Genomic DNA, 70,654 nt, shown 5'->3' with positions numbered 1-70,654 from the left:
TGTACCCAGGGCTCAAATGGCAATTACTTCACAAGGAGCGATGCAGCCTTCTCACATCCCCCCCCCCCCCCCCCCGGGGGACTGGGGCATCCTTGACTGCGTGCCTGGCCAGTGCAGAAGGGCAGCGTGATGGGTTCCAGCCCCAGCTCTATTCCCCTTTTGCCTGCCTCACTTCCCCACCGGCTCAGCTTCCCAGCAATTGCCTCCTGCTTTTTGTTCTTCCCTTACTTCCTCCCCTCCTGCGGCTCTTTCCTGCTCGACCGCTTGCTTTCTGTGGTCTTTGATTAACTGACGTGTTCGTTTCGCCTGGGTTGAATTCAGACATAAGGTCACTAGTGAAATGAGTGCAGGGGGTTCTCAGACCAGTCATTCCTGGATGTTTAGCCGCAACACCGATTCCCCAAGACTCACAGGATCCCCCAAGACTGGCCGCCTCCAATGAGGAAAGAACCTGGAACTGGAATAGCAGAGGGGACGCTGGCAGAGTTGGTGAGGGGGCCAAGAGCGAGGGGAACTGCAGGGCAGAGTCGAGGGGCAGTGGCGGAGCTGTGTCAGCAGCTAGCACTGGATGAGCAGGGAGAGCTGCAGGCCAGGGATGAGGTGCCTCTGAAGAGCCGTGTGGGGATCCCAGTACTGGGATAGGAAGGGGTGCTGCAAGCCAGGATACAGAGCTGTGGGAGGTCTGGAAAGCAGGTCTGAATGAGGCTCATTGGCAGAACTCGGCCAGGGCCTCTGGGGCTGAAGCGAGGGAGGGTGCTGAAGGTCAGGAGTGAGCTGCGTTGCCTGCACTGTGTGGGTTTCGTACAGAGGCTCCTCCCCTGGGTTGGGGGACCTAGAAATCTCAGCTTGCATTTAATAAAAGCCCCAAACAATAAGTTTCTAGCCTTTTGCCTTGTGAAAATGGCCTTGGACATGTAAACCTGAGGGGGGAGGAGATTTGTCACTGCTTCTTCCTAAAAATCGTGGGTTATTCATGATCATCCCCCTGCCCATGGCTGCTTGGGTTTAGCCTTTGGGACGCCTGTAATCCACAGCTGTGGAGCGCTGGATTTGTGGGAGGACCCCAGGCCCCACCTGGGCTGCCACAAGCTCCCTTCCCCCTCAGTGAGCCCCAATCCTCCAGTGTATTTGGAAAATTGTCCCTTGAAAACCTGTTTTACACGGTAGCAACTGTGCACAGAGTCCAGCCCAAGTGGCCAGACTGTAGCTCTGCAGCAGGAGGCCGAGGGTGACCTGAGGAGCTTTCCAATCTCCTCATTTTATATAAAATGAGCCAGTTAGCTTTGGGGTTGCCCCATGGAACCATCTTCCAAACCCTCCCCACAACCCGATGGCCAGTCCCGTGCACGGTGCAGTGAGTATAGCAGGCAGGGATTGGGGAAATGGCTTTGCAAGCTGCTCAAGAGAGGTAATGTTAATGCAGTAGCAGGGGGTGCTCTTGGACCGAGGGGCATGGGCACAGTTGGTGGAGGGCAGAATTGGAACAGCACAGCATGCAGCAGTGAGGTGCATAGGCGGAGCTGGGGGTGGGCTCAAGGCTGGAATAGCAGGGGGTGCTGCCGGGCAGGAGCGAGGTGCTCTGGCAGAGCTGTCGGATGTGTGGAGGAGAAGCCTGCCAGACACCTGCTCACGTTGTGCTCGGCTTCAGGACAGCTGGCATTGTCTCACCATCCTCAGCCATAAGCCTGACAGAGAAGTAAGTGAGAGGAATCCTGTGGGCAGGCCACCAGATCACTTCTACAATGAACTGTGTAAGGCCCTGTGAATCCCTTGCCCTGCAAGAGGCTCTCGGAATGTTGATGCCAGCTGTCGAGCTCCCCCTGTGGGCACAATGCCCTCCCCTCCTTCCCTCTCAGAGCATGTCAGGGCCATCATGTACAATAGACAATAGACGTGGCAACCAAGTGCAATTACCTCAAGGGGAAGTGTGCAGCTTTCCGGGGCTGGGGGGAGGGGAAGAGAGAGCTTGACACTGGCAGCCCCGGTGGTTAAAGTCCTATACTCTCCAGAACAGACACAGCACAGGCAGGGCCAGGGCAAGTACCCTCCACTGCCCTGCCAGGGCAAGGCTTCCACAAGGGAGGGAGCGACTCTAGGGATGAGAGGGGAGCTCACTCACCATGGCCCAGTCAATCCTTGCTGAGGGGCCTGCCCAAAAGGGACCAGTGTGGGATGGGGACAAAGGAACCTGGTCTGGATACAAGTCCATCAGCTGTCAGCAGGGGGCAGTTCAGGACCCAGCATACACTGATTTTGGAATTCTCACCCACCTGCCACCTATTGCTGATTTCTTTTGGGAGCTTAGCGCAGGGATGGGGGGGGGTAAATGTTTCCCAGCACAAAACCATCCACTAAACAAGTTGGCTCTCTGAGTTGCCAACTTCCCTCTTCCTCTCTGCCCAGAGCACGCTGGATCAAACCAGATGACAGTGAATCTCGAGACCAACCCCCACAGCAAAGACCTGAATGGCTGCCCATGTTAAACCAGCATGGCTTTTGCTCGTGGCTTGGTCCGTTTTTATTTTTAGGAAGTAACCAAGAAGGGTTTGTACGCTCTGAGAAACATGAGTTCATCACTGCCATCACCAATATGAGCAATATGGGGAGGAGATGGGGGTGGAGCCTCTAAACAACGCAGTCCATGCAGCTGACACACTTTTAGGTTGAAGTAGTGCTAATTGTGGTAGGCACTCACAAGAGCAGTGGGGAAAGAGAAACTGACGGCTGTTGAAAGAATTCTCCTTTCAGCAGGTCTCAGGATGGAGGTTTGTCGCACCGGTAAGTCTTTCTCCTGTCTTGTTGCTGCAAGTGTTGCTAACCCACTAGGCTCTGCCAGGGCAGTGTCACCAGCTGGAGTGGGGTGCTGGGGAGGAAAGGGGAGACGAGGAGTTCCCCAGATGCTTTGGGTGGGATTTATAGCTTGCAGGTGTTGTGCTGTTTTCACCTCCCTCCATCCCTCCCAGTTATTCAGGACCTGATCCAGCTCCCTGCAGATGTCCCACTGACATTAATGGGACCAGCGTCAAGCCGTTACTGAGCTTTGTACAGACAGGACATCTCTGAGGAGGAAGGTTAAATCCCTCATGTCAGTGACCCTCAGACTAGCTAGATAACAAGGAGGCATGGAGTATGCCAGGCCCAGCCTGGGGCATCAGAGGTGCATGGTGCTCTGACTGTAAACAACAGATTCCTTTGATGCAGCCTCGGTGTGACAGGAACAGAGGTGCAAAAGCATGACTTGCAAGTTCAAGAGCGAAATTGTGAAAGCCTTCACTTCCCTGCTCCAGCTGGGGCTAGTGCAAAGTGAGTGTGTGTAAACCCCCAGTGTTCTGATTGGGCAGAGCGTGGCACTGGTGTAAATGACGGCCTGTGGGGCACAGTAAATCAGAGGAGACAGGGAATGGCCCACAGCTATTGCCCTCTCCCCACCAGCTGGAAATGGGGGGTGGGGGAGAGGGAGCCCAAAGACTCAGCTCAGCAATAAAATCATAGGCCTGGACATATCCCTGCGAACCACAGAAACACGACGGACTCCAAAAGAAGCTAGAAAGACAGAAGTAGCCGAGAGGCGATGAGCGAGATAAAAACTTATTTCCTGGTTTGGTAAGTGGTGGGCAGCAAGGAGGGGAGCTGACAGAGAAAGGGATCCTGGCTGGCCTCACCATGGCAAGGTCAATTGTCCAAGGAAAAGGTGGATCTCAAAATTGGTTGTCCAGCACGAAAATATGGTTGCTCTAATGTTGTTAATAGCCACAGTGAGTTACTTGACATTATTAATATTGTTCTGCTTTGTACTGCAGTAGTGCCTGGGGCCCCAATTGTAAACCAGGGGCCACAGTGCTAGGTGCTGTACAAACACACAACAAAAAGTCCTTGCCCTGAGCAGCTTAAGTGGAGTCGTTGTATTTCTGTGATTCACATGGATATATCTAGGCCTATGATTTTATTGCCGAGCTGAGCTATTGGTCTTAGGGCTTGGTTTGACACTGGCAGACATTTGGGGAAGGGTCTTCATTGGCAGGAAATCTGCCTTGAGGCCTTTGGAGCAGTGAAAGGTACCCACCCCCAACCCCATCCCGCCTGGGGACACACAGCTGGCTGGCACCGGTTCAAAAGTCAGCTGTGCTGCCTGGGGAGGAGGCGTGGTCAGAGGGCCAAGAGTTTGCCCGATTGAGTGTGTCCCTCAGGCAGCTTTCAGTGAGGAAGCTTCTGCAGTTTAAGGTTGCCCAGCCCATAGCACGACCCCAGTGAGGGGTGGGGGTGTGAATACTCCCTTGTCCTCTGCCTGGAGTGAATCCCACTGGGGCGCAGTGACACCTGCTGGTGCTGGGGGATGCCATTTGCACCTCTCTGGGCCAGCTCCGGGAAACCAAGCCCATTGTCTGTTTCTGTGGAGAAAATGTTCTACTTCCTCTCCTCCCTCACAGTCCATGGACAGGGCGAGCCTGAAAGGTGGCGACTCCCACCCCTTTCCCTTGGAGGGGGGGGCGAGGTGAGCGACTTCATCTTGTGTGTTCCTATGTGGGAGAGAGCTACACCGGCAGGGTCATGGGCTGGGCTGGGCGATGGAGCCTGCGCTCATAGGCTGGAGTATGGTGAGATGATCATGTCAGAATCAGAACAGTGGTGAGGCTGGGAGAGGGATCCATGCGAGGAGGAGGGTGAGGAGCTCCGGGTCTCCTACTGCCTCTCATTGGCTGTAAACTCAGCCTCATACCGAGGTAGACCAAAGGCCTGTGTATTGTGGAGCCTGCATTTAGCCTGGCTTCTAGTATTGCCAGCACAGTTTTGTACCCATTACGGATGGAGGGAGGAAATTGCAGGTGCAGTTGTTCGTGGCTGCAGCGGTATGCATTTAGATGCCTAGCTACAGTATGTGGTTTTCGGTGGGTCTGGCTAGTTAAATCATTGTGTTCATTATTTGGCATGTGTGCTGTGTGATCACCAAATTTGCACCATCCACGCTGGAGGTGGGTTTTGAAAATACAGGTCTGAGCCTGTCTTGGGGAGATGCTAGGAGTTGATGAAACCTTTGGCGGCACTGACTCACTGGTGCATTGGACTTGACTTAACTAATTCCTGTTCAGTGTGGGTGAAATTTACCCCTGGGCGAGGGCCCATACATGGTCTATGCATCATTTATGTCCCAGTTAAGTCCTCAACATAGGGCTTACGTGGAACTTAGCTGGTGCCTAGACTCTGGGTGGGTCCTCTGTACCAGATGTGACCTTCTTCACCCTGTGATTGCAGTGCTACGCCCAGGCTCATCTTTAAGGTATTGGAGTGGGCCAGTGCGAAGAGCCACTGGGACTCTCCCTTCCCAAGTTCCCAGGCTCCATTTTCTATAAAAGCAGGGAATGAAAGAAAGGGGAACCATTGCGCTGCTGTCAACCTCCCCTGCTGTTGGGAAAATAGAGGCCAGCTGTCTGCACTGGAGTCTATGCACATTATTATTATTTATTACCACAGTGCCTAGGAGCACTAAGCATGGACCAGGACCCCACTGTGCTAGGTGCTGTACAAACACCGAACCAAAAGATGGCCCATGCCCCAATGAGTTTATAATCTAAGTAGAATAATTGCCCTCATTTAACCATTCAATTGATTCAATGGACAGTTCTTCAAATAAACCACTCGATTCTGGCTCATTGCAGGATTTTGTGGGCAAAAGGGTGAATTTTAGGATATTGTCTCTCCTTTCCCCACCGATTTAACTACAGAATCCAAAGCAGGCAACAAAGGACTCAAACTAGCCATCTTGTGTCTCCGCTACCAAAATGCAGAGGTTTGGGATGCTTGCTAGGGAAGCACAATGAAAGAGAGGCGCATACATTAAATTCATGTACTTATTAAGTTACTTTCAATCGGAGTTAGGCACCTCACCTGCTTAGGTGCTTCTGAAAATCCCACTAGACGCTGCTCTGCATCTTTAGGTGCCTAAATCCCTTCGTAAATCTGACCCACCTGCCCCGTTTCTTGCTCACTCTCATCTTTATTCCCCTTGTCTCCCCTTCCATGTCTGACTCAGTCTGCCCATCACTTTCTCCCTGCCCCCATCCTTGTGTAAGCGGGGGAATGGTCTTGCTATTGTGGGGAACTTTCCTGGCTTATACATTACCCCGGTGAAATGGGCTAGCAAAAGGATCTGAGTCCTCACTCCCACTTCCTTTACCCAGAGGCCTGCCTGACCTTGAGGGCTCCCCTTCCACTCTCCCCCGTGGCAGAGTCCTCGTAACCCCAACAAGTCTGGGCCCAGGATTCCTGGGGGGCTCGACCCCCAACCTTGTCATGGTCACATAGGGCAGGGGCTAGGGTGTCCCCACTCCGGGGTGCTCTCTCTGCACTGGATGCTTCCCTGCCCACTGATCATTACATACAGTTCAAAGCAAATACAATGTATTAAACAGCAATCAATTTTAAAAAAATAAGGAAAAAATGGGAAAGGTTAAAAGGAAAACACGTCACCCCGCTCTGTGGCACGGGGACGTCACAACCAGCATCTCTGGAATGTCAGGGCAGTTCAGTCTGTTTCTCACAAGTCCCAGGCTTCCTTCTCAGGCCCTGGCTGTGCTGCAGGGATGCTGCGGGTCGGACACTTGCTCTGGCGGTGGCCACACGCTCTCAGGCTCTAGGTAGCAGGACCCTTCTTCCCAGCGTCTTCCCCGCCCCGTCGGGGTTACGATCCCCATCCATGTCTGGCCTGCAGAGCCTCTTGGCTGAGGCGTCTCCCTGTGCTGGGCCCACTGCCCAGGGTCCCCCTCGCTCTCCCCAGCTGCTCACCGCACCCAGCTCCGGACTGCTCCAGCCCCAGCTCCAGCTCCACCACTCTGCCTCAGCTCCAGCTCCACTCCGCCTCAGCACGGCTGCTGCTGCTTCTCTGGCCCCTCTGGCTCTGGTTGCTGCAGCTGTCCTCCCAGCACAGGTCGGCTCTGTGGGCTGCTTCTGTGACTCTGCTCCCAGCACTGACCTGCTTCCTGGGCTGCTTCTCTGGCCCCTCTGGCTGGCACAGCTCTGCTCCCAGCCCAGCTTGGGCCCCTGCTCTCTCCTTAGCTCGGCCCCACTCTGTCTGACCCAGGCAATTCCAGCTCACATGGAGGACGGGACCCCCCTGGCCTCCTGTCATGCTGATTAGCCTGCCCGCCCTGTCAATCAGGCTGACCTGGAGCATTGGCCTCTGCCCATTGTTCCTGGGGACTGTCAGTCTCAGGCTCCTGATTTCCCATCGACCCTTCCCCTTTTAGTGCTGGGACCTAGCCAACCAAAACACCCCCACTGAATGTTAGTAAGGGGACAACAGTCCCCTTACATTTGTCTACCCTTTTCTCTTCCAGTCAGGACAGGTGGGTTTTGTTTTGGAAAGTGCAAATTATTTATAAACACTATCAACAAGGCAGGCAGGGAATTCATTTGTTTCTTTGGCTGTTTGGCAGCATTCGCAAGGAGAGGGAGCCCTGTTATTTCCAGCCTCAGCTTGGCCACGTGGGTCAGTGGATGTCCTCTGGGGGCCAGATCCTTGTACTCGCTACAAGCTTTTAAGCTGTTTCACCAAAGCAAAGCAGCCGTAGTGCCGGCTTCACTGGTCAGTGGAAGATACCCCCAGTGATGCAGCCCATCAGCTATAACAGCACCACAGCCATGAGGGTATGGAGCATAGCTGGGGGCGAGGCTAGGGAATATGTGCCCCTCCGCTGCTCCCCGGCTGCCCGAACAGCCCCAGGCAAAGATTGTAGCAGCCCTGAGGCTGCTCTTGCTCGCACCAGGGGCTGGCCTGGTCTCTTGTTGAACTTGGGATAAGAGGGCATAAAAGTGACATCAAGCCACCTTTGCCCCTTTCCCCTTTTGAGCTGCACTCGGTACAGGATTGGGGCTGGGATTTTGAATTGGAGTTAGGCAGCCCGTTTGCCAGGCAGTAAGCCATCATAATTCACTTGTCAAGCCTGCAGGTCTGGTTGTCACAGATTGCTAATGCAGCCCTAGGATGCATGAGGGGAGGTGTTTCCAGCAGAGATAGGCAAGTGTTAGTACCGTTATACAAGGCACTGGTGAGACCTCATCTGGTATAGTGTGTGCAATTCTGGTCTCCTATGTTTAAGAAAGATGGATTCAAACTGGTGCAGAGAAGGGCTACTAGGATGATCAGAGGAATGGAGAACCTGCCTCCCAAGTGGAGACTTAAGGAGCTTGACTTGCTTAACTTAACAAAGTGCTTCCTATAAATACATCACAGACAGGGGCGGCTCCAGGCACCAGCGCAGCAAGCGCTGTGAGGGCGGCAGTCAGGCGGCCGTCGGCGGCGTGCCTGCGGGAGGTCTGCCAGTCCCACGGTTTTGGTGGCAATACAGCGGCGGGTACGCCGAAGCCGCGAGACCGGCAGATCACCCGCAGAAACACCGCCGAATCCGCGTGACTGTGGACCGCCTGCAGGCATGCCGCCGAAGGCCGCCTGACTGCCGTGCTTGGGGTGGCAAAAAACATAGAGCCGCCCCTGATCACAGGGATAAACACAAGGGAGGGAGAGGAGTTATTTAAGTTAAGGGCCCATGCTGGCACAAGAACAAATGGATAGAAACTGGCCATCAATAAATTTAGGCTAGAAATTAGGCAAAGGTTTCTAACCATCAGAGGAGTGAAGTTCTGGAACAGCCTTCCAAGGGCAGAGTGGGAGCAAACACCCTAACTGGTTTTAAGACTGAGCTTGATAAGTTTATGGAGGGGATGGTATGATGAGGTTGCCTACAATGTCATATTGCCCATCCATGACCGCTATTAGCAAATCTCTCCGATGGCTAGTGATGGGACACTAGATGGGGGGCAGCTCTGAGTTCTACAGAGAATTCTCTCCCAGGTGGGTCTTGCCCACATGCTCAGGGTCTAAGTGATCGCCATATTTGTGGTCAGGAAAGAATTTTCCCTCTGGGTCAGATTGGCAGAGCCCGTGGGGGGGTTTCACCTTCCTCTGCAGTGTGCGGCGCGGGTCACCTGCAGGGTTGAACTAGAGTAAATGGTGGATTCTCTGTCATTTGAAATCTTTAAATCAAGATTTGAGGGCTTCAGTAACTCAGCCAGAGGTCATGGGCCCATTACAGGAGTGGGTGGGTGAGGTTCTGTGGCATGTGGTGGGCAGGAAATCAGATTAGCTGGTCATGATGGTTAGCCTTCTGGCCTTAGCATCTATGAGTCTATGAGAGCAGGCATTTTCCCATCCTACCTGTGTTGCATGGGGGCTTGGACAATGCAGCTTCCTCCAGGTCTCCACCAAGGCTGCCTCCAGAGTTGGGGGATATGCTCCTTCCCAGCCCTAGGTTCCAAGCTCCTGTCAACGCAGCTGTCCCCAGTCTCAGTGGCCTCAACTCAGTCAAGGCAATTTGTGTGCATGTATACAACTGTCTGCAGGAAGCTGGGTAAGGGCTACTGCTTGGAGTGACTCTGCCCCCTTTGTCTGTGTTGGGCATCCCCAGGGCATCTGAAGCCTGGAGGGAAACCAGTAGGGTTCAGTGAGCAGCACTGGGGGGCGTCAGACTCTAATCGGGCTGCCCCATCCCTCACTCTTCTGGGAAGCTGCAGGAAACAAGCCCCTGTGCTCTGAGATCACTGTTCTTTCTCCCCCTTCTCTTTTCTCTCCCCTGCCACAGCTGATTCCTTCTCCTTTTCCACCCTATTTTTAGACATTGTTCCGTGTATGCGAGGCACACTAAGAGAGTTTCCAAGACAGCTGGTGAGACTTCCCCTTTCCCCCCAGACACGGGAGGCCCAGGGCATTTGGTGTGTGCACTAACGGAGCAGGATACCTGCTGGACTGACCTGACGCAGGGGCAGGGAAGGTGTTTGCCTACAGAGAAGCTCCTGGCCTGGGGCTGAGTGAGAGCTCTCGACACGCCAGTGCATGTGGGTTGATCTGTGGTTCCCCTGAACTCCATGCCTTCCCTTGCCGCTGATATGGACTCTCAGTTTCTGCTGCTGCAGCTTCCTATTTCTCCTCTGATTCTTGCTGAATGCTCGCTCTGGCCGGAGTGTATTTAGCTGGTCTGCTGTCGCTCCATTTCTTCTTCTAGGTCTTTTATGAATCATTCTGTGGTCTTCTCATCTCTGTCATCACTTGTCTTCCTGTGAAGAGAGGAAGCAAGAGCAGCCCTAGTTACATCTATGTTTAGCCTGTGGTCATTGGAATATCTTCCCAGCCCCATCACTCCTCTTCCTCAGATGACCCCCCAAATTCCCTCCCCTCATCAACTTAGACTCTCTTAAACCATTTCTCTGTGTCCCATTTGCATTTGTTTCTTGCATCTGTTTCTGCATGTAATAGAAGAGCTTGAATTTCTGAGAGACCGAGAGAGATCGAGTCAATGGCTTTTGATTGGGTTAGATTTTGTATTTAGGTCACTGCTTTATCAAGTTCATTTGTCCTGATCTTGCTCGTGAAAGAAGCTCGTTTGTATGAGAAACCACAAAACAAAATTTGGCAAGATTGAACACTGCTACTTGGGAGAGTCCTGGGAGTGAAACGGGGGGGATTGTTGCAAGATCAGGGCTGAGGGACATTGGCATTGAGGTGTAGTGCCCAGGACTGGTGTGTCAGGGGGTGCTGCAGGGTCAGGAGGAGCATTGGTAGAGCTGGGATTGGGTCCCAGGAATAGAATAGGAGGGCAGGGTGCAGGGCAGGAGGGAGGTGCCATGGCAGAATGTTATGGGAAGGAGCAGCTCAGGACTGGAATGGCAGGGGTTGCTTTGTCCTGCCTACAATGTTGTGGGGCTCCGCTTGCCCTGAGACAGCTCCCATTCTCACTGGCATTCATTTTTCCTTTTGTATTTCCAGGGTCATCTGATCTGAGCGAGGCTGAAGAGGCTGAAATAGACACCATCAAGCGGCACAGGATGGCACTCCTGGAGGACATTCAGGTATGGGCCACCCCGCCCCTTCCCATCTCTGGACAGGCAGATCTTCCCAGAACCTGCTCTCTGGGGGAACTCTTTACAAACATCCCCTCCCACCTAGAACAGTTCCCTGGCCTGGCAGGAGATACTTTCCCAAGCACCATCAGATCTGGAATGCTGAGGTTCATATGGCACCAGTCCTACCAATAAGCAGCATCCAGCCTGGGGAACTCTCTGTTGAAAGAGATCATCAAAGCAAACACTATAACTGGACATTTTGAAAAGGCTGGCAAACTTTATGAGCAATATTACTATAAGCCCAAATCCTCAGCTGGGATAAATCGAGGTAGCTTTGTTGACATGAATGGATCTATGCCAAATTACAGCAGCTGTCCCAATATGTGGAGTTACTATTAATTAGCATGTATTACTTGTCTAGTACCATAGCTGTGCATGGCAGTGTACAAAACCAAAACTGATAGTTTCTGTTCTATTCTATGCCCATTGTCATGGCATCTTAGCCCCTGTCCTGTGTCAAGCTGTCTGGAGTGGCTCATGAAACCTCAGGACAGCTACAAACCAGGGCACAACCCCCAAACTTGTTGTGTGTTTTTATCATTAGATTTAACCACCCATCAAGTGTGAATTCCACAGGCACTATAACAGCCTTAACACGGAGTCACAGACAGTCCTCTTGGGCACTTCAGTCTATCTTGCCACCCAGGCAAGCCTGCCTTTGTGACAGATGGTCCCTTACACCAAAAATCACAATATCCAGGTTACTCCCAGTTCCAAAGGACCAGTTACTTATCCCAGGTCATTTGTACCTTAAATCCAATACCAAAGACAATGCTTTTAGCCAATCCTATATTTAGGCCCTACCAATTTCACGGCCGTGAAAAACGTGTCATGGACCATGAAATCAGCCCTCCCCCAAGAAAATTGATCTCCACTGCTGCTAGGAGCCCAGGGCTCCTAGCTGCTAGTCCGGCCGCACTGGGGAGGGACAGGAGTTGTCCTTCCCCTGCACAGCTGCTCTTGGTGGGGAAATCAGACCCACCTCCAGAGGCAGCACAGAAATGAGGGTGGTACACCCTCACTTCTGCAGTGCAGCAGCCCGGGAGCTGGGCTCCAGGCCTTCCATCCCCCACCCCCACCCCCCACCACGGCTCCTGCCGCAGCACCAGGCGCCAAGCTTGGGGCTTCCTCCCGCAGTGGCTCCTGCCAGGCTGGGAGCTTTCGCTCACAGCGGCTGCAGCTGGAGCAACCTGGGCCCTGGGCTTCTGCCCCCCACTCCCGCTCCAGCTGGAGCTTGGGGCAGTCTGGGCTCGAGGCTTCAGCCCTGCATCTGCAGTCGGGGAACCTAGTCTGCGGGCTTCTTCCCCTGCGGCTCCTGCCGGGACTCGGGGTGACCTGGTAGGGGCTTCTGCCCTGGCACTTCTTCCAGGGCTGGGGCAACCATTTTTCCTGGTGGGCCCACAGATTGGCCAGGGGCCCCTGCCTTAATCTGTCCCTGGCATGGACTAGCAGCTAGGAGCCCCCAGCTGGGGCACTCCCAGCAGCATTGGGGGAGATCCTACCCACCTCCACCTCTGGGAACCTCTAACTGCAGGAAGCTGGGAGGGTGCTGTCTTCAGAGCCCAGCTCTGAAGGTAGCACAGAAGTGAAGGTGGCCATCTTGGGACCCACTTACACCTTTGCAACCCCTCTCATCCCCCATGATCCCATTTTGGGTGGGGACCCCCATGGTTACAAACCCTGAAATTTCAGATATAAACATCTGAAATTGTGAAATTGACCCATTTAAAAACCCTCTGGCTGTGAAATTGACCAGAATAGACTGTGAATTTGGTAGGGCCCTACCTATATTAAACTAACTAAAGGTTTATTAACTAGGAAAAAGAAATAAGGGAGGTATGACAAGGTTAAAGCAGGTAAACACCCACACCCACATGAGTTACAATCATAGGTTTCAAAAATAGAAGCTGCTGTAATGTTCAAGCGCTAGCTGTCCTTAGGGTTAATCCAGCTAAGCACCTTGGGGATCCCTTGCTTATGCTTAGAAATACTGCCCTCTCCAAATTCCAAGCAGCACAGTGATACAGATCCTTCTAGTCAGGGATTTTTATTCCCTTCCCCCAGAGTTCAAACTGTGATGGGATGAGGGTTCGTGCAGGTCCCCTCTTCATGGGTGTGGGGGGAACAATCAGCAAAGTCTTTTGTCCACTGATGTTCCGCGGTGGTTTATCTGGTGTCTATGGGCCTTCTTCTGTTGAGCAGGAGATGACACCTCTTGTGGTAAACTAGTATTTCACGCTTGGTAATGCTTCTTTTCTGACTGTGGGGGTTTCCAGTTTCATAGCAAACACTTAAATATTACCTTATAGCTTGGGGTACAGATATTGCCAGTGAGCTTAATGCATGCAGCAACTCACAAGCGTTCCATAAAGTCCAAACACATCTTTCTAAATCTAATACCCATTTTAACAATACTAATACCCAAGTGAGCCAGACTGGTTTCCAGCTATGCATTTGTCAGTGTTCCGTGAGGCCTAGGGGCCTTGCCATGAGCTGGCACCTGGCCTGCCAGCATCACACCCTGAAGAGCTTATTGAGCCAGCTCGATGGCGCTATGTTGATTTGTATCAGCTGAGGAGCTGGCCCACGATCTGCAGGTGCCCAGATGCGCAGGTGACGAGTGCCTTGACTAGGACAGAAGGTTACGCCAAGTGCTACCAGATAAATAATCCCATCTCGTGCTTCGTGGTGTGAAGTGATTGCCATAGAGTCAGGAATGCAAGCCCCCTCCCCCCTTCCAGGTACAGCTTTGCACAACTGTCCATGTGCATTGTTTGTTTGCCGTCCCACTGCCAACGTAGGAGGCAGGAAACCTGAGTAGATGGACCAGAGGGCTGACCCAGTATGGCAGGAGACAAGCTACTGGACTAGATGGGCCAATAGTCTGAATCAATCGTCTTCCCAAAGCTGGTTGGTAACCAGTCACTGCCCACTGGGGCAGGAGGTGCTTAGGTAACAGGGTCCCAGGATGGAGATTCATCCCCTGGGGAATTTCTTCAGCAGTCTTGGTGCATTAGCACTGGGGTTAAACAGCTGGGAGATCTCAAATTGCCTATTGAGCAGCTGAAGGATAGTGCCAAGAAATAGGAATAATAACAGTAAATCATTTGTATCACAGTAGCCAAGCTCAGGGCTCTGTTGTGCTAGGTGCTGTACAAACATGTTCTCAGGGACAGTCCCTGCCCTGAAGGGCTTAAAATCTAAATCAACTCGCTGGGCAAAGGGTGGGAGGGGAAACAGAGGCATGGAGAGAACCCCAAGAACTTGGCTCCCTTTGTAACCCAGAGGCAGCCGATTAGGGGCCGGGAGCTATCAAGTGTCCAAAGGAGCTGAATTCCATGTTCAAATGATAGAATATAATGAGGAGCAGCCCCACCAGCTCATCAGTCTGTGCGGCAACTGCTGAATGACAGGGGCACAAGCAGCTCCCCCTGATACAGGATCAGCACACCCAAGCCCAAGGTGACTCCCCCTGCTTGGTAGTTGGTTCCACTGCCTCTCTGCACACCTTTCCCAGCTGCGTGGCTGGGCTACAGCAGGGAAAGGGGCACGGCGCAGCACCCAGGATCCATTCCAGAGCGGGCACAGACATGGGTCCCTGTTCTCCTGCTCCCTGGCTCGGTCTGCACTCGACTTTTCAGAACATTTGCTCCCCACCCCCGCCTTCAGCCAGTGTCCAACATGGGTGGAGAAGGCGACCTGAGATCAGCGCCCTTTTTGATAAGACACCCTGGCTGGTCCCATTACAATGGCCAGTGAACTGGGCTGGCCCTGCCCATGCCAGCAGGGCTTGGCAGCCGCCCAGAGGTGAGGTGAGACATCTGGTCTCTCTCCCATCCCCTGGCTCACTCTCACCCCTGTCTCTTCCTCCCACAGAAGCTGAAGGTGGAGATTGCGCAAGTGTTTGCGGAGATAGATTGCTTCCAAAGCGCAGAAGAGAGGTGAGGATCCAGCCATGTGCCTGCAGGGAGATAGCGATTGCATGGTTGTTTCTTTGGTGCATAGGTGGCATGGCTCTTCTTCAGGGTGGAGAAGGAACCAGGGGCCTGCTTTAATGCCCTAGCTGGAGCCTTTCCATTTACATCAATGGGGGTTGGCTCATGTCCCAGGAGAGGGGAATCTTTCTGGGCACAGGGGAAATGATGGAGACAGCTGGCTTGCGCACTCTCTCTCTCTCATGAGATTTCTCTTTATTAGAGAGCAGTGAGTTCAGTAAAACACCAGCCCCTTGAGAGATTCCAGGCTCCATGGGGGTTAACACCCCCGCCTTAGGATGGGCACAGGCAGGCGGGTGAGTGGCTTCTCTTCTTGGCCCTGGAGCAAGCCAGAGCTGAGATCAGGAAACTCCTGTTGGGAACTCAGCCCCCCTCCTGCCCCACCCTGGAGGGGAATACGGCCGGCCGCTTCTCTTTGTGCCAGGCTTGATTCTCCACCTTTGCATCTGCAGCAAAATGGTCCAGAGGGATAAAGATCTGTGCGTGGGCCGGAAGAAATTCAACATGGACCCTACAAAGGTAAGGTGTACTGTTCCGACTGCCGCTTGTTGGCATCCCATATGGACCCCTCTTTACTACAGATCAGATGCGAGTTACCCACTCCAAAGACATTCATTCTGCCATTGGGGCAGACACACGCGGGGTGGGCCCCAGGAACTGACAATGGGGTGGGGGAGGCTGGTTTCTCAGCCCGACAGAGCACTGTCAGGCAACGCTCCGCGCCACGATATCTTCTGAGAGCTCTGAGCAATGGTGCCTCCCCATGACACATTGTGCTGACACGTGTCAATCAAAGCACCCCCAAAGCAGAAGAGAAATGGAAGGAGGAGAGACAGGGCCAGACTTAATCCAACCACTAGCTCTTCTGTCTGTCAAGGGAGCACAAATCCGGAGAGTCCCCAGCCCAGGCTCTCTCACCCCCGTCAGCTGAGGTTTGATATAGATTTCTCTAAAACCTATTCCTGGGTTGCCTGGGTAGGAAGGGAGGTCACCCGACAGGATGTGAGGCTTTCTCGCATTCAGAGCAGGCCCGGCCAAGCCAGGCCGCCCCTGCTGCTGGCTTGGGAACGAGAGTCTGCAAAGCAAGTCCGGGTCTCCCACTCGCTGGATAACTCCCCCCACCCCCCAGCGCAACCCGCACTCCCCACCCCACTAGCAGGAGACTCAGAGCAGGGTGTAAAGGCAGAGGTGAAAGTGAATAACAAGAAGAGACCTAAGGGCCGCTTGCTCTCCCCTCCCCCGCTCTGCTGGACCACTCAGTCTGTGCTCAGCAAAGAAAACCGCAAGCTGCAACAGTAATATCAGCCCCCATCATTTTAACCACAGCAACCGTCTCACTGGCTCCGGCTCAACTGCTGCTGCTCTGACCAACTTTCCATCACGCCTCCGCCCCCTCCCACTGGCTCGCAAAAGAGGGCCCTCCAGCAGAGCCGGTGCTAGGCAGACTAAGCAATTGCTTAGGGCCCCGAGCAGCTCAAGGGGACCCCATATTCCCTTTTTATTACGTGTTGTATGTGGTGAGGGGGAGGATATTCCTGCTTAGGGCCCCCAGTGGGCTAGCACTGCCTCTGCACTTCAGTACCATCACAGCAACTGCTGGCAATACCCACCAGCCCACCAAAGGGGGAGAACAGTCTGGGTGACATTCACTCCAGAGCATCAGCAAACCAGCATTAGGACTTCTTTCTATTTACATCCCACCTGGCAATCCGGCCCCTTGCGGTCTCTTATGTAGAGTTAAATCAAGCCCTGTTTTGAGGCCCTAAGTGGGACTTTAGTGATGCCTGGTCTTTGTGCTGGCCCCTGTGCACACAGGGGGTTGCACCCATTGAGAGTGCAGACTCTGCCCGGGGTGGTGGGGCGGGAGGAGGGCAGTGGGTGTGACTTTGGGATAGAGCTGGTTGGAAAAACTTAGAGGGAGCTATTTTCCATTGGAAAACGCAGCTCTGTTGAAATCCAAACGCATCACAAAGTCATGTCGATTTCATCCAAATTCTGCTTCAGAGAAAAAAAGGCGTGGTGGGGGGAAGGGAGGGGAGTTCTGATAGTGTTGAAACACCCCATTTGGACACATTCAGAATGGAACGTTTCCATGTTTCCTTTCGAAAAGATGTTTCCTTTCGGAATGTTTTAAACTGTGCACGACGCTGTACATTATAATAGAATATGCCTTTTTAAAAAAAGTCAGAATGGAACCAAACCAATTTTGTGGGCACAAAACGTTTTGCTCAACCCAAAATGAATTTGGGGGGAGAGGGGGAGGTGTCATTTTCTTCCGTGGAGAATTTTGAAATTTTCGGGTTCCGTTGGATCGAAACAAAGACAAACTTTGAAATCGCAAAATCCTGCTTGAAACGGAATTTCTGTTCTCCGCACAGCTCTGCTCAGGAACCTGGCAGCTCCCTGACAGTAGGTGTCCCGGGCCAGGCCAGGATAGGTACAGCATTAGCTCCTTTGTGGAACATGAGGGGAGGGATTAAGATGGCAAATCTGGCTGTGTGCTCCCCAGCTGCGGTCCAAGGGGGAGGGGGAGTAGCTGGATTTGGGAGGAGGCCTGCAGAGCTGGGGAAACATGATGTCCTGAGATGGTCGGGCTGGACCCCCATTAAATTGCCCTTCCCTGGCCCCCCAGAACGTCCTCACTCACAGCCTGGATGTGCTCTTCCCCCAGGGGATCCAGTACTTGACCGAGCACAAGGTGCTGTCCTCAGACTTGCGAGAGATCGCCAGGTTCCTCTACAAGGGAGAAGGCCTGAACAAGACAGCCATCGGGGATTACCTGGGAGAGAGGTGAGCCTCCCCTAGCTGATCTAACTCTCTTAGGCCTTGTCTACAGTGGGGGTTAGACCCAATTTCAGCCGCCAGTGTAGCTGAACTGTAGCAGCCCCTAGCATAGACAGGCAGAGCTGCTACTTGCACTGGGGGAGCTTGGCCCTGCTTGAAAGGGCGATAAGCCGTGTATAGCTCCGCTTCCGGCTGGTTACCCTGCAGGTGCAAGGGGTTAGCACTGGGGCAGCTGCACTGGTTGCTGATGGCTGTACTTGGGGCGAACCCCCGGTGCAGACAAGGCATCAGTGTAACAACCTTGCCAAAGGTCCTGGTGTCTTTTCATGGGGGGAAAGGGAGCTGGATTTGGAAACAGGGCCGGCTCCAGGCACCAGCCTACCAAGCATGTGCTTGGGGCGGCACCTGGAGGGGGGCGGTGCTCACCCGAGGAGAGCGGAGCCGCAGAAGGCTCGCCGCCCTCCCCCGGCGCTCCGGCCGGTCGGGGAGAGCGGGGCCGCGGCCGGGCTCGGCGCCCTCCCCTGCCGCGCTCCCCGCCGGGGGGCGGTGGGAGGCTTTTTTGCCTGGGGTGGCAAAAAAGCCAGAGCCGGCCCTGTTTGGAAAGCAGGGAGAGGGGGTGTGCAGAGATGTTCCTGGGGGAATCAGAGCTCTGAGGGGTCTGAGCCCAGCTCTGCTCTAGGTCACATAGTAAGGCTGCATCATAAAGCACCGAGTCACAGTCTCCTTCTCTCCCCACACCCTCCCACTCGGCCCTGTTTCCTCTACCAGGGACCCAGCAAACCTGCAGATCCTTCAGGCCTTTGTGGAATGCCACCCGTTCGCCAACCTCAACCTGGTGCAGGCACTAAGGTGAGTGAGCATCCAGGCAGAGAGCAGCAGAGGCCTGGGAGTGGGTGCTCAGGCCTGGCTGCAAAGGCAAGCGAACGCATGCCAGAGGGCACGGGGCTAGGGAGACAGCTCAGAGCGAGGACGGAGCTTCCCAAGCATTCATCTGGGAGGGGACCCCCGCCCCCATTTTCATACTTGGGTGTCCGACTGCACCAATGCAGGGGAAGCCACTTCCCAGGGCGGTGTCCCATTGCAGTGCGGTGCGTTGGGGAGCGTGACCCTCATTTCCCTGGGGGCATCTTGCTGCAGTTCCCTGTGTTAGGGAAGAATCACCTATATGTCATAGGAGTGCGTCCTACTCTTTCATGGTTGGCCCCCCTCCTTCCTCCTGGGGTGTCCCAGCATGGGGGGAGAGGACCTGCTGTTTCCAGAGGTGCCCACGTGGGTAGTGTCCGTGTGCTGTGGGAGAGGGACACACCCTCCCCCCCTGTTTCAAGGGCATCTCATTGAGCTCTCACATTGCCCATGCGGGCTTCTCGTCGGGCTCTTGTGCACTAGCAGCAGAGGAAGCCTGTGTCCTTGGGGGAGGCATCTTGTTTGAGGCTGTGCACTGGGGAGAGGGGTCCCCGTTTGCTAAGAGAGCGTCCTGCTGGATGCCCATGTGGTGGGCAGAGAGGCCCCGGGCTCTGGAGCAGGTGTCCTGTCCTGCTCCCTTGTTTTGGGGGAGGTCCCCGTTTCTGAGGGACGGTGTCTAGTTGTTGCCCTAGGAGCTGAGGGAAGGGTTCCCTGTTTCCCAGGCTGGGTGTCTCACTGGGTGCTGAGGGGAAAGCTGCCTGGGTCCTAGGCTGGGTGTCCCATCGCACCCGTCTTGGGAAGAAAGGGGCCCCTGTTGCACATAAGGACGTCCTGTTGCCTTCCCCGTGTGGAGGGAGGACACCCGCACGTCCATGGGAGGAAGGAGGGCACCCCTGGGCATTAGGGGCATGGAGCCTGCCTGGCCATTGCATGACTCGCCCACGGGCCCGGTGTCCTTGCAGGCAGTTCCTGTGGAGCTTCCGGCTGCCCGGGGAGGCCCAGAAGATTGATCGGATGATGGAGGCCTTCGCCAACTGGTACTGCCAGTGTAACCCGGGAGTCTTCCAGTCGACAGGTAGCTGCAGAGGGGGGGAGTGGGAATGAGCTGCCAGATGTTTGCATGATCCACCACTCACAAAATGTAGTGTTTGAACAGTAGAGGCAGCACCTCCAGCTTTAGCTTCTCTTAGGTCAGGTGATTTGGCCCCGGTCCCATATCACTTCTGCCAGTTCCTACCTGTAGGTGGTTTTTCTAGAGACAAGGGACAATGCTGATCTCCATTTCACTGACAGAAACCCACTGGGCCATGTCCACAGCTGGTGTGAACCCACTCAACTGCGGGAAAGCCAGTGGAGTCTACATGGATTGACCCCAGCTGGGGATCATTAATGATCTGCATGGTGGGATGGATTTCACCCTTAGCAAGTTCGTGGATGACACTAAGCTGGGGGGAGTGGTAGCTACGTTGGAGGTAGGGATAGGGTCCAGAGTGACATAGACAAATTGGAGGATTGGGCCAAAAGAAATCTGATGAGGTTCAACAAGGACAAGTGCAGAGTCCTGCACTTAGGACGGAAGAATCCCATGCACTGCTACAGCCTGGGGACCGACTGACTAAGCGGCAGTTCTCCAGAAAAGGACAAGGGGATTACAGTGGACGAGAAGCTGGATATGAGTCAACAGTGTGCCCTTGTTGCCAAGAAAGCTAACCGCATATTGGGCTGCATTAGTAGATTGAGGGAAGTGATTATTCCCCTCTATTCGGCACTGGTGAGGCCACATCTGAAGTATTGTGTCCAGTTTTGGGCCCCCCACTACAGAAAGGATGTGGACAAATTGGAGAGAGTCCAGCGAAAGGCAATGAAAATGTTTAGGGGGCTGGGGCACATGACTTATGAGGAGAGGCTGAGGGAACTGGGGTTATTTATTCTGCAGAAGAGAAGAGTGAGGGGGGATTTGATAGCAGCCTTCAACTACCTGAAGGGGGGTTCCAAAGAGGATGGAGCTCGGCTGTTCTCAGTGGTGGCAGATGACAGAACAAGGAGCAATGGTCTCAAGTTGCAGTGGGGGAGGTCTAGGTTGGATATTAGGAAATACTATTTCACTAGGAGGGCAGTGAAGCACTGGAATGGGTTACCTAGGGAGGTGGTGGAATCTCCATCCTTAGAGGTTTTTAAGGCCCAGCTTGACAAAACCCTGACTGGGATGCTTTAGTTGGTGTTTATCCTGCTTTGAGCAGGGGGTTGGACTAGATGATCTCCTGAAGTCTCTTCCAAACATAATCTTCTATGATTCTATGATCTAGCCCAAGTTTCTAATCTCTTACCTACAAAAGGAGTTGCCTCTTGTTGTCTTGATTTCCCTTTTCCTCCCCTGTTATCTCTGATCTCTTCTTCCTTCTTTCCCCTGGCCAATCTCCTCTCCTCCTCCTTCTTGCCACTCTCCTTCCTTTCCCCTCGTGTCACACTCCATCATCACTGTCCCTCTTCAGGCAGTTGGCTCCAGAAGCCCTATCAGCACCCGACACCTTAGGATAGTGGCTCCTGGTCATCTAACAGTGGCAGTGCTGTTAGTGATCTGCACTCAGATAGCTGAGCCATTGTAATGCCAACCCAACCATCCTGTCCCAGCAGTGAAAAAGCCTGTCACCACCATCAGGCTTGTGTCTCCGGCCCACAGCTCCACTCTCTGGAATGATCGGCCCAGGCCACCCCTCTGTCCGTGTATTCCTAGCTCCCACCGGTCATGCTTCACGTTCCAGCATTTCATGTGGGTTGTGATGGGCACAAAAACTGTGTCCTCCCACCGCGATGCTGTCCTAAATCAGCATCTGTGCCGGAGGTCAGACAGTGGTTCTCAACCGATTTACCATTGTGGGCCGCATCCAATACTATCTGTATGGCCCTGAGGATGTCATATGGCCCACAGCTGTGTGCTGATTGGGCCGCAGGCGGCCCATGGGCCGCAAGTTGAGAATCACTCGTGATCACAATGGTCCCTTCTGACCTTAAAGTCTATGAGCATCGACAGCCACCTGTCTTAAATCAGCGTCGTCACATAATGGCGCGAGGTTAAGGAGGCAAATAAATGTCACACCCTCCACCTGGGACTTGTGTTCCCTCCACACACACGATGCTGGCCCTTGACAGGCCCCGTGTACCGGCCATCAGACCCCAGTGGGGTGAGCACCCTCCCCCGCTTTCCAAGGGCTCCATGGGATCCAAGCACTCAGTACTGGAGCCCAAAGGAACAGGCAATCCGAGGGCCAGCAAAGGGAGACAGCCTCCTCCCACTGCAGGGGGAACCTTTCTAGAGCCTCAATGGGAACAGGGAAACCTCCCACCCACCTCCCCCCAGAACCCCAGGGGCACGGTTCCCCCTGCAGGGGTGTCTGGCGTGGCGATGCTACCAGTCACCCACACCCCTCTGCGCTCTCTCGCTCGCTGGCAGATACGTGCTACGTGCTCTCCTTCTCCGTCATCATGCTGAACACCAGCCTGCACAACCCCAACGTGAAGGACAAGCCCCCCTTCGAGAGGTTCGTGGCCATGAACCGAGGCATCAACAATGGAGGGGACCTGCCTGAAGAGCTCCTGCGGGTAAGTGCTCCTGCCTGCTCGCCTGGCCTGCTGCCGGGTGCTGAGCTGGGAGAAATACCCGACCCAGCCAAAGGCATCATCGATACCTCTCCCTGAGGCATCGCGCTGATTTCTGGGCAGTCCCTTCCTGGAGCATCCATGGTCCCCATGAGTGGGAGAGTCCAAGTATTCCTCCCTCCTCCGTGGCTCTGAGAGTGCAAGGAGACAAAGGCCTGCTAGGCCCAAGGTATATCACCCCACAAGCTTATCAGGTGTCTGTTTTTTTACCAGAACCATTAAAAGTCCGGTTGGCAGCACAGCCGGACTAAGGCAGATTCCCTGTCTACCGTGGCTCCGCGCGGCTCCCGGAAGCAGCCGGTATGTCCCACCCCGGCTCCTAGGCATAGGGGCAGCCAGGGGACTCTGCACGCTGCCCCCACTCCAAGCACCAGCTCCACAGCTCCCGTTGGCCGGGAACCACGCGGCCAATGGCATCTGCAGGGGCGGCGCCTGCAGACAGGGCAGCGCACAGAGCCGCCTGGCTGCGCCTCCACATAGGAGATGTAGGGAGGACATGCTGCTGCTTCCGGGAGCTGCCTGAGGTAAGTGTCACCCGGAGCCTGCCCCTCTCATCCACCCCACACCCCGCCCCGCTGCCCCAACCCTGATCCCCCTCCTGCCCTCCAAACCCCTCGATCCCAGCCTGAAGCACTCTCCTGCACCCCAAACCCCTCATCCCCAGCCCCACCCCAGAGTCTGCACCCCCAGCTGGAGCCCTCACCCCCTGCACCCCAACTCCCTGCCCCATCCCAGAGCCCCCTACCGCACCCTGAACCCTTCATTTCTGGCCCCACCCCAGAACCCACATCCCCAGCCCAGAGCCAGTACCCTCTCCCTTACCCCAACCCCCTGCCTCAGCCCAGAGCCCCCTCCCATACTCTGAGTCTGAACCCCTCGGTTCCACCCCCCAGCATGGATCCCCTTCCTGCACCCCAAACCCCTCATCCCCGGCCCCACCCCGGAGCCCACACCCCCAGCCAGTGCCCTCACCCCCTCCCACACCCCAACCCCCTGAGTCAGGCTGTGAAAATGAGCGAGTGAGTGAGGGTGGGGAGAGCGAGCGACAGAGTGGGGGGGTGGAGTGAGCAGGGGCGGGGCCTCGAAGGAGGGGTGGGGAAGGACTGGCCTCAGAGGAGGGTCGGGGCAAAGGTGTTCGGTTTTGTGCGAGTAGAAAGTTGGCAACCCTAGTGACCCAGCTGCTGAGGAAGGTGGAATAAGTGGACTCTCCCATGCTGGGGGAGCAGGGATGCTCCAGGAGCGGGGTATGGGTGTCTGGAAGATGAGAGAATGTGCTTTGGCTGGGGGACAGGGAAGGTACATTGGAGAGAGCCTGCCAATGTGGCCTTGCTGGCCAGGGTGTGCTGCAGACCAGGAGAGTGTGGGGCGGAGAGTGTGCGGTGTGTGTATGAGCAAGTGTGTGTGTGTGTGTGTGTATGTATGTGACAGAGAGAGAGAACGAATCTGTGAGGGTTGCGTGCGCCTTTGCGAGTGTGGTTAGCGGTGGGTGTGTCTGTTGGGGATGTGTGGGTGGTGCGCGTGTCTGCGAGTTGTCGGGCTGGGTCTTTTAATGGGCCTAATGGAGCGAGGCACCCAACGCCCAGCAACCTGCCAAGAGAGCTGGGCACCTGACTCCCTTAACCCCAGCCTTTGTCTGCAAGCTGTTCTGGGCATGGTGTGTGTACATCTGGGGCATCAAGATGATGATGATGATGATGATGATGATGTCATTGTGGGCCAAATTCTGACCCCCTTACTCACACTGAGTAGCACCCATGGACATCCCCATTGACTCCCGGGGAACGACTCGCGGAGTAAGGTGCTGACGTGAATAAGGGTCTCAGAGCCTGGCTCTGCGATTGCCATGTGTCTTCGCTGAGGGGCGTTTGCTCAAGGAAGGACTCTGGTGTCTCTTTCTGCACACGTCGTGCTATTTGTAGCTCAGGTTTCTCTGATCCTGAATGGCCTTGTGCCCCTGGCCTCAGCCTCGGAAAGCCTCAAGGGATTTATTTTACCTGGTGAATTCCTGTATTGCCCGGGGGCCATTCTCCCTCTCGCTAGGCCTCCCTCCGCTGAGGATCCTGGTGGCACCCCCTGCAGGTTCACCCTCTGGCTCCCTTGGCAGTATCAGTACTCAGACCAGACGGGGATCTGTACTTACGAAAGGGAGTCGTTAGGCTTGGGCAAGGAAGAGCCTTAACGGCCAGGTTTCCAAAAGAGCAGAGCAGCACCCCGTGGCCCTTGTTCAAGGGCCTAAATGGGGGCAGAAAGTCTGGCCCTAAGAGACCAAATGCTGCCGCTGGCCTGCATTGGCAGCCGCGAAGCACTGTGTGCATACCCTGCTTCTCCCATGCAATTCCCAGAGCTGTGGAGACCAGCCACCGCATGGCTGCGCCTCAGGGAAGGCAGCATGACAGCTCCTCCCTTCTCACACGATGCCCTGCGGGGAAGGTTTAGTGCAGGAGTTCTCAAACTGGGGGTCGGGACCCCTCAGGGGGTCGCGAGGTTATTACGTGGGGGGTCACGAGCTGTCAGCCTCCACCCCATACCCCGCTTTGCAGCCAGCATTTATAATGGTGTTAAATATATAAACAAGTGTGTTTAATTTATAAGGGGGGTCGCACTCAGAGGCTTGCTGTGTGAAAGGGGTCACCTAGTGTCTCCTGCTCAGGTTTAGCCTGTGGCGAGGGGCCCTGCCCAGTGCCGCGATTGTAACTCTTTCTTGGGGTGCCCAGAACTCTAAACCACTGTGTTACCCCCCATGTCTGTCCACCTCACCAACAAATTCCTCAAGACGCTGCCAGTCTTAACCTGGCCTTGCTGGTAACATTCAGTGAACCCGTTCTCAAGCCCCCAGGAAAAATGTTCCTCTGCAGCAACTAGCCCCAGCCCTGGATGCCCACAGAAATACCACGTCAGCTGGTGCCTCCAAAGAGACAGAATCCACACCAGCCAGCTGGCTCACTGAGGACACACTCTTCACCTTAATACACAGCACTGAGATGCAGCAGCGTATTATCGCCTAGGCCAACAAGGCCTAGGCCTAGGGCAGCAAATTTGCAGGGGCAGCAAATTTGCTCGCGCCCCCTCCCCAACTCCGCCCCTTCCCCAAATCCCCGGCCTGCCTCCTCCCCCAGGCGCGCCGCGCTTCCCTCCTTCCACCTCCCTCCCAGGCTTGCCGCGCGAAAGCGCTGGGATGGAGGGAGAAGCGAGTAGCGGCGCTCTCGGAGGAGGCGGAGCAGAGGTGAGCTGGGGCCTGCAGGCGCGGGGAGTAACTCAGGTGGGGGGCCGGGAACCACTCCCCGCCCCAGCTCACCTCTGCTCCACCGCCGCCATCTCCCGAGCACGCCGCAACTCCTCTTCTCCCCCCTCCCTCCCAGGCTTGCCGCGCGAAAGCGCTGGGATGGAGGGAGGAGAAGCAAGTAGAGAAGCGAGTAGCGGCGTGCTCGGGGGATAGCGGAGGTGAACTGGGGCCGGCGGGCGTGGGGAGTAACTCTTGGGGGGGGGGCAGGGAACCGCTCCCTGCCCCAGCTCACCTCCACTCCACCTCCGCCATCCCCCGAGCGCGCCACAACTCCCCTTCTCCCCTCTCCCTCCCTCCCAGGCTTGCCGCGGAGGAGCAGAGGTGAGCTGGCACATGGGGGGGGGGGCGGCAATTTTTTGAGGGCCTAGGGGTGGCAAATTTGTTAATCCGCCACTGCTGAGATGGTGTGTAGTAAAGCCAAGCCCAAGTGTCTGAACACAGAACAGAGACTGTAGAGATCCTAAGCAGGAGGAAAAGAGATGGTTACAAACCACACAAAAAGCACACATTTTCTAGTGACCCAAACTTAACCTTAGCAAGCAGCGATCTGCCTCAGCAGCTTTCACACCTCGCTCAAGCTATCAGCATCCCCAGCCCCTCAGGCAAGAGGACCCACCATTCACAGGGTCACCTAAGTGATGTCCCCTTGCTTCTTTTTATAGCCCAAAAAACCTTTGAAATGTATTCTCCGAAAAGTAACCCCACGGCTCCTCTCCTCGGCTGCTTGTTCTTCGGGGTGCAGGCAACAAGCCCGCTCCTCATCCTCTGGTCAATTTGCTTTCTCAGTTGGCTCGCTCACTTTGGATGCAAATGTACTTTCCTTGGCCTTTGCTTGTGATCAAGCCATGCTGTTGTCTCAGAGCGTGATCCATGCTGACAGGTAAAGCCACATTCCTTTCTCCAAGGCAGGCTTGCTCATCAGCTGCCTCCACAACATATTGTAAGAACATATTGCCAGCGCCCATACACAACTCTTTATACACAACCCATACATACATCACACAATGATCTTCATGACCAGCGTGGCACCAGTTTTCATATGATACCTTACAAGACAGTGTTTGGCTAAATATTCTGACAGCTGTGTGTTGGGTGTAGTGAGTTTGTCAGGCCTGCTGGGATTTATTGTTACATAACCACACGCCCTTTGCCGGTTGGCATCAGGGGGCTCGTACAGGCCACAGTGATTGTTTGGCATTCAGAACCCTGTATCGACTCTGTCCTGCTCACGACACCCACCCACCAACCCCAGCAGCAGCCCTGGCTTTATGTAGCACCCCTCAGCCCCACTCCTCCCTCAGTGGAAAGGGCTCAGCTTTCTGGCGTCATGTCACTTCCTGATGGTTGTTTGGAGGAAATTGCAGGAACCTTTTACTCAGAACTTTGCGTAATAAGTGATGTCAAGTAGCACAATGTCATACCCGTACAGGACGAGAAACCAGAATCCCCCTCCCACAGCTGTGCAATGTACTGGGGTGTGCCTGGCAGCTCACACGTGGGTGTGTCTGCTTCTCATTGCTACCCTCTGCGCTTGTGTGTGGCCGTGCAAAATAGCATGCTGTCCGCATGGGCATACGTGTGCGTGTGTGTGTGTGTACCCACACCTGATTGCTCACTTACAGGAGTGTTCTCCATTGAGTGTGTGTGCGTGCACATGTAACTAGGGCCTGTTTCGGCACAGGGATGTTGAACGCACACATACCACTCCCATTTTGTCCCTGTGAGATGAGCATTAAGGGGTACCACGTAGCCTCAACCCCTGTCCATCCATATGTAGGGAATGTCAGTGAGTTAAGTCAGGTCACCCTATGCCAGCGTTTTAATTTCTCTCCCTCTTTCTCTGGGGCAGAATCTGTTCGAGAGCATCAAGAACGAGCCATTTTCCATCCCGGAGGATGATGGCAATGACCTCACGCACACTTTCTTCAACCCCAGCCGTGAGGGCTGGCTCCTTAAACTGGGTACGAAGCGCCTCCTTGTGCAGCTCACCACCATGAGCATCACCCCAAGAGTTTCCTATGCAACCCTGTGGAGGTCTGCAGCAGCCGCCCTTCCTTCTGCTGCCGCGGGTTGAGCCTGACCCCTGGTGTTCAAACCTACTGTCTGGTCTCTAACCAGCCCATGCCTGCACCTCCCAAAGCCAGTCTGCTGAGAAAGATGCCTCCCCTCCCCCCAGTTCTGAGCTGTGCCAGCTCCGGGGGTGCGTTCAGCATGGGGTGGAGGTTATATCCCTGGGCACTAATCTTCAGGGGGTGATTGTGAGGGGGAGCTGTCAGGGACTGACACATTTTGAATCTTGCTGCCCCTAGGAGGCCGGGTGAAGACCTGGAAGCGCCGTTGGTTCATTCTGACTGACAACTGCCTGTACTACTTTGAATACACCACGGTAAGGCTGCACTTCAGTCAAGCAGTTCTCTCCCAGGGGCTCTATATTTTCCAGGGGTAATGAGGGATGGGGATACACCCCACTCTGTCATCCCTGGACTGCAGTCAGACTGAGCCCCACCATTCCCACCCCCCGCCCCAAGCTATGACCCACAGCTGCCATTCCAGACTGATTAGAATCAACCACATGATGCATTCTGTCAGGCAGAACTCTGGCCAGCTATAGCCATGGGCACCAAGCTCCCCTTTGATTTGCTAGTGTGTTTGTGTTGGGGGCCTGCTTTGCCATAATGCTCTGGGGTGCATGCCAGGGCAATGGGGAGCAACACTTCATTGGTCTGGGCGCTGGGAGCATGTCAGACCCTCATACCTGCTTCTCGTTGGCTTCCAGGATAAAGAACCTCTGGGGATCATCCCCCTGGAGAATCTATCGGTTCGGAAAGTGGAAGACCCCAAAAAGCCAGTAAGTCTCCACCGTTTGGTACCGCGACAAGCATGTGTCGTCAGCGACGCTAGCAGGTTTATCTCCTCCTGCCCCGCTCAGCGGCATTGTCCCAGGCAGCACTCTGCTGTCTTGGAAGGCGGAGTGTCTGAACTGCCCCACCCCGGGACCCAGCCCCAGGCAGATTCTCTGTAAAGCACCACATGCGTGCAGGTGAGAAACACGGGATCAACAGCTGCAGAGACCAAGCCCTCCCTTTACCTCCAAGACAGGGGCAGGCACAGCCTGGGCAGCGGCAGGAAAAACTTCCCACACACCTTAGCCCTGCTGATGTGCTTCAGGTCTGTCTAGGAGGGGCTGCCCCTATGGGTGGCAGGGGGAGTTCATTCCCCATAGCCTGCTCAGTGCTTGGCCTCTCTGCTGAGGTTGTCCTGGAGATTGCAGTTCTAGTCTTTGTTACGCTGCTATAGACCAGGAGTAACACATTAGTCAATGGCCCTTTACTTGGGTTACACTGGTGGAAGATCAGTATCAAACTCAGTACGTTTGAGTTGCCTATCAGCAGTCCTGTCCCTCTCTATAGCAGCTCTGGGTACCCTGGAGCAGGGGCTGGAACAAGACCTGATTGCTCAAGGCACAGGGGTCTTGACTTCAGGCCAGGAAGTTATGGTTCTGTTAGAGCTGGGTGGAAAAATTCCAGTGAAGTTTTTCATGGGGAATTTGCCAATTAGTTGAAATTGAAACATCCTGTGGCGATGGTTCAATATGGACGGAGTTCCTCCAGAAACCAGGCAGCTTTCGAAACCTGCCTGGCATCCTGCCAGCTCACCCACCCAGCACCTCTCCAGCTCACTTGGTGGGCAGACTGTCTCAGAGTTAGGGACCCCTGGCTTTCCCTTTCATGGACACTGCTGAAATGTTTCGGTTTTGTTCTGAGTTTGAATGGAACCAGATTTTGAAATATTGGAATCCTCCACAAAACGAAACGACCTTTCTCTGCCCAGCTCTAGATTTGGTTCCTTCATCAGGAGTTTGTGCCACACCATACTGTGCTACTTTGGAGGAAGTGTATAAACTGGCCTGCGGCAAGTTTAGGCTTGAAATTAGATGAAGGTTTCTTACCATCAGAGGAGTGACGTTCTGGAACAGCCTTCCAAGGGGAACAGTGGGGGCAAAAACCTAACTGGCTTCAAGACTGAGCTTTAGGGGGCAGGGGGGATGGTATGACGGGACTGTCTACAATGGCATGTAGCCGATCTGCGACTGCTAGCAGCAAATAACTCCAATGGCTGGTGATGGGACACTAGATGGGGAGGGGTCTGAGCTACTACAGTGGATTCTTTCACGGGTGTCTGCCTGGTGGGCCTTGCTCAGTGTCCAACTGATCTCCATATTTGGGGTCAGGAAGGAATTTTCCCCTGGGTCAGATTGGCAGAGACCTTGGGGGGTTTTCACCTTCCTCTGCAGCATAGGGCAGGGGTCACTTGCAGGTTTAAACTAGTGTAAATGGTGGATTTTCTGTAACTTGAAGTCTTTAAAGCATGATTTGGGGACTCCAGTAACTCAGCCAGAGGTTAGGGGTCCATTACAGGAGTGGGTGAGCAAAGTTCTGTGGCCTGCAATGTGCAGGAGGTAAGAATTGATGATCATGATGGTCCCTTCTGGTCTATGAGTAAGAAATAGCGCTGTGCTGTTAGAGAGGTTCCCCAAGAAAGCTTACCTCAACCTGCCCCCCTTTCTGTCTGTCCCTTGTGCATAGCCAGTGCTGGTTGCAGTATGACACGTGATGCTGTCCCATCAGAGGTGCCCAAAAGCTGTTAGGCAGTGTTCCTGTATAACTCTCTCTGGTAGGCTGCTTGGGGTGCAGCACAAACCACAGGGTGTTTTCCAGAGTCTCGGCCATTGTTCTCTCTCTCTGTAAAGCATGATTTGGTGGTCACAATGGTGCAGGAGTCACTGAGTGCAGAGTGTTGTGGTTTTTACTTTGAAGTCTCTGAGCTACTGGAATCTAACTCAACAGTGCTGAGATCCCCAGAGCATGACAGGCAAAGTCCTGGCCCCAGTTCAGGAACAGACAAGCCCACTGCCACCTCTGCAAACTCCCTTAGTGTGACCTCCCAAAGCTGGGCCCCTGGAACAATGGACTTACTGCCTGACTCCCTCCACGTCTCTCCCTGCAGAACTGCTTCGAGCTCTTCAATCCCAACTGCAAGGGGCAGAAGATCAAAGCTTGCAAGACAGACGGGGATGGGAAGGTGGTAGAAGGCAAGCACCAGTCCTACAAGATCTCGGCAGCCACGCCAGAGGAGCGCAACCTGTGGATTGAGGCGATACGGTGAGGGGACGGGCCCTGAGGGAGACGAGAGGACTCCCCCAGGCAGGGTGAAATGGGGTGGAATGAGCTCAGGTCAGGGGAGACATGGCACTAGCAGAGGCCAGAGCTGCCTGTGATGTGCCGGCGGGCAGAGAGGTGAATGGCAACGCTGTGCCAGCATGCAGAGCTGGAGGCCTCACCTTGCCTCTTTGGGGCACTTGGGCAGCAGCTATTTCACATGCAAGGGAGCAGAGGGGCATCGCCCCTGGGGAGATAAATGTTCACACCTGTGGGCATCCCTGACCCCTTCGCCTCTCCACCCCTGTGGCTCCAGTGCATTAGCCATCTAGGGCCTGGAGGCCCTTGCAGTGAATCTTCAGGCTCCTCCTCTGGCCTGCAAAGCCTGACTCTACACTAGTTGGAGGCGCTGGGTGCTGCTGAGGGGCCTGCAGATCCCCTGTTCTGGGAAGGGAGGTAGTCCATTGTTTGCAGGTTCAGAGACACCCTTGTGGCTTTCCATGTCGTTTCCCAGCCCTGAATCTCTCTCTCGTTCCTCCTCTATCCAGGACCAGCATCACCCAGGATCCCTTCTATGACCTGGTCTCAGCCCGTAAGAAAAAGATTGCCAGCAAAAACTGAGCCAGCTGCCGGCCCACTCGTTGCTGCCCAGATGATCTTTAATCACTGGGCCATATCCTCCCCCACTGGGCTCTACCAGCAAAGGACGCTCAGGAGCAGCACCTTCCCCTACCTCCTGACTGGTCAGAAGATGACTGACAGGCTGACAAGCCCCATTTGGCTCCTCCCTTTCCAATCCGGGAGTTCAGTTCTGAAGGGGAGTAGGTTGATGCGGACGTGGATCTGGAGGCCGGGACAACGGGCACAGCCTCTCCCGCACTGAACTGACAGAGGCTCTATGACAAGACATAGCCTTGTGTACACCACACACTGGCCTCCTCATGTTGAACAGGCTGCAGGGGTCTCCAGCCCCCAGACTTGGCCAGGACAGTCCTGCAGACGTCTGGTTTCTCAGACTCCCTCCCCAGCCACTGAGCTTGGCAGCGGTCCTGTGGGCTCTTCTGGGGGAATCCCAAGAAGGTTTCCTCCCCCCACGATTGTCCACAGGCCAGCAGCAGACTTCAAGAGCCAGCTGCATCTCTTCTACGCAAGTAAACCTGAGAAGTGAGAGGCCTGTGACCATGAAGAGGTCGTCACTGGGGTTAAGAACCCCAGTGTGAAACCAGAGCCCAAGGGACGTGACCCTGTGCACTGGGGAGCCCTCTCTGCACCCTGCCATTCCAGGGTCCCCCACACTGTGCCCCTGAAGACAGCATTAATAGTTTGGAGTCCCCAATGTGTATATATGTGTACATTGACAATGGGTTGCAGGAAGCCAAGGTGGTTTGGTGGGGACAAGGAGAAATGGTGCCCTTTGGTACTGTACCGTTGGGCCAGGGTAGCAGCTTTGCTCTTCTACCTCCCAAGTCTCTCATACTCAGGGCCTGGCAAACAGGTCTCTGTGAGGGGCTGAGGCTCTGGAGAGAAGCCTTAGTGTGGATCTTCAGGGTCTTCTCCCAGCCTGCCGCACTCCCAGGGCTCACTCAGCTGCACCGTTTCAGGGGGGCAGATCTCTGCATCCCAGCTGCCCCCAGCCAGAAGCAGGGAGAGCAGGGAATGCCCAGCACATACAGTGCCCTGGGGTTTTGAACTCTGGTCTCTTGTGTAAAAACCCCAAACAAGCCGCAGGGTGGAATGATCATTAAAAGATAAGAATTGCACAGACGATATCAAAGGATGTCACATTGCCTTCTTTAGAAAGCTGCACGCCCAGGGTGATGATTCAGCGCAGTATCGGGACATGGAAAGGCACTGAGTAGCTGGATGCAGGCGGGAGGGGCGCGGTGAGCGTGGTAACAGGCCAGGGGAGAAGTGGCAGGGAGCCATGGAAGACCATGATGCCCACTGGGAGAGGTCCCCACAAGCCGGGGGATGGTAGGTAGGAGGGGAATTGCAGGTTAGAATCATACATGCTCCCAACCCTGTAGTTTGCAGGGCCCCTGCATCTCTTCCTCTCTCCTACCATCCCCGTTTTCTAACCTCTCCCTGGCTCCTTGCTGTGCCTTCCTTCCTCCCCCTTTCCTCCTGCAGGGGGCTCTGTCCACCAGGAAATCTGCAGCAAGCCCAGCGCTGCCAGATTAGTTATTTTGCCGATGCACCAGGGATGGGGAATTAATTTCAAAAGGCAGGGACTGTATCTCGGAGTCGAAGCACGCGCTCACCCACGAGAAGAAACGTGAAGGTTTTTGTCTGGTCTCTTTTATTAATGTCTCCGGGATTGAACCTCCGAGTCTCTCATCTGTAGGGGCTCCAGTGGGGGAAGGCTGGATCATGGGGGGTAGGGGGGGGGGGTGGGGGGGGTAGGAGGGAGGGGCTTAGAATCTTGCCCTCAGCTGGCAACTTCCCCAAAAATCCTCTGTGAATTTTAAAAGATGCCACCAGCTTCCCAGCCTTGCCCAGAAGAAGAGATTCTGGGGATCGTTTTCAGTCCTTGTGCCCCAAGACCTGCCATATTCCACTCCAGGGGCCACAGGGCTCCGGTTCAGGTTCTGCCCTTCCTCTCGGGGGCATGGACCCAGAGTCCAGTGCAGAAATCTAGTGCAGGGCTCTTATCTCAGTCCTCTCTTGGTTAGCTCCTGCAGTTCCCCTTGGGCTGCCCCCCATGCGTTCCATAGCTAGTTCTCTCCAGAGCAGGATTATTTCGGGGTGGAGGAGGGCGAGAAGGGCAATGGGTGGGTAACACGAAAGGCGATGGAGTAGGCGGTTATTCAACTCATCCATCCAACTCATCCAGTGAGACAGGAATGGAGGTAGTGGGTTTCCCTTCTCCAGGGGGTTGAGGAGGGGAGGACAGGGGGCAGAGTTCGTCATCCTTCCAAGGCTCCAGTGTAAAAATCTCATCTCCCAAGTCGTTCATGCACCATCCGCTCTACCCAGCACAGCGCCAATACACCACTCACCTAGTGCATGCCACCCACCGACAACACAAGGCGCACTAAGTTCACTAGACGGGCACACCCGCTACCCACACACCCTGCCTGAACACACGCCTACCGAGAGCCCAACCCAGCCCCGTGCACACACAGAATGGGCACAAATGTCAACATTGGCCCCCTGGCTGGGGATGCCTCATGCTGCACAGCCAAAACTTGAGTTCCCCCAACCCCAAATCAGCACACTGTTGGCACACACATTCACAGCACCCACAAACTCACTACATGAATGATTTGTGTGGCTCCAACAGCCAGACACTGGACATTTGCTGTGTCTCACTGGCCACAGACACCCATCCTCCTGCATCTCGCTGCTAGAAATCACAGCACGCGCACACATGCCATTAGATAGTAAATTTGACAGATTGATGGCTAGCAAAAACGCTCCGCTCTCTCGTCACCAGCGGCACAGGTGACGCACACACACACACATACAAGCAGACACACACAGAGGAAAGGCTGACACTTGTCCCCCTCTCATCAAGGACTCCTGCACACAGCTGGTAATTTATTTTCATAATAAATGGCCATTGATCTTGGTAAAAGGCCAGGAGGAGAACAACGCAAAGCCAGGAACTATGGCAGCTCACTGCATTGTGCCTCCTGCGCCTGCCCCTCCCACGCCTGTTTATTGGCTCCTCCTTGGAAGGATAATACATTTTAAATGGCTTTCTAGAAATCATTTGCAAGCAAGGGAGGTGGCAGCTGGGAGGGAAGCCAGGGGTTTCAGGCACTTCAGCTTAGAGAAGTGTATATATAGCAAGGCACACTAAAAGCACAGCACAGAGCAAGGTGCGGGGAAGCTTATGAGAGAGCTGGACAGATGGATGGGCCCAAAACTGTATTCCAGGTTAACCTTGTGCTCCGGATCCAAATGTCATTTGCACCTATGGCTATAAAAAGGACACATTGGATCCTCAAGCCCAGCCATGCCTGAGCTCAGGGGGGGTTGGATTCTGAACCAAATTTTGTTCTGCAGTTTGTCACCAGGGGTGGTTTGTCCCCCATTCTAATGAGCTGACTGGTGCATTTCTCTCTGAGGCCTTGCTATAGTGCCCCTCACTGCAGTATATCAGTGCTGCTGTCGCATGCTAGCCCCCTACTGGGTGGAATCAGCACTGCTCAACTATGTGTCATATGCCCCGTACTGCCGAAAACAAATGAGGTTTCTCCTTTGGCAGGGAGGTGGGTGCTTTTTGTTTTTGAAGTGGGAGAATCTGCATTTTAGGGGAAGGGGTGCAACACAGGGGGAAAGGGGAGGATCTGACTGGGGCAGGGGTTGAGGGTGGTGCTCAGTCGTACTATGAGCCACGCACCCCTCCCATTCCTGAATGTCACAGGGTCTGAGCGGTTTTCCCACCCCCCAGGGGAGGCTGGCTCCCGGAGGTGGGGGGAGCACCGGGCCGAGGTTCCTGAATGGACAGCACCATAGGCGCCCACGCTCTCGCACAGTGGCGAGGTGGCGGGGATCTAAATGCCTGTGACAGGGATGCGCTGCAGTCTAATCTCGCCCTGCCATTTCCAATTCTTCCCCTGCCCATTGATGAAGATGAATGGGGCCTGTCCCAGGGACTCACACGTCATTTCGTTCTCGCCGGGCCAGAATGTGTCCCCTGGACCTTCTCCTCCCACTGTGTGCTGCCCTAGGAGATTGGACGTGACGCAGTGGAAGGGGCAGGGGGAGTGCATGGGTCCTCATTAGCCACCCAGCACCCCCATGATACCCCGGGTGTCTGGGTTGTCTGCATGGCCAGGAATAGCAGTAAAAGGCCTTCCTGGCTATGGGTCCTTCTGCTTAGCTCCAGCAGGCTGTGCCTCCCCAGGGCTTTGGGGCACTGTACAGACCATGAGACTGGGGCATCAGCCATAGCCCCCTCCTTCCCGGGGAGAAGGCACGCGGCCCTCCTTCCAGCGTCTCTGTGCTCTCGGGCCCCCCACAACCCCTCAACTGGCTGGGCCATTCCCTGCTGCCACCAGGGGGGCATTGCCATTCTGCACGCGCCCGCTCCCCCCACCCAGCTGGGGGCAGCCGCAAAACCAGCAAAGGCATCACTGTCAAAGCATAGCAGGGAGCCAAGAGCTGGCTCCCTCCTGGCAAGGTGAAGGAATGGGGCTGGAAACCTGCCTGGCTCCGCTCCTCACCCCAGCTCTGTCTGCGGGCCCAGACGCAGCTCCTATCTCACCTCCCCAGGAGGCCGCAGCCGGGGTGGATCTCTGGCGTGTAGAGACTCACCCCAGTGGGGGAATGGGGAGTCAAGATTAGTGAGAGGGCTGCTAGCGTGGGGCAGAGGGGAGTTGGAGGATATGTCTACACTGCAAAAAGGATGAGCTTAACTCCTGAGTGGGGCGTGCTACAGTGTAGACACATCCCAGCTGAGTTGGAGAGCGAGATCTATAGATACAGCACCATTCCAGTCTGGCACAGGGGATTCTTGGGAGGGGGCAGCTATTGAGACAGGCCTATTCCTGGGGTGGGGCCTGGGGGCTCTTCTGGGACAAGGAGCTGTAGGGTGAGAAGATCCAAGACAGCCTTTTCCTATTAGGGACAGAGACCTCCTAATAATACCGGCAGGAGACACACTTCTTGCTGCTGTCTTTTCTCCCCGTGCGGGTCACAGGCTCATTGAGCTGGGTGAAGAGGGGGTGATTTGGGTTGTAATTATGGCTAATCAATTATATGAATATTTATTTCTATTAAGCAAACTTGTCAGCTGTAGTCACAGCCCTGACAGGTTGGCATCTCACACACACACACAGCCCGCCCCCCCCCCCCAAACACACACACACACACTCCTCTTTGGGCAGCGCGGGGGCCTCTGGAGGGAGGGGTCCGAGAGCTGTAACAAATGTCCAATCTCCCCACAGGGCCAGTGTGTCTGTGTCAGGGAGATTGGAGATTGTATCTGTGTCGGGGGGGCTTTGTGAGCTGGTTGATATTTGTGGTGCAATGGGAATGTGTGAAATTGGCCTTTTTCTATATGAATTTACATGTGTGTGTATAATGGTTCTTTTTTTCCTAATTTTTCTGCTATTTTAACAACTGCCCCATCCCCTCCCTTCCCCCCCCCCACACTCCCCCCAAATCTAGTTTTGGTTTGTTTTCTTGCCCCCTTCCCCCACTTCTCTCCCTTTCCCTGTCCTTTTTCAGGAGCAAATGGGAAAGGGACGGATGGGGGAGGGAGAGAGAGAAAAAAGGAAACAAGAAAAAAATCTGGGCAAAATGTTTGGTGTCAATCATCAAACCAGGTTCCGTGCTCGAGGGGAGGTTGAACCAAAATGGGGAGTATTTTTGTCACAATCACTTCAAGAAAACTCGTGTTTTTTTCATGAAACTCCCCTATTGTTTCTCAACTAGCTGCTATCCAAAGAGTTTGTACCCTCACCCCTTCTCTGCCCTCGCCCCTCCCCAGAGCCCCTCTGGCCCCCCAGCAGGGGTGGTGCACCTCTAGAGCTCTCTGAGAGCACAGAAGATTCCCCAAGCAGGCTGCCTTCGGAGAGCAAAGGCCCTTCCTTGGCAGAGTCCCGGGAAAGCCCCCGATTATCACCGGAAGGCAAGTCGCTGAACCGGAGCCAGACTCCACAGCTCCGGCTGATCACCTGCAGCTCGGCTCTGTGCTGGAGGCTTTGCCAGCAGTCTGTTATTACCTAAATGGAAAAGATACACTGCTCTCTCCAAGCAGAAGGAAGTGGAGGCAGAGATTATAGTGATTTGTCTGGAGCCGGCAGGGTTCCTCTGCCTCAGCTGCTGCCTTTTGACTGGAGAAAACACCCCACCGCTCTTCCAGAAGCCAGCCCTGCACAGGGCTGAGCACCTGGAAAGCCCAGGCCTGCAAGGAGAGAGGGGAACTGAGAGGGTCGGAGTGAGAAGGGCCCGAGTCTCATCTCCTGCACTGAAATAACCCCATTGACTCCTGCAAGGTCCCTCTGGATTTACTCCACTGACACTCGGCTAGGGTTGCCAGGTGTCCGGTTTTCGACTGGAACACCCAGTCGAAAAGGGACCCTGGCGGCTCCGGTCAGCACTGCCGACCGGGCCATTAAAAGTCCAGTTGTCAGCTCTGTGTGGCTCACAGAAGCAACCGCCAGGTCCTTGCAGCCCCTAGACGCATGGGCGGCCAGGGAGGATCTGCGCGCTGCCCCTACCCCAGGGCCGGCTCTGCAGCTCCCATTGGCCGGGAACTGCAACCAATGGGAGCTGTGGGGGAGGCGCCTGCGGGTGCGAGGGCAGCATGCAAAACCTTCCTGGCTACCCAGGCGTCTAGGGGCTGCAGGGACCTGGCAGCCGCTTTCTGGGAGCTGCGGTAAGCACCGTGGGACCCCGCACCCCGAACCCTCTCCCGCACCCCAACCGCCTGCCCCAGCTCGGAGCCCTGACAGGTTGTAGCTTCTTTTGAGTCTTTTAACTCTTTTTTTGTTACTGTTACTTGCCCCGCCAGTTTTGAGGCGTGCTGTTTTAACCATTTAACAGCCATGGTTATAGTTTGCAATAGGCTACATTTCAAGGCTACTTTTTCTGCCCTGGCCTTACAAATTACATTACCTGTTTCTTCCCCATTATATTTTTAAAACTCTGTGGGGATTTGCAGGGAGGGGTTAAGGGGGTTCCCTAGCTCGTAGTTTTCTGTCATGTTAGATCGCGATTCCTACAGCGGACGGCTCGCTTACTCACCAGATCAGCGGTCGGGGTCACCAATGTTGTCAGAAGTCCTGGGTGTGGTGCTCTGCTCTGTTCAATGTTGATAACAGTCAGCTGGGTGCGTGTTCCCTCTGTGTGCTGCCCCGGCTCTGCAGATTGCTGACACAGCAGACCCCGGGAGAACCCCCAATGACCACAGACTCCGATAAGGTACGAAGGCACCCGGCCAGGTTTATTGCCAAACGAAACACAGTCTCTAGCTCCCTGGATCAGATATCTACATTTCTGCTAGTACATATGTGCTCCCTGACAATGGACCAGCTCAGTTAGTGGCAGGATTTACCACTGCCCCCTAGGCCAGACAAAGACATCCAGCAGTGCACAGACAATCCAGGAAGTTTTTGGAGAGTGTAGGGGACAACTTCCTGGTGCAAGTGCTGGAAGAACCAACTAGGGGCCGTGCTCCTCTTGACCTGCTGCTCACAAACAGGGAAGAATTGGTAGGGGAAGCAGAAGTGGGTAGCAACCTGGGCAGCAGTGACCATGAGATGGTCAGGTTCAGGATCCTGACAAAAGGAAGAAAGGAGAGCAGCTGAATACGGACTCTGGACTTCAGAAACGCAGACTTTGACTCCCTCAGGGAACTGATGGGCAGGATCCCCTGGGAGGCTAATATGAGGGGGGAAGGAGTCCAGGAGAGCTGGCTGTATTTTAAAGAAGCCTTATTGAGGACACAGGAACAAACCATCCCGATGTTCAGAAAGAATAGCAAATATGGAAGGCAACCAGCTTGGCTTACCAGAGAAATCTTTGGTGAGCTTAAACACAAAAAGGAAGCTTACAAGAAGTGGAAAATTGGACAGATGACTAAGGAGAACTACAAAAATATTGCTTGAGCATACTGGGGTGTAATCAGGAAGGCCAAAGCACAATTGGGAGTTGCAGCTAGCAAGGGATTTAAAGGGTAATAAGAAGGGTTTCTATGGGTATGTTAGCAACAAGAAGAAGGTCAGGGAAAGTGTGGGACCCTTTCTGAAGGGGGGGGGGCAACCTAGTGACAGATGATGTGGAAAAAGCTGAAGTACTCAATGCTTTTTTTGCGTCTGTCTTCCCAGACAAAGTCAGCTCCCAGACTGCTTCACTGGGCAGCACAGTATGGGGAGGAGATGAGCAGCTCTCAGTGGTGAAAGAACAGGTTAAGGACTATTTAGAAAAGCTGGGCATGCACAAGTCCATTGGGCCAGATGCAATGCATCCGAGGGTGCTGAGGGAGTTGGCTGATGTGATTGCAGAGCCATTGGCCATTATCTTTGAAAACTTGTGGTGATCGGGGGAGGTCCCAGATGATTGGAAAAAGGCAAATATAGTGCCCATCTTTTAAAAAGGGAAGAAGGATAATCCGGGGAACTACAAACCGGTCAGCCTCACCTCAGTCCCTGGAAAAATCATAGAGCAGATCCTCAAGGAATCCATTTTGAAGCACTTGGAGGAGAGGAAGGTGATCAGGAACAGTCAACATGGATTCACCAAGGGCAAGTCATGCCTGACCAACCTGATTGCCTTCTATGATGAGATAACTGGCTCTGTGGATTTGGGAAAGTGGTGGACATGATATACCTTGACTTTAGCAAAGCTTATGATGTGTTCTCTCACAGTATTCTTGCCAGCCAGTTAAAGAAGTATGGATTGGATGAATGGACTATAAGGTGGATAGAAAGCTGGCTAGATCATCGGGCTCAATGGGTAGTGATCAATGGCTCAATGTCTAGTTGGCAGCCGGTATCAAGCAGAGTGCCGAGGGGTGGGTCCTGGGGCCGGTTTTGTTCAACATCTTCATTAATTATCTGTTTGCTGGGGGAGAGGTAGATACGCTGGAGGGTAGGGATAGGGTCCAGAGTGACATAGACAAATTGGAGGATTGGGACAAAAGAAATCTGATGAGGTTCAACAAGGACAAGTGCAGAGTCCTGCACTTAGGACGGAAGAATCCCATGCACCACTACAGTTCTGCAGAAAAGGACCTGGGGATTACAGTGGACGAGAAGCTGGATATGAGTCAACAGTGTGCCCTTGTTGCCAAGAAGGCTAAAGGCATATTGGGCTGTATTAGTAGGAGCATTGCCAGCAGATTGAGGGAAGTGATTATTTCCCTCTATTCGGCACTGGTGAGGCCACATCTGGAGTGTTGTGTCCAGTTTTGGGCCCCCCACTGCAGAAAGGATGTGGACAAATTGGAGAGAGTCCAGCGGAAGGCAATGAAAATGTTTAGGGGGCTGGGGCACATGACTTATGAGAAGAGGCTGAGGGAACTGGGGTTATTTATTCTGCAGAAGAGAAGAGTGAGGGGGGATTTGATAGCAGCCTTCAACTACCTGAAGGGGGGTTCCAAAGAGGATGGAGCTAGGCTGTTCTCAGTGGTGGCAGACGACAGAACTAGTTGCTATGGTCTCAAGTTGCAGTGGGGGAGATCTAGGTTGGATATTAGGAAACACTATTTCACTAGGAGGGTGGTGAAGCACTGGCATGGGTTACCTAGGGAGGTGGTGGAATCTCCATCCTGTAAGGTTTTTAAGGTCAGCCTTGACAAAGCCCTGGCTGGGCTGATTTTGTTGGGGTTGGTCCTGCTTTGAGCGGGGGGTAGGGCTAGATGACCTCCTGAGGTCTCTTCCAACCCTAATCTTGATTCTATGATTCTAACCCACACACACCTTTGCCCTTACACATCTACACCTCAAGAGATACACCCCCTGATCCGTCACCACTAGCTGCTTACACTCCTACCCGCAGTATTCAGCAATCATGCCCCCACCCCCAAATCCTGAGGTTCATACCTTGTCGGGTCTTTATCTTTGCCTTCTGGTTTCTGAGTCTATAGGGTGCACTTGCTTTACATTTTCAAGCGTTTCTCAGCAACCATCGGGGCTAGGCACTTGCTTTTTTCTTTAAATTGACCCCATGACTCCAGGAGCTGGGGCTTTTTAGAAAAACATCACATATCATGGCAGTCATGATAATATTGCAAGCATTGGCAACACTGCCCACCCCTACTCCTGTGCCCTCCAAGCATAGCCACCCTTCTGCTGACACCCCTAAAGACACCCAGTCCCAACAATACCTATGACCCTAAATGCACACATTGACACTCCTATACCCTAAATGCATGCACACCTATGCCTCTAAACACACATTTCAGTCTAGATAGGAATAAACTCCCATGCCCGCTGCCATAAATATAACCCCTAAACACACAGAGCCCTACATCTCCTACCCAATACAATACAAACACATACCTCTAGGAGTTTTATATTTTAGAGAGAAGGCATGGCTTAATGTTTAAAGTATGGCACCTGGGTTCTATTCCCGGCGCTGCCACATACTTCCCCCATGACCTTGGGCATGTCACTTTGCCTCTTTGTGCCTCATTTCCCCTCCACCTGTCAAACAGATACCAAACTAACAGGAGCTATTTTGAGTTCAGATTCCTGAGTGCAAAGCACACTGGGATTCCTGGGTGGAAGGTGCTAAAAATGTTGCTGAGGGATGTGGTGACTCAAGCCCCTCCTCTCCCCAAGCTATCCAGACCGGGAGAACTAATGTGTCCCTTCCACACCTAGACAATGTACCTACCTAGAGCACCGTGTCATACATCTACATGCATATTCACGCTGATGCAACCGTACTCTTAAGCCAGACAGCAAATCCATGGCCAAAAGAGAGGTGACAATCTGGCTGGACCGTCTTTTCTTAATTTTTATTTTAGAAGCACCCAGAGGCTGAAGTCAAGAGCAGGACCTCACTGCGCTGGGTGCTGTACAAACAGCAAGACACGGTCCCCACCCCAAAGACCTTGCAGGCTAGTCAAACAAAACAGGACAACTGGCCTCATGTCGCAGATAGGAATGTCTTGAGTGTCCAAAGCCAGTGCCGTAAGCACAAAGCCATTCCTTCCTCTCCAGCACACCAGCAGCATTAGGCAGCTAGAGGTGTGGGACTCAGCAGGCAGCTCTCTGAGCCAGGAGGAGGAGGGTGTGAAATTCAGCCTGGGTGTGGGCCCATCGCAAGTACCGCAGTGCAGGACCGAGCAGTGCACCGGGCAGATGTTCCCCCCTGCTCTCTGCCAGGGGCTCCCAAGGGAGACATCTGCTCCCCATGGCCCTGCCCCTCACTGGCTTGATTTCCCAGCTGCTGAGCAGGACAGTAGCCGAAGGGGAGCTGCCAGCGCTCAGCAGGCCTGCCTGTGTCTTTGCCGTGGGTGATGGGCCCTGTGGTTCTCTCCGCTAGCCCAGGAGCTGATGCTCCCCTCCTTTCCCAGCCGTGCTGCGGCCTGCCAGCTTGGAATTGCTGAGAGATTGAAAACCTGTTGGTGTGAATTACAGAGGCGCCTAGCAGGGGCAGCTGGAGCAGCGGAGGGTTCAGTGTATTAAACTCACCGTAGTAAAACCATAATGGGATTTTGCACGCTGCCGCGACCAGAATGCCCAAACCAGCTCAGCGGCTCGCCGGGCTCGTGCTGCGACAGCCGCCGCCCCCTCTGCAGCATGTTCCTCAGCCGCCACTGCTGCAGGACCGGGGACAAGGAGACGGGACAGCCTGGGGCCTGCTTCCCCCAGAGAACACAAAGGGGCAATAATGGCCCAGAATCATTGGGGGAGGGGGGAGATTCGGGGAAGGTGGAAGGAGAAAATTGTTCAAGGTGGGGAGTGATTCTTGGGGGGAGGGTGGGTTTGTGAGAGGCGCCTGAAGGAATGTAGGGAGGGGTGCTTGGGGAGAGAGAGGTTACCTGGTGGGCGGGCCAGGAGGGGGAGATTCTCTGGGGGGAGGGTTGCTCCAGGGGGAAGGGAGTCCTGTGGTGGGGAGGGGGAGATCCTCTAGCGGAGGGTGCTCAGCAGAGAGGAATGTGGAGCTCTTTACCTCCCAGCCTATTGCAGGGCCCTGTTTCCCATCCACCCCAGTGCAGTGCCACCGGGAGGGAGGAAAACAAAGCACATCAGGCCCCCTGGGGGATGAGTCCTGCTGCTTTCAGAGCTGGGCAGAGGGTGAAGAATCCTGGCGCCAGCGCCCCACTGCGATCACAGGCTCTGCACCCAGCACCCTGGAATGAACGGGCGGTGCTGCACCCGCTGCCCTTCCCTCCAGCGCTGGGTGAGGGGGTGGAGAGAACTGGGTGACTTTCCTTTCACGCCCCCGCCCTGGGCGTCTAGCGGGGAGCACCAGTGAATCCACCTGGACCAAGCTCTGTGTGCTGATGCCTGCTTCAGAGCCAGAGAGAGCAAGGGGCAAGGATGGAAAGAGACAGAGAAGGGGAAGGAAGAAGGACCAAGCAGGTTAGTGAGGCAGAGCCAGAGGACTTGCCTCAGAGGGGCCGGGCTGGGAGGGCTCAGTGTGGGAGACTCAAGACACTGCTCCATTCCAAGGTGCAGTCTCCAGCCTGCTTAGACTGTAAGCTTCTTGGAGCAGGGACCTTCTCTCACGATGTGTATGTACAGCACCTAGCACAGTGGGGCCCTGATTGCAGCTAGGGCCTCCAGGTGCTGCTGCAATACACAGACTAACAAGGGGGCTGGGGAGCTGCAGTTTCAGGAATGGCTGGTTCTTTGCGCTATGACAACTCAAACAATAGTGAGGTAAACCAGAGGCCCGGGGGGAGGTCAGAGCTCCCCACTCTTCTCTCCTTTTCGTCTACCCTCTTTCCCTCTCCTCTTCCACTGTGCTTTTCTTGCCCCTCTCCAGCTTTCTGCTCGCTTGTGGCTTTCCTCACTCTCGCTTTGACGTCCCCCCTTCTTTTCTTTCAACTCTCCTGAGGTTTGGGCTGGGAGGGACGAGGCCACGGTTCCTTGGCTGCTTCTTAATAAGCGCTGTCCATTTAAGCTGAAATGAGTTCATTATCCTTTGGAGGTGTCCTGGTGACTGACTCATTGTTATGGAAACTAACCCACCAATCCGAATCAGGGCATCCTGCCCCAAGACCCTGGAGCTGAAGATTCCTCTCAGCCCATTAGCCAAGCCCAAGCCATCCCGAAACAGCACCACCCACGCAGAACCTGACCTGGCTTCTCCTGCTGAACCTCCCCCTCCAGAAAACCCTGTGTTACCTCCAGCACAAGGTGGAGAGACGGATGCAGGTTAAAGTGGGGTTGGGGGTGGTAGGCCTTCTTGTGCAAAGGCAGGAAGTAGCCTTGCATAGACCATAGGCAGGGGAATACCTATTTTGTGGCACTTTAGGCTGTACCATGGGTGGGGCATTGAGGGATGGAGGAGCTCTTCCATGCTCGAGTACCTCCCAGAACTGAGAATGGGGATCTTCAGCCAAGGTCAGCTGCCATCACTTGGGTCACTGACCAGAGCCCAGGAGGGAAGGCTCTTTGGCTAGCTGGGGATGGACTGCCTGACCTGCTGTCCCTAATTGCTGTGAACATGGCAGCCAGCCATGATGAGGAGACATGGGGTCCAGAGATAGGAAAGCCAAGGGAGGCCAGGAGGAGACCAAGGCTGCCTAGCGAAGGAGAAACATTCCTATAGGGGCTTTACTCTGACTCCTAGGGGGTGAGGTTTGGGATTCACTCAGGCAGGGGATGGGTGCTGATGGAGCCCATTCAAGCTACCCCGCTGCACCCTTCTCTCTGACACTGAAAGGTGGGAGTGGGCAACCTGGGTGGGACTCTACCTGTCCTCCTTCAGCCTTTCCACACAGTACCCAGACTAGCCACTGGGTGTCGCCATTGCTCCACTGATAGCCCCCCACGGCAGGTGCAGTGGCGTGGTTGGGCAGGCCAGAAGGGGTAGTTGGAGGAGGGAAATGGGGGCTGCTCATCTCTCCAAGAGGGGTCTTTGGGATCCCGTTCAGTTCCTCCTCCTCCCTCACCAGCTCAAAGATATTACAGTCGTCGTCCCCTCCATATGAAGAGCTCTGGACCAGGTCCTTTCTGGAGCCTCGAACCAGGTCCTCTCTGGAGCCCCTCTGGACGGGGTCCCGAGCAAGGGCCGGATGCTGAAGGACAGCAGTAAATTGTCACCTAGTGCTGTGCTGGGGAGCAGGGTGGGTGGTACCTCCGTCCTCCAGGGCTGGAGCACACCCAGATAAGGAAGGAGAGCTTCGCCGGGCTCCCTGGCGTGGAACACGCCCAGGAGGCATAGGCCAGCCGTACCCAACACTTCACCTCCTAACACCGTGATGGGGCGCAGGGAAGACAGGGCGGGCTCCAGGCTGCTGTTGAGTATCAGAACCTGCCTCCTTCTTCTCCAGCTTTAGAGGGAGACCTGCATGCCCTGCGTCTACCAGCCCAACCCACTGCCCAGACCCAGCAGATGCACCCAATTGCCTGCTGCCTCTTCCTTTCCCCTTACCCCCCGTCCAGCCATCTCTCTCTCTCTCTCTCTCTCTCTCTCTCTCTCTCTCTCTCTCACACACACACACACACACACACACACACACACACACACACACACACACACACACACACAGGATTTGCCATGGCAAGGTGGGGACTCTTGCAAGTGAGCTCCTTGATGGGGTGGGAAGTGGCTTCTGCAACTAGCATGCACAAGCTGCTGGCTCTTCTCTCTCCCCCTTCGGGCTCCATGTGCCAGGATGAGATGGATCCGGAGAGGTACCGTTTTGCTAAATCTTGACGCTGACACTTTTAATATCCATTAGCGCCGCCAATCTGCCGGAGAGCATTAGCCGAGATATACGGATGTCTCTCTCCCCGTTCCCCTCCCCGCCAACCCAACACAGCTGCGGCATCAGCTACTGACGACTTAAGAGGCCTTGGTTATTTCTGAAACCTTCCCCCTGCCCCTCCCCTCCCCCCCAGTCTCATTTTATCTCTTGGAGAAAGGCTGGTGCCCACCTCCTCCCAGCCTGAATGCGAGCAGGAGAGGGTAGCAGGGTGCCTCCCAGGTGGGTGGCGCTGTGTGTGGTGCTCCATCCCCCCAGGGCGGCTGTTATTGACTTTCAAAGATGGCAGCAGAGCTAAGGAGGCGCAGGGATGAGGGAGTGTGGAAGGAGCTGGGCTGCAAGGGGCCCTGGGAGCGGGGCAGATGGGGGACCAGAGGGTTCAGAGGGATGGAAGGGACCGACAAGATCACCCAAGATCACACGCTGCTGCTCCTGAGAGTGTTTGGAAGCCAGAGGACAAGCAGAGAGGTTGCGCCCTAAAGACTCAGCATTCCTCCGTTCAGTCCTTATTCATTATTTGCATTGCAGGAGTGCCCACAACAGAGGTCCGCCTCCCACCCAGGTGCTGGACACACACATAGTCAGAGACGGTCCCAGCCCTGAAGAGCTCACTAGCTAAAGAAAGCCTCAAGATTAGTGTCTTCTTCTACAGATGGGGAACAAAGGCACAGAGAGGGGACGTGAGTTACCCCAGGTGGCACAGAGAGTCAGTGGCAAAACTGGGAATTTAACCTAGATCTCCTAAGAGCCAGTCCAGTGCACCAATCACAGCTCAGGCTTCCTTTCGTTCTGCCACTGACTCCCTGCCCAGCCTTTGGCACATCACTTAACAGCTCTTCGCCTCAGTTTCCCCCTCTGCAAAACAGGGCTAGCCTCACAGGGGTGTCACATGAGGTTGAATTGGGGCTCTCTGGTGAAAGCTGTCAGTCACTCTCAAAAGGCCAAGTGCTCACTTGATGACAGGAGAGAGTCTGTGATGCATTCAGGGAGGTACCACTAGGTGCAAAGGGCCAGAAGCATGAAGCAAGGTGCTAGGGGAAGTGATTAAAGGTAGCAAGGAAAGGGAAGGAGTTTGAGAGGCTCCACTTTGTTCAGAGAAAGGGACCAGGAGGACTCTCCAGCTGGATTTTCAGCTGTCTGGCTGACTCCAAGCACCGACACACATGCTCATGCAAGACCAAGGAGGAGTCTAAGTCAGACACGCTTCCCCAGAGGTCATTCCCTTCTTCCTAGGCTCATCGCTGAGTTCCTCCCAAGTGGAGGGTTTTATGAAGGCACTGGGGGACCTGCAGATGCTAGAGCCAGTGCAAATGAGGCAATAACCGTCTGTCACTAGCACTCAGCTGTAGTGAGACACCCCTGTAAGGTAGGGAATAGCTCCATTCTGGGGAAACTGAGGCACAGAGTACTGGCATGACTTGCCCAAGATCACACAGGGAATCTGTGGCAGAGCTGGGACTAGAGCCCAGGAGTCCGGCTGTAACCACCCTAAGCAGGCATAAGATCCCAGGTGTGTGCGGGCCCAATGGACCCAATCCCATCATCACAGTATCTGAGCACTTCACTTGGCAGCAGCTGCTGAGGGGGAGGGGGAAAGTAGCATCTTTCTCCTTCAGCTCTTGGCTCCCTGACATCCCCTGATGCATTGACACCATCCATCATGTTCCCAGCCCTCCAGTTTGCGTGGAGAATCTTTAGCTGCCTGGTGTTGGCACTGCTGCTTCCCTGCTCCCCCACTCCCACCCCAGCTGGTGGCAGAGGTAATACTGCCGGGCTGGCGTTACCTGTGCCCTGTCACAGACATAATGCCATCTGGGCACTGGTAATTTTAATGGCCTGCCTGTTGTCATTTTTCTTGGCACTGTCCTCCCACAACACCTGGGAGCCCAGCAGCAGCTGCCTCCTTGCTCAGTGTTTCCTTTGAGGCAGTTAGCCAGCTAAAGGGGAGTCCTTCCCACACGCTGCTTCTCTCTGACCTCTGCTGCCTTCCTTGGCGCTGGGACTGGGATGTTTGTGCATGTGACATACAAGAGCATGCAGGCACGGGAGAGATTTGTCTGTGTCAGTATGTGAGACACAAGACGTGTGTGTGTGTGTGTGTGTGTGTGATATGTAGGACTGTGTGCAGGCCGCTGGGTATTTGTGTGACAGTGGGGCATACATGGAGGAGGACCTGCACAGGTCAGTTACTGAATATGATCCAGCATGAATGTGTCAGATTGTATGTGATATGGGACTACATGCAGGCATGTGGCAGTGCAGGCCTATGAAACGGGAGAGGGTGTGGGTGTGGCAGAAAGAAAGAGAGATTTAGGAGAAAATGCAGCTGTCAGTACATGAATGCAGTATAACGGTGGGCGCACTGGATTGTTAGTGTTGATATGAAACAGAAATACAAGCCTAATTTTCAACGGTGCTGGGCACCCACGGTTCCCATTGACTTCAGCTGGAGTAGCAAGAGGTCAGGACTTCTGAATACTGTAGAAGACCTCCTGTCTGTGTGTATGGTACAGGAGACCATGTGTGTTAGTTTGTGTGTGTGTGTGTATGCACCAGTGTGTGTGCCCCAGGAGAATGTGAATGCCAGTGTGCATGATATAGGAGAATATGTGTGTGTGTGTGTGTGTGTGTGTATCATTGGGGAAGATAAAGGACGTGTGTGTTTGTGTTAGTGTGCGTTTAAATACTTGCCTGTTGCACCCATGTGCAGAAGCCTTTCTCTCTGTGAAATATAGAAATAAGTGACTGAGTGTGGCGGAAAATATGCATGTGCTTGTCTGTCATATAAAGGAACATATGTGCATGTCAGTGTCATTGTGTGTGATGCAGTGGTGCTTGTATTTGTCAGTACTGTGTATTTGTAATTCTAGGGTATATGCCGCTGCATGTTACTATACGCATGTGATGTAGCAGAATATGCATGTGCATGTCAGTTTGCGAGGCATTATTAGGAGAGCAGGTGCGGGCATGCCTATGTGTGAGATAATACATGCATGACAGTGTGTGTATTACAGAAGTGCATGCATGTTTCTATGTGTGATATCAGAATCTAAAAATGGCACAGGAGTGCATCTATGTATTCAGTATGCTGGGATATAAAGGTACATGCATATGTGTTTGCAACAGAGGTGCATGCACATGTATATCAACATGTGGTTGTGTGGTCCAGAAGTCCAGTGCATGTGTGTGCATGTGTTTGATACAGGAACAAGTGCCTACGTGGATGGGAGAGAGACTCTAGAATGGGCTCACAATTTGGCTCATGAGACCAGATGCATGATTGAACCCCAGGGTAAGGTCCTTAAGTATATCAGTTCCCATGTTGGCTCTGTCTTCAAAGCACCAATGAGTTATTTTCACCTTGTTATCACTCCCAGACCTGATGAGATGATCACTGGGAGATAAGTGCCCATGTGTCTGGGAGACAAGCAGAAAGAATCACAGGCTGCAAACCATCTGTACAGCGTTCTTCAGATCATCTCTTGGGAAAACCCTTTCAAGGGCTTGGCTGCCTGGGATCTGATAACCGGTTTAAAGTCTCTTGTGAAGTCTCAGCCTCAGCCCCAGGCGGGTTGCTCCCCTACCCCCAATCCACCAGCTCCCTGTTCTCAGCTGCTGAGGAGCCTTTGACGCAGTTTCAATCAGGGAAGCTGTCAGTCACTCCATTGCTGGCGCTAGATGTAGAATTGTGCATGTTCTTGAGTCAGTGCCCTTCTGAAAGGAACTTAATAGCTTGTCAGAGAGTCAGCTCCACTGCTATGGGGAAGTCAACAGCTCCAGATTGTCTATAAGGAAGGAAATTACACTCTGGGTGCCACCCTCAAATTAATCTAAATTTCAGTCTAGGGGGAAAAAATGTCATCTTCTTCCCGCCAGCTGATTGTCATAGCCCATGCATCCTGATCAAGGCTGAAGTACCATGGCAGAGCCAATAGCAGGGGATGCTGTAGGTCAGGATTAAGGGTCCCTAGATGGGTTGTACTGGGAGCCGAGGACTAGAATAGCAGGGGGAGCTGAAGGCTGGCAGAGAGGGGCATTGGCAGAACTGTGGGATGGCCTGGGAATGGAATAGCAGGGAGCTGCCGGGCAGAGGTAAGGGGCATTGAGGGAGCGGGATTGGGGTGTGTCTCTGGTCTGGAACAGCAGGGGATGCTGCAGAGCAGGACTGAGGAGCATGAGCAAGGGGGAGTGATGGAAGCTTCTGAAACTCTTTGCCAATCTCGAGCTTGGCTGTAGTGTTTTGTTCACCTAGCGCTATAGGTGGGCGTGGTGCTGTACAGAGATAAAAGAATACACGGTCCCTGCCTTGAAGAGTTTCCAGGCTCAGTCAGCAAACTGGCCCTGATTCCCACCTGAGGCCTCTAGGCTGTACTGTAATACCCAGTTAATACCACTAACAGAATAATAAGAATAACAATAACAGACCCACGTCTTCACTCTCGGTCTCTGGTATTTCAAACGTCCTTGGAATTCTCCCAAATGTAACAATAACCAAGAGGGAGGTAAAATCAAGGACAAAACCTTTTGAAGCAAAGGGAGCGCGTTGAGGGAGGAGGAAATTACCTGTGATCAACCCTGTCTTTATTTCAACACACTACCGTGGGCAGGGGAAAAGGTCCCTGATCTCTCCCCCCACACATACACACAAACATGCTCATTTACCACCCGGGGTTTCCTAAGAAAGCGGGGTAAGGCCAATACCTGCAAACACACACACAAAGCAGCGTTTGAGTCAAGCACCTGTCAAAGGCACAGAAGAGGTGGACAAGTGACTCTGTCCTTGAGGGACAGCACCTGCTGGGCTCTGCTTCTTGGGCTCAGCATGGGATGAGATTAATTCCCTGTTCATTTGTCCCCCGGAGGGGCCCTTTTAGCTGCGGACAGCCCCTTCCTCTCTTGCTTTCCTCAGCCCGCCTCTTGCGAGATGCAAATGGACGCCTGCAAACCTAGAGAGAGCCCAGAGCACCACTTGGCCTGTTGCCTTTTTGGACTGGTGCTCCGAGCCAGACTCATGGTGCCAGGTGTGTGTCTCCCCACCATGCTGCTGAGTCGTGACACAGGCCTGTTCAGCTGTCCTAAGATGTGGGAGACAGCTGTGACAATGGGGGCCCGCCAGCAGATTTTGGGGACAGACAAAGGAGACTGGGATGGTTCAGCGAGATTTCTCCCTTGCTCGTGAAAAGCCACGGAGCCGTGGACGCTACCATAAATCTGTGCCTCAGTGATCTCTTAATGTGCTCTGATCTATTGTGTGTCTGTCCGTTGTGTCTGTCTGTCTAGGCTATCTACAGGAGTCTATAATGTGATCCGTTCGGCCACCCATCTGAGTGTCTCCCATCATCGTGGTATCCGGGCACCAAGCAGCAGTGCTTCCGCCGCTCCCCAGAAGTGACTGCATCGAGGTTTGCTGCAGCCATTCCCACTCTAGCATCCTGCCATCCTGGCCTAGGAGAGACTCCGGTCCCGCAGGAGAGGCTACAATGATTCAGTGACTCCATGATATGCCAGAGAGCACTTGCGTAGGTTACGTCCATGGATGGGCAGAACACTGTGGAGAGAGATGGAAGGGACTGGTTTGAGTAATCCCAGTCCTCACCCGATATCTCTGTAAGCATTCATGCCACTGTTCCAGCTGGCCCTTTGTGTCTCATGCTGGTAGCGAGGATATTTTTAAGTGAGCCCAATTTACCCACCCTCCCTTTCCCTTTGAATGCTCTCTCCACCCACTCAGTGGGCTCTAAAGGCATGGCACACTCTGGGGGATGACTTAAGGACACCAGGGTACAATGGTGCCAGGTTTGTGGGGTGATGACCTCTGGTGGCAATGGGCCATGGCAGGACTTCATGCCATGATGTTGTTATGAGGACAGGGTGCTGGCTGGCTCAAGGTGATATGGGAGCTGAGGGACATCCCAGAGTGCAGGGAGACAGCATCTGGGGTCAGTGTGAGCGTTGGGGGGATATTGGATCCTGATGGTGCATGAAGAATATCAACTCCCACTGTGGGGGATATGGAAGCGAGGGGTGACAGGTTATGATGGTGGCATGAGTGCAGAAGTGGTGACTTTGGGCGGGCAATAAGGGAGCTGGGGGCATCTAGTTCTGGCCATGCCATTAACATTATGTCAACCTCAACATGAGTCAGCAATATGATGCTGTTGCAGAAAAAGCAGATGCAATTTTAGGTTTCATCAACAGAGGCATAGCATGCAAGACACAGGAGGTGATAGTTCTGCTCTACTCGGTGCTGGTTAGGCCTCAGCTGGAGTACTGTGTCCAATTTTGGTCACCAATGTATAGAAAGGATGGAGAGAAACTGGAAAGGACCCAGAGGCAAGCAACAAAGATGATCAAAGGGATAGAATGCAAGCCACATGAGCAAAGGCTGAAGGAACTGGGTATGTTCAGATTGGAAAAGAGGAGATTAAGGGGGGGAATATGATAGTGGTCTTCAGATACTTGAAAAGCTGCCATAAAAATGATGGAGAAAAGTTGTTTTCTTGCCATAGAGGGCAGGACAAGAGGCAATGGGTTCACACTACAGCATAGCAGATTTGCGTAAATCTCAGGAAAAACTTCCTACCTGGAAGAACAGTAGGACAATGGAACAGATGCCTAGGGAGGTTGTGGAAGCTTCTTTACTGGAGGTTTTCAAAAGGAGGCTGGATCGCTGTCAGTGGTTTAGACACAACAAATTCTGCATCTTGGCAGGGGGTTAGACTAGATGACCCTTGCGGTCCTTTCTAACTCTGTGATTCTATGTGCACATAGAATGAGACCACCAGCTGGAGTTACCACCCACTGTGACGACGACAGGCTGGTCCCTTCTCCTACAAGGCCAAGTCACAGGGCAAGTGAGTGCTTAGATATTACAGTGAGGAGGCAGGAGTTGTAAAAACCAGATAGATAGACAGATAGACACTAAACAGCCCTGAATTCACATCAAGCTTCGCAATATGCTCATTTTGGCCCCTGGATTTGCAGTGACTGCAGTCGATAATGCAACCCCGAGAGGTGAGTAATGGGCCTCCTCATGGGATCACCTCTTTACCCAGCCTCTGTCTCTTCCTGAAGCCTTCACCCCATTTGAGGAATGAATACATTCTTTTATGATTGAAACAACGCTGATAAGAGGCAGGTCTTCAAATTAAGAATCTGAGACTTGATTGCAGCTCTTATCATATTTTTCCATTCCTCCCCCACCCCCACTTCCCACCAGAAAATAAATTGCTTCAATAAATTACATCTTTAATCTGCACAGGGGACTGGCGGGCTGGGCTCTCCTTCTAACGTGCTGTACGGTGAGATAATCATCCCCTTCCTCTTGCTGCACAGAGCAAAGTAATAGATTTTAAACAATTCCATTATTTGACGATTTCTGCTTTTATTAATACAAATTGCCTCCACTCGCTTTCAATTAGAGGGTTTTTATTTTCTAATAAATCCTAATCAGATTCTTTTAAAAGACACCTAAAAATGGGGAGGATACAACAGCTTCCAGTTAAACAAAGTGCCAATGAGATGCTTGTTCCTGGCCGCCCTCCATTTTTTGTCTCTGTTTTTCTCTATTCCCCCCCCCACACACACACACACACGCCCTGTCTCTCCTTCAACTCCTCCTTCCTCTCTCAGGTTCCCCTCCCCCCACCCCACCTCATCTTAACAGAATCCACTTTCTTCTTTCCAGTTGGCTTCTTTGGAATCAAATTGTGTCTCCCTGTCTCAGATAAGGAAGTCAATAAGGTTCCCATTAACTCCATTGATTGCTGCCCTCTTCCATTATTCTCACTGGGTTCCCAGGAGCTCTGCCCACCAGATTGTGGCTTTTGTGCTGTTCTGTCGAGGTCCCCTTGGATGTCCTGATGTGAGAAAACTGAAAGCTTGGAAGCCGTGTTAACTTCCAAGTGACCGGTGCCTACTGTAGTGCTGCACGCTTGGTTTCCAGCCAATGGTTCCCTTATTTCTTGGTGGCATATTAATTATTATTAATAACAAGGCCAGTAGGGCCTAGAAGCCTCACGTGAAGTCAGGGCCCCGCTGTGCTAGAATCTGTACATATAGAGTACAAAGAGTTTACAGAGGGCGGCCGAAAGGAAGTATCCCCATGATTTGGGGTATGTTTACACTGGAAAAGGGAGGTGTAATTTCCAGCTTGTGTAGACATACCCGTGCAAGCGCTGATCAAGCTAGTGCGCTAAAAATAGAAATGGAGCCACAGTGGTGCAAGGGGCTAGCCATCCTGAGTGTGATCCCACCTGAGACCCTTGATAAGCACTCAGGTGACTAGCCCCTCCTGGTGCTCATGCCGTTATACTTCTATTTTTAGCACTCTAGTTTGATCCGAGCTAGCACCAGTATGTCTCCTCCAGCTGGGCATGATGCCTCCAGCTCCAATGTAGACGTACCTACAGATGGAGAACAGAGGCACAGACAGGCTAAGTGACTTGTTCAAAGTCACCCAGGGAGACACTTGCAGAGCTGGGAATTGGACACATGTCTCCTGATTCCATACAGTTGGATTGCCGCTTCACCTGGAGGTCTCAGGAGAGTATTAGGCTGAGTAGGCCTCAGCTGAAGTATTGTGTCCAGTTCTGGAGGCCACATTTCAGGAAAGATGTGGACAAATTGGAGAAAGTCCAAAGAAGAGCAACAAAAATGATTCAAGATCTAGAAAACATGACCTATGAGGGAAGATTGAAAAAATTGGGTTTGTTTAGTCTGGAAAAGAGAAGACTAAGAGGGGACATGATAACATTTTTCAAGTACATAAAAGGTTGTTACAAGGAGGAGCGAGAAAAATTGTTCTTCTTAACCTCTGAGGATAGGACAAGAAGCAATGGGCTTAAACTGCAGCAAGTGAGGTTTAGGTTGGATATTAGGAAAAACTTCCTAACTGTCAGGGTGGTTAAGCACTGTAATAAATTGCCCAGGGAGGTTGTGGAGATTTTTAATAAAGGTTAGACAAACACCTGTCAGGGATGGTCTAGATAATACTTAGTCCTGCCACGAGTGCAGGGGACTGGACTAGAAGACCTCCTAAGGTCCCTTCCAGTCCTATGATTCTACTGTTGTAAATGTCCTGTGTCCCATGAGCATGGGCCATTAAAGAGCTGCATGTTAATGTAGTGCATTGTGATGGTGTCACATAATGACTGTGCCCCAGGACACACAATAGTGTCCTGCAGTGAGGCATCATCACAACTAAAGATGCAAACAATGCAACACAGTATCATGGTGCCCTGGCTATCATGCCAGCAGGATACCAGTACTTGCCATTGATGCACTTCATGCGTTGTGCTTTATAGAATACATCCGTACAGACAGAGACACCATTCATCCCAGCCTGAAATGCAGCTGCTTCTGGGGTGGAACTTGGCAGCCAATTTGCACCACAACGGTGTGACAGAGGCGACAAAGTGAAAAATGTCTCCTCCTGTCACAATTGCAGGGGCAAGATGGGTCAGCAGGATGCAATCGCCCACGCTGGCCAGGAGAGGAGGGTTAAGCAGTGAGGAAGTGGACTCTTTAGTGATCACATGTGGTCAGGACGTTGGTTTTAAGCTTCCTCTGAGAGATGGCGGCACAGTGTCCCCATAGCATCATGCTGCGGCGCTGGTTCAATACTGACTCCGAGGGAAGGACTCGGCCTCCTGCGTCACCAGCCCAGGAGCGAGAGCTCACCCAGGACGGCTCAGGAGGTGTTTGGCCTCTCCTCTGGGGAGGGCTGAGTCCAGAAGGACGTGCTGGGTGGGTGTTCCAGGAGGCACGGCCCTGCTGAAGGCCTCTTCCTTCTGGGCCTGCCAGGGAACATTGCTCAGCTGCTGCTGTTCTCCCCAGAGGTTCGGCCCAGCGAGTCGGCAGCTGCTATGGCAACCAGCCTTGGCTGGAGAGAGTGAGAGAGAATGAGAGTAGGGGTGGCGGTGGGGGGGCACAGCCTGCTTTGGGGGAATTGATATGCAGAGGTCGTTCCCTATCACCATCCTCCATCCTTAGCACACCAGCCAGCTACAGGGGACGCATGGCTGAATGTCAGAGGCAGGGGTGAGGCAATGCTGTTGGGAGCAACACGCGTTGGGATGGGAACACAAGGCTCTCACCCACCGACGTGCCAATGTGCCATTGTGCCCATGGCCCACACCCCAATGCACGCTCACCTACATCCCCCCAATGCATACCCCACACAAACACACATACGCTCCCCGAAACACATGCACCAGCTCCATGCACAGACACACCCCCCCATCTACACACACCCAGAGCCATGCAGTTACATCACTCTCCTATGTGCACAACCCTGCACCCACATCCCTGCACACTTCCATCACCTGCAGACACACAACCCTGCACCCATACATCACCCACATACACACACCCCTCCACACACACCCATGCACTTACCTCACCCACATACACACACCCCTCCACGCACACCCATGCACTTACCTCATCCACATACACACAACCCCACCTACACATGCACCCTCATAAATACACTTGCGTGTACACCCAGTCCATCCACACAAGGACATGCACACATTTACACAGACCCCCACCAATGATATGCACCCAAACACCATCACAAACAGACTTGCATTCCCACATCCACCCTCGCTCCACCCAGCTACAGCCGCCCACGCAGACACATACACCCCCTCCCCCCATCCTAGCCCTCAGTGAGCTGGTGGAGCAGAACAGATGGCTTTAGCAATGAAAAAAACAGTCATTCACTCCCCAAGTTCCTTCCTCCACGTTCTGTTTGTTTTCGGAGCGCATCCGCCACCGGAATAAAAACCAGACAAGATGGTCTGATACAAACACCCCAGCCCTGTTCCCACCAGGTGTGAAGTCCCACCCCCTCGCGGCACCCTCTCCTTCTGGCTCCCAATAACTTCTTTCAGCATCCCCTCTCAGATCCCGGCTGCATCTTCAGGCCCCAGCCCTGCTTCCTTGCTTGCCAAGGACTTGCAGGTTAACCCTTTGCTTGCTAGAGACCAGTTAGGGCCTGGGCCCTCTGTCACATCCTGGTGCCCACCTCCCACCAAACGGAAACTCACTCCAGCAGGTACAGACACGCACCCCATCCACTCAAAGACAGCCTCTTTCTCCTGCCCCCTTCTCTGTCCCAGCTGTCGCACTGTGGAATACGAACACACAACCCTATGTCCCGCACCATTCTGACCACTTGCTTCTCGTGGCAGACAAATCCCAATGTGCAGTCAAGACCCTGACTCTGTCCCCCCCGGAGGGTTTCTCCCTGAGCAGCAATGGGACCAGGAGCAGGCCCCTGCTAGGGGTTTTACACTTTCTGCTGCTGAGAAGAGATGGCATTTGCTGTGCCAGTGGGTCCACGTGAGAGAGGAGACACCCAGCTCCCTCCAGCTGCAAGGCTGGGTGTGATGGCCTTACCGCAGGCATCCCATGCCTACGTTCTTTGGATTACTGTAGCCGGTGTGGCAGTCAGGCGGGAGTTAGTGTCCAGTCTCTGTCACTGGGGCACTCTCCCCATGCGGGGCCATCAGTGGGCAATGGGCAGACAGACCCCCCTTCCGGGGCACTTTACCCCATCAGTGGGCCTGCACCCAGTGGGCTGGCTCCTGGATCCCCACATTTCAGCAGCTGAGCCTCAGCCTCACGCACACACATGCCTGTGGCAGGTGAGCAGCGAGGGGGGCCTCCCTCCATCTCTAAGCCAGGAATCGAGCAGAGCATCGCCAGGCTCAGAATTCCCACGGGGGCCTAGGAAACGCCCACTCTTCTGGGAAAGGGCAGGGCTTTGTCGCCCTCTAGTGGCTGGTCCATGAAAGAGAGTTATGGGTCCAATACTGCCATGGCTCATGGGCTCCATTGTTTAGCTCAAGCAGAAAAGGCTCTTGCTTTTGGCACAGAAGATCAAGGGTTCACACCCCCCACAGGGAGCCCAAGCAGCATCAGACCCCGGCAGGCCAATTAACAAATTGTATGTCCGTCGGTTTCTGAGTCAACTCAGGGAGCCCAGGAGGTGACAGAGAGCTGGCAACAATGTGGTAGGAGCCGCCAGCTGGGGTCGCTGGCTCTATATCTTACAGGCTGAATCATCTCGACTCCCCCTCCTCCCCCCTTAGAACATGAGGCTTTGCCTTTGCCATGTTTCCTTATATAAAGGAGCGGCAAAGCTCCGTTTCATCGCTGAGAAAAGGGCTGATGTGCCAGAACGCAGCCAATTAAAAACTGTGCAACAGATAAACAGCCTTTGTATTTCTAGATGGGCCGGGGTCCCCTCCCCCCATGCTGTTTCTCCCCTCCCCCTCCACGTGAAGGAAACGAACCATAAAGAGAAAACCTTCTGAGAGATGAAAAAGAATTTTTTAAAAGGAAGGATGGATAAGGAGGTAATTGATAACACAGCTGGTGCGAGGCGAGGCGAGGCGGGGCGCGGGGGGCGACGTATGGTGTGGGGGAAGAGGCGAAGATTGGAGTCAATATTTCATAAGGAGGAAGCGGGCCAGAGCTCTGTAACCTGGTGTATTTGGCAGGTAATTAACAGCTGTCAGGGCAAGGGAGCTGAGAACACAAATTTGGATTGCTCTGGAAAGCAAAGCCCTGCAGAGAGAGGGCGTGGGGGAGAGAGGGGAGTGAGTGAAAGGGGTTGGAAAGAGGACGAGTTGGTACATTCTGGGGAAGGGGCGTTCAGCGTGCACTAGCGGGGTGAGTGCAAGTTAACCCTAAAGAAAGGCCTCTGTTGCCAGAGCAACAAATATACCAAACCTATTTCCACCATATATAGAGACATATACAAGGATGATACACCCTCAGTAAAGATGTCTTTCCTACATGTCTGTGGACCACTTATTGCCAACAAAGCAAGGTGGGTGAGGAGGGGGCATCACAGGTGGCCTGCTGAGCCATGAGGAAATCAGGACAGCAAAGAGGCATCCTCTGGAGCTAGGGTTGCCAACCCTCCAGGATCAGCCTGCAGTCTCCAGAAATTAAAGATTAATCTTTAATTAAAGATTATGTCATGCTCAGAATCCCCTCTTTTCTTCCTTAGCATTTATAAAGCACCACACAGTTTTCAGAGTGCTGGATAAGCCTCAACTAACTATAAGAGTATGTCTACACAGCAGGTGGGAGCTGCTCATCTGTCTATCCACACTGGGAAACACCCTCCCAGCTGCAGTGCAGACAGACCCTTAATAGCATTCGTTATTTGTATTGTAGTGCCCAGGAGCCTTGATCATTGTGCTAGGCACTGTACAAGCACAGCCCTGTGAGAGAGGGGAGCACTAACCCCAGCAGACAGATACCCTCTCTGCCACAAGTGACTTGCCCAAGCTCACAGACATAGCAGAACCAGAATTAGAACTCAGGGCTAGTCCCCTGTTCAGCCCACTAGACCAGGGGTTCTCAACCTTTTTCTTTCTGTGGCTCCCCCCCCCCCCATATGATATAAAAACTCCACGGCCCACCTGTGCCACCACAACTGGTTTTCTGCATATAAAAGCCAGGGCTGGCGTTAGGGGGTAGCAAGCAGGGCAATTGCCTGGGGCCCCATGCCACAATGGGCCCCACAAAGCTAAGTTGCTCAGGCTTCAACTTCAGCCCCAGGTAGCAGAGCTCAGGACCCCGGGCTTCACCTCTGCACAGCAGGGCTTCGGCTTTCTGCCCTGGGCTCCAATGAGTCTAACACTGGCCCTGCTTGGTGGACCCCCTGAAACCTGCTCGCGGCCCCCTGGGGGCCCCAGCTCCCTGGTTGAGAACTGCTGCACTAGACACCACTTTCCTTTGGGAGGCTGCCTTCATAAATCCAGATTTCACTATCCTGGGCTATCTTACCCATCCCCTTAGCCTGGGTCAAGGAGGGCGCTGCTTCTCTGCCTCTCCTCTCTAGGTCACCCTGGGGGAGATCACAAGGAGTAAATTAACATGGGGACAGGCTTTCCCCACTACCTCAGCAGAGCACGTGGGTGCAAGCTGGGGGAGAATGCGGAAGATCCTTCCTCCCATGGAGTGGTGCCCTCCCCCCTTCTGTTAGCTCCCCATCTCCTCTCCTCCGGAGGGACTCCCTGCAGCTGGGGACCTGGTTCAGCGGGGTATTGATTTGCCATTTACACTGAGAAGTGACCATCTCCGTTTTTTCCAGCTATTTATTACCGCAATGGCTCATTATGGATAATTGTTCTCACCGTGACTCCATTTACCAGGGCAAGGAGGGGAAGGAGCCCCCATTCCAAATGACAGTAAGCTCATCAGGAGAGATGTATGGGCCTTCCTTAATGTGCAGAGATGGGGCCCACGGCAGGCTGGGCAAGGGTAAGGCCTGATGGCACCTGCAGTAGTGAGAAGAAACAGGGAGGTGGGCTGGGAAAGGAGGGGTGGAGGGAAGGAAAAGCGGGGGAATGGAGGAGAAGGCAGAGAGCTGCTGCTGCTCATACAGCCCCTCTCCTAGGGTGACTAGATGTCCCGATTTTATAGGGACATTCCCGATTTTTGGGTCTTTTTCTTATATAGGCTCCTATTACCCCCCACCCCCTGTCCCAATTTTTCACACTTGCTGTCTGGTCACCCTACCCTCTCCTGAGCTCCTGGGCTGCATGGCGCTGCCTATCTTTGGAGGTTCCTACTAAATTCCTAATTCTGGCAGCTTTTGTTTTGCACTGGGCTTGTGTGACCCGACAGCCCTTTTGGTGATGTTAATAAGCCCTTCAAAGGGGAGTGGTGGCAGGGCCCCTGGGGAAGCCAGCAAGGCATTTGACTCTTTCAAACATATGCAGGAGCTGCTCTTTACCCAGCTTGGAGGCAACGGCTTTCCCAGTACGTGCCTGTGTCCCTGGCCCGTGTGTGTGTGTGTGTGTCACTTGCACATCTGTTTCTTGGGTGGCTGGAGGAAGGTGCGACAAATGTGGGATTTTTGGCAATATTTCTATGGTGGCAATGTGTTTCTCAGTTTCCCTTTGGTTTGTACTGCTATGGACTGAGTGTAAACAGCGGGAGACATGAGATGTTTTGTCATGTAGCTGTGTGGGGTGATATGAATGGGCCGCTAAGGACTGGCTGGGACCAATCCATCTCAGTGGAAGACCATGAGACAATGGAAACCCCAATGACTGAACAATTGACTTGGCTGGGCAATCCTAGCAGGACAATGGGAGGAGATGATGACAGGTGGCGTTGGTAAGAACTGGGCTCACACAGAGAGAGAGCTCTCCTGGGACTAAGACAAGGGAACAGACACGGAGAAAGGAAACTAAGATGGTTCCTAGCAGCCTGGCACAAGGGAGCCCTGGCTTTGGCCAGTGGGAACTTTGTCTTAACCTTTGCTTCTCTGTGCTAACCTAAGAACAACCCAATACTCGTTCTGGTTGACCAATAAACCCTGCTCTGTTCTGAAAGGCTGCCTGGTGTGATGTCACTGCAAATACTTGCTGAGGTGCACTGGTCCCTGAAGAGGGGGAAAGTCTCTGACCAAGAGTCTATCTTCTCAGCTGGACTCGCTGGGCAGAACTCATGGGGTGAAACTGGAGTGCTGGAGCCAAGAGGCTCAGTCTCAGATGTCAGAGGTGCTGAGGCTACATGACCTGCCTGTAAGGAAGAGTGTGACCCCCTTGGGGGTCTGGCATTCTGAGAGACAAGGGATTGTTAAAAATCCAGGGCATAGCACAGATCATTGGATCCATGGCAGAAGGTAAAGGAAGTGTGTGGACATCTGTGCGCGGACATCTGTGCGCCCTACTGTGGGGTTGTGAATCAATGGATTCTCACCAGCCCCAGGGAGTTTGGCAGACAATCACAAAGGTGACTTGGCCATCCAGCTAAGTTCCAAATTCCACAGCATGGGCCAGGATAAGACTTACAAGGAGAGGCTGAGGGAAATGGGCTTGTTTAGTCTGCAAAAAAGGAGAGTGAGGGGGGATTTGATAGCAGCCTTCAACTACCTGAAGGGGGGGTTCCAAAGAGGATGGAGCTTGGCTGTTCTTAGTGGTGGCAGATGACAGAACAAGGAGCAATGGTCTCAAGTTGCAGTGGGGGAGGTCTAGGTTGAATATTAGGAAACACTATTTCACTAGGAGGGCGGTGAAGCACTGGAATGGGTTACCTAGGGAGGTGGTAGAATCTCCATCCTTAGAGGTTTTTAAGGCCCAGCTTGACAACGCCCTGGCTGGGCTGATTTAGTTGGTGTTGGTCCTGCTTTGAGCAGGGGGTTGGACTAGAAGACCTCCTGAGGTCTCTTCTAACTAGGGTGACCAGATGTCCCGATTTTATAGGGACAGTCCCGATTTTTGGGTCTTTTCCATATATAGGCTCATATTACCCCCCACCCCCGTCCTGATTTTTCACACTTGCTGTCTGGTCACCCTACTTCTAACCCTAATCTTCTATGACTGTATGATAAGCTGACCACTACAAAAAAAGCAGGGGGGTGGGAGCAGCAGATCCTGGCCCCGGGGGTGGGGGAAGGAGAGAATTCAGAGAGCATGTAGGAGTACTTAGAAAAGGGGTAGATCAGTATTTAGTTCAGTATCACCTACACCCAAAGTCACTAGTCCCACTTCCCCCATAAAACCTCTCACTTCTCAGACAAGTCTGAAGTTTCTTAAGGAGGCAGGCCCCAGCCTGTGCCCAGCTCTCACCAAATTCAGTACCTTTTCCCCCAAGGTGATTGCCTGGTTTTCCCTTAGTAATTCCTTCAGCCTCCCAGTCTTTTTGAGTGCTGCCTCACTATCTTCTCTCTCTCACACACTCCATGGCTGGAATGAGCTGGCTGGCTCCCTGGTTTATGTACACTCCAGACCACGCCCACTCCCAGCAGCCTCTGAGAGGATTGGTTAATTGGAATCAGCTGCTCCTCAGGTTATTTTTTTCCTCTGCCCATGTGACAGTTCACACTGTTACATTGGTGTGTGCCCATCTGTGCATCCAAACACTGGGTTGTGTGTACACACATCTCTGTGTGTGTGGCCATGCATTGAGGCATATGCACGTCTGTGTGCCCACACATTGGGGTGAGTACAGCCATCTGTGTGCCCACGCGCTGGGGTGTGTGCACGTGTTGAGGCGTATACACACATCTGTGTGCCCACGCACTGGGGGGTGTGCACGTGTTGAGGCGTATACACACATCTGTGTGCCCACGCATTGGGGTGTGTGCACGTGTTGAGGCGTATACACACATCTGTGTGCCCATGTGCTGGGGGGTGTGCACGTCTTGAGGCATATACACACATCTGTGTGCCCATGCATTGGGGTGTATGGATGTGACGGAAGTGGGAAGTGTCTGTAATAGTTTTATGACCTAGCTGCAGGACCCTCTACCTATCACCTTGGTATTGCTCCTCAGAACGTGCGGAAGGGTTAAAAAGCTGCCCATTAGGGAAAGCAGGAGACCACCTGAGGTGTTTTGTCATGTATGTCCTGATATGAATGGGCCAGGGTCATTAAGGACTGGCTGGGGCCCTACAGAGACAATGCAAAGCCCAGTGACTGACCAATTGGCACTTACCAGCAGGAGGCTCCCAGCAGGATGAACATGTGAACTGGGCTTGGCTTTCCAGCAGAACAATGGGTGGCGGTGACAGGAGGCGGTGATAAGAACTGGGCTCATGGAGACACAGGTCTCTTACCTACAGCAACAGAAAAGCCCCTTCGGTCGCTGTAGGACACTTCTGCACTATGGCTCTACAGCAACATAGCTACAGCGCCGTAGCTGGCGACAGTCGCATCCATAGTGTAGACAAGCCCAGAGAAAGGCAACCAAGGTGGTTCCTCATTGGAGCCATTGGCTTTAGCCATTATGGACTGTGTCTTAACCTTTGCAGCGCTATGCTAACCTAAGGATTTCCCGCTGCTGTGTTCCAGCTGACTAATAAACCCTACTCTGTTTGGAAAAGGCTGCCTGGAATCGCTGCTGCTTACCCCAGTGGGACTCACTGGGTGATGCTCACAATGTGAAACAGGAGCATTGTAGCCTGGAGGCTCAGTCTACGAGGCATTGAAGCTGCGTGGCCTACCCTTATAGAAAAGCAAGACCGCCTCGGGGATCAGCACACTGCAGGGGTCCTCCCAAGGGACTGCTTAAAGGCCAGGGCATAGCACAGATCCTGTAAATCACACACATCTGTGTCCATGCACTAGGAGGTGTGTACACAGCTGTATCCATGGAGGGGTGGGGTGTGTGTGCACACATCTGTGTGCCCATGTGTTGGGGGTGTATATACCCATGTGTTGGGGGGTGTACACATCTGTGTGCCTGTGTGTTTGGGGTATATTCACCCATATGTTGGGGGGGTGTACACATCTATGTGTGCATGTTTTAGAGAGTATGTATGTTCTGGGCTACGGGTGTGCTCATGTGAGATGGGCATGTGCCTATTTGCAAGGGGATGTGCACATCTATGTGAGCATGTAGTGGGGGGGGTATATGTATATTGGGGCTGGTACATGTGTGTTTATATGTTGGCAGATGTGTGGGGGGGGGTGGCCTCCCTCCTGTACCAGCTGAGCGCCCGTGGAGCTGCAGGGCGGATGATGTCTGGATGGCAGCGCTGCACTCACAGATGCTGTGAATGATACAGGCCGGCTTTGGCAGTTCTCAGCCGCTCAGGATGAGACGCTTAACTCGCACAGACAGCCGGCGCTGGGGGCAGCTGGCAGGGGCTGGAAGCCGATTGGTTATGACAGGGCTCTGCGAGGGGTGGTTGGGGGCTTCTGCTTGTCTGGTTTCCGCCACAGACTGGTTACCTAGCATCAGGCTAACGGGGACATCTCCGACTCAGGCAGATCCGAGGGGACAAGTGCAGAGCAAATTAAGTGGAAGACCATCAGGAAAGCCAAAGCATTAGAGAGCCAAACGCTCCCCACTCATAACACCACTGATCCCACCTCTCCCTCTGTCACTGGCCACCTCGCACACTGCCTCTCCCTTGCTTATTTCTCTGTTCCTTGCTTCTCCCTCTCTCTCTGCCTCCTATCCCAGAGATGCTCCCTCTCCCAGAGCCCCTCTACCCACCCAGCCTTGACACTGCCAACGTCTGAGCTGGTGGCATCAGTGGGACTTGTCCCTTCACTGCTGTTCGACAGGGTCTATGTCTACAGTAGGTTTCCCCACCACCGCCCCCTACAATTCCGACTGTTACCAGCTCCAGTTCAGCTCCCCCTACCACTAGCCACAGTGGGAGCCCTATTAACAGGCTGCCAGCTGTCCCTGCTGTTTTCAACACCCTGTCCTGCTCTGCCTTCACTCTGGTGTTATTCTAGGTGGGCGGAAGTATCCCAGGGGAGGAAAAGCCCAAGTATCTATGGGCCAGAGCCTGCTGAGGAGAACCCAAGAAGGGGTGAGCCTCAATGGGTGTACAGAGGGTATCAAGGACAGGAATGAGACGGGCCCAGATCATACAGCACTCCAGTTGACCACTGGTCAGCGCAACACTGCGGGACTGTTGCAGCCAGCATAATTTAGAACTATTCCGGTAACTGCTTTAAGTTACACCAAGGGCCGTTTTGGCCCCCAGAGGCCCCAGGGTCAGGGAAGCGGAAAGGTGGCAAAAGCTCAGCCCAACTGAGGATCTGGCTGGCTACTGATCACATGCTTTCTGCGGTGGGGAGTGTGGGGGGGTGTTGCAAATGTTTTTGTCCTGCCTACACTAGCAGCCAAAGTGCTGTCAACACCAGGTGAGGGGATGCGAGGGGGCTCGTTGCTAACAACCCTTGTCAGTGATGGGAAGGAGGAATGGAGGGAGGGATGGAAGGAAGGGGAGAGGCGAAGGAGGGATGGAGGTGAAGGGGAAGGAGGAACGGTAGGTCAGCCATTTTTTTTAGTGTAGACATCTTCCATTCTCACCCAATATTCCCCCTCCTCAGGCCTCCATCCCTCCCACACATTCCTCTCTGCCATCTCCCTCATCCCACTCTCTCCCTCTCGCTCGCTCCTTCCCTCCATGAACGAACCCTGCGACTGCTGGTGCTTTCTCATCCCGCATTTCCTAGCTTGGCGGGGCACCCGATTTCTCCTTCCCCGTGTCCCACAGACTGAGAAAGAAAGGAAAAGCAGCGGATAGCATGACTTGGCTGGGAGAGCAGCTTTGCCAGCCATCACCTCGTAAATCTCACTCCTGTTGGAGCTTTTAGTGCTGGAGTCACTTAAAACTGCTGCATTTTATCAGGTTAAATTGATTAATGGGGCAAGGAGAGGTGGTGTCCAGAAAGCTCTGATGGGGGACTGCACTGGTCCTTGCCGATGGCAGAGTCCCTCCCTCAGTCTTATTCTGCTTCCTCTCTTTGCCACTGCTGCCTTGTCTCCTTAAATAAGGAGTAAGCGCTGTCCAGGTTAGTGCCTGGAATAGTCAGAGCCCTTTCTCAGGGAGACCCGGAAGAAGTTACGCTCATGTTCAAAACTGTTCAATAAAGAGGGGGCAAAGGGAGAAACAGTGTGCGAGGGCTCACTGAGAAGGGATTTCTGTGCCACCTCCCTCTCTGGGCAGCAATCAATGCCCAGACATTGTGCCAGGGAAGGTCTGCACTGAGACAGGCTTGAATGTCAGTGTGGGATCAGCGTGGACATTCTCAGCGTGGAGGGGATGTGGGGTTTGTCCAGGGCAGCACTGGGACCCCGTTGTGAGAGCAGTGTGGAGCACGGCTTGGGGGGAACGGTTTTCCTGTCTCGTGAAAATTTTCAAGGTGGTAACATTTTTTCCCATTTTGAATGAGGCCGAAATGTCAGAATCTCAAACATTTTTGCAAACCAAAAATTGGGGGGGGGGGGGGAATATTCAGTTCAGGTTCATCACCGCATTTCATTTTGATTTCAACCGCTGGCTATATGTATTCTTTTTTGCTTATAATTCACTTAAATTTTAAAACAAAATGTTGCTTCAAACTGGAAAACCCCAATTTTTCCATCTGTAAAATGTCAACACCAAACACAAAGTGTTTTTCAGTAAGGAGTTCAACAATGCACGTACACACACACACACTTTCTCAAAACAGGTTTCAGATTCGACAAATCAGAATTGTCTGACCAAAAAATCCCCAACATTTCATCGAAAAGTTCCCGACCAGCTGTAGCATGGAGGGCATTGGGGCCAGTTCATCGCAGCAGGGCAGAGTTGGGCTCCCACTGTGGATACCGGGTATGTGGAGTTGGGGCCCATCCAGGGAAGAGTTTTGACCCCACTGCAGCCAGCGGGACCAGGTGGGTAACCCTCGGTCAGAGCGTGTCACTGGCTCTCTGGAACCTTCCCTCTTGGGTACATTGCAGGGATTTCTGCCTGATTAGATTTCATTTCTTTTTTGTTTCTGCACTTCTAATGGCAAAACTCCAGTATCACTCTCTGATAATGTGAGATGCCGTTTTCCATTTCCTTCTGCTCTCCGTTTTCAGACTCTACCTGTTCCCTGGGTCTGGCCAAGGAGAAGGTTGAAATCGGCAAGCTGCAGTGTCCCCTGCTGGTATTCTAGGCCTGCTCTCCTCCTTCCCCACTGCCCCACTCCCTGCCAGTTCATCTCCCTCCCAACTGAGCAGCACCACCTTCTATGCCTGGACCCAAATCTCTGCTCTGCCAGTGCCCCTCAATCCTCACCTGAAGCAGTCCCCACCCCAACCCACCCCCCACACTCACTTCCGGGCTTCTTCTGTGTAGTAGGTTTGTCAATGTAAGTTTCTGCTACCTCTTCCCTGTTAACGTCCCCATTGCAAAATCCTCCCCGGCCCTTACATCATTGTTCTCACAGGTGCTGAGCTGATTGGTAATGAAGATCACTAGTCACATTTCCCGCCTTGTCTCCGCTGGGCATACAGGGGTCACAGACCTGAGCTTCATGCGGCAGCTGCCACACACATTCCCCAGGAGACCTAGCCCCCACATCCCAAGCACAAGGTGCGCTGGGCTCCCGGCGCCAGACTCTCTGGCCCAGCTGAGCTGCCCCAGAACCAGAGGCCAATGGGGTGGGGTGGGGAAGGAGGCTTTAAATTAGGGGCAGGCCCAATCCCCAAGGCTGCTCTAATTTACCCCAAGGGCTGTTCAGGCAGCAGGGGTCTGGGTTTGCCCCCTTTTGACTGGCCACACCCCACTACTTTGGGGGCCTCCTCTACTGATTGGTTTAAGATTTCTTTGTGCCGCCAGAGTAGCCTTAACACACTGGAGAATCCAGGCCAGGGTGTTTAGTCTAGTGGCCAAGAAGTCCCAGCTGGTAGCCAGGTTTCCTCTGGCTTAACAAAGGTTCACAAAGGCTGGTTGTGACCCTAAGAACCCCACACTGTCAACTGGCAAAGGGGTCATTGTTCGATGACAGCAACTTCTGTCAGGCCTGACAAACTCACTACACCTAGCACCCCCCTTTCCCAGCATTTCTCCATAATGAATGCTGTGGGAGATCTTGAACAAAAGCCAGGATCGCAACGGTAATTAATAGCGCTCTGAAATGTAGGTATTGACACGCTGTAAGAAGTCACGTGTAGATATGCTGGGAAATGTGTTTTAAAGTCTGAATCAAGGCAGGGCTGACAAAAAAAATGTCTGCCAAATAGAGGGCTGTGTATTCACCTGTCCACGTCGGTTCACATGTAAATTACGCATTGCAAGCCGACACAATGGATGCCCCGAAGTCAACATGAGGCTGGGAAATCAATATGGGGTCAGCACATCGAAGAATGAATCCCAGGAGTCATCCTGACACTGGTCAAACAATTAATTTTGGAGTACATAAGGGAAAGGCAAAAAGGCCCCCCTTTATCCTGGACCAAGGAAGCAAAAAGCACAGCGTTTTTGCACTCAGGAAAGAGGGATCCCAGCCATGTTGGTTGGAGATGCTGGGAGATTGCTTTAGGTGAGATAAACTACTTTGGACAATGGTTGAGCCTCTTAAGTTTAGACTCTAGGAAGCACATTATGCTTTTGTTTTATATGGAACCATTCTGTTTCCATTATCCTGACTCACTACCCCCTTGAATCTTCGAGTCTCGACTCTTTGTTACTAAACTTATTTTTCTTTTCACTACAATCATATTTCAGTGCAGTGGCTTAAGCAAAATGTTGCTGCTGGATTGAAATCCACCTAGGCGGTGGGTGTATCCTCCCTTTGGGGACAGCAGGCCTGGTAATTCTGTGAGTGTCTGGTGAAGTGGTCTGGATGCTGTAGGGACCCCTCTGAGGACTCAGGGCCTATCACCTGAGCGAGTGAGGTCTGCGGGGACCAGGAAGGCAGTGCTGGTGGTTTCAAGGAGCTGAGCTATTGCAGGTGCAGACAGGACTGCCTCACACTACGGGCAGGTAGTGGTGAGGTGCCTCACAACCCTGGGGAGTGTCACCCACTGCCACCCAGCTCTCCTCCTGATTCTCCACCTGTCACGGCCCACATGTGGGACACAGCATATGCCGAAGGCCCAGCCTGAGGGACACACCACCGTCGCCCAGGCAGGAAATGTATCCTATGATGAGGCCCATTCCTTTCATGTCAGTGACACTCTACAGCCTCCACTACGGGAGTGTCTATTTCTGGTGTAAATCATTTCCCACATCAATAGGGAGGGGGACACCAAATCTGTGTGCGACATGGGGTACTTTGTGTCTAAAATGAGCCACCGCCTTCAAAAAGAGGAACGTTGGAGAGGTGTGTGAACCCAATGCTCAAGAGTGTCTAGGAGACGCTCTGGCTGGGCTGGTCAGAGGGGCCTACAGGATTCAGGCGCTCAGTTCCCACTGAAAGTCAATGCCACCGACAAACCTTGCCCAATTTGCCAGAACCGCTCAGGGCCGGCAGGCCACAATCCATTAGTGACTTGCTGCCTCCCCTGGGGAAGTATGGTGGGAGAGAGAGAGAAGGGTGTGTTGCAGTGTTACTCCTGGTTGGCACCCATGCTCTTTGTGCCTCAGAACAAGGGGAGAAATCTGGGGATCCTGCAGGGGGCACCGGAATATCGGGCGGGGGGTCAATAAACACAGGAATCAACATACCTCCTTGGTGCTTCAAGGGATTCTCACTGAGGTTTCTGATGGAACTGGAGGTGGTGGGCGAGGTCAGGGATATGTAGGATTCCTAGCGCCACATGTCTTTAGCTAGCTGGGATGGATCCGATACAGGCAATGGATGGGCAGGCTAAACAGAGCAGAAAGGTACACAAGCAGATAGCTAGGAAGGATGAGGAAGTCAGACGATCCTGGGGAGGGATGGCTAGCCATAGCATCCCTCCCGCAATGGACTCCAGTGACAGGCTCCAATGGGCTGTGTGGTGCTGTGGCATTTCTAAACACTGGCAGTACTGATGAGTGGGGCCACCAGGTTGGGTTTGCCGCCTGGGGCGAAAGTGCAAGGAAGGAGGGGAGGGGAAGAGCGGAGAGGGGGACTGCCGGGGGAGCTGTGACTTCAAACAGCTGCTGCCTCCTGTTCGCTCTGCCTAGATTCTGGGTGCAGAATAGCAGGACGCACCTGAATGCAGAGCCAAAACCAAGCCACTCAGGTTACGTCTACACAGGAGCTGGGAGGTATAATTGCCCACTCCAGCAGACACTCTGGTGTGAGCTCTGATCCAGCTAGCATGCTAAAAATAGCAGGGCAACCATGGGAGTGCAAGTGGCGGGAGGGGCTGGGACCCCGCATAGGACCCCAT

The 70,654-nt window shown here is 53.6% G+C and overlaps 1 protein-coding gene across 1 annotated transcript; it reads left to right on the top strand.

Annotated features, from left to right (window-relative positions):
• The first annotated feature begins 15,392 nt into the window (after window positions 1-15,392).
• CYTH4 (cytohesin 4) lies at window positions 15,393-31,352 on the top strand. The gene is made up of 10 exons (XM_065414792.1): window positions 15,393-15,464; window positions 17,617-17,735; window positions 18,498-18,578; window positions 19,595-19,707; window positions 22,084-22,232; window positions 27,422-27,533; window positions 27,882-27,958; window positions 28,349-28,420; window positions 30,580-30,734; window positions 31,280-31,352. The coding sequence occupies exons 1-10, from the start codon at window positions 15,402-15,404 to the stop codon at window positions 31,350-31,352; spliced, it is 1,014 nt and encodes a 337-aa protein (XP_065270864.1). The 5' UTR covers window positions 15,393-15,401.
• Window positions 31,353-70,654: the final 39,302 nt, after the last annotated feature.

This window comes from Emys orbicularis, chromosome 1, assembly GCF_028017835.1.
Source record: "Emys orbicularis isolate rEmyOrb1 chromosome 1, rEmyOrb1.hap1, whole genome shotgun sequence".
Lineage (NCBI taxonomy): Eukaryota > Metazoa > Chordata > Testudines > Emydidae > Emys > Emys orbicularis.
This window is presented reverse-complemented; position numbering and strand designations above follow the sequence as displayed.

Excerpts from the sequence above, each read along its gene's own strand:
- CYTH4 (XM_065414792.1), top strand. The coding sequence starts at position 15,402 with ATGGTCCAGAGGGATAAAGATCTGTGCGTGGGCCGGAAGAAATTCAAC. Across the intron at positions 18,579-19,594 it reads AACCTGGTGCAGGCACTAAG|GCAGTTCCTGTGGAGCTTCC; the intron begins GTGAGTGAGCAT and ends GTGTCCTTGCAG. Across the intron at positions 27,959-28,348 it reads ACTACTTTGAATACACCACG|GATAAAGAACCTCTGGGGAT; the intron begins GTAAGGCTGCAC and ends GTTGGCTTCCAG.